This window comes from Apium graveolens, chromosome 6 (assembly GCF_009905375.1).
Source record: "Apium graveolens cultivar Ventura chromosome 6, ASM990537v1, whole genome shotgun sequence".
Classification (NCBI taxonomy): Eukaryota; Viridiplantae; Streptophyta; class Magnoliopsida; order Apiales; family Apiaceae; genus Apium; species Apium graveolens.
Window position 1 is genome coordinate 248,803,915 of NC_133652.1, and position 72,089 is coordinate 248,876,003.

General features: G+C 36.0%; 1 protein-coding gene and 1 long non-coding RNA gene across 2 annotated transcripts; one reads left to right on the forward strand and one right to left on the reverse strand.

Moving 5' to 3' along the window:
* The first annotated feature begins 17,302 nt into the window (after window positions 1-17,302).
* On the forward strand, window positions 17,303-17,725 carry LOC141665882 (uncharacterized). The gene has a single exon (XM_074471866.1). The coding sequence runs from the start codon at window positions 17,303-17,305 to the stop codon at window positions 17,723-17,725; it is 423 nt and encodes a 140-aa protein (XP_074327967.1).
* Window positions 17,726-67,459: 49,734 nt separating this feature from the next.
* On the reverse strand, window positions 67,460-68,847 carry LOC141668738 (uncharacterized). Its single transcript, XR_012553173.1, has 3 exons — window positions 68,774-68,847; window positions 68,067-68,676; window positions 67,460-67,760 (listed from the first exon to the last, which is right to left on the reverse strand). It is a non-coding gene; the product is annotated as an uncharacterized LOC141668738 (long non-coding RNA).
* Window positions 68,848-72,089: the final 3,242 nt, after the last annotated feature.

Sequence of the window (72,089 nt, forward strand, 5' to 3'; positions counted from 1 at the left end):
TGTGGGTAAATACCAAACTGGAAAGGTCCATTTAGGAATAAATGTTCCAAATAGAAAGAAAAGAGGGAATACCATTGAGATTGTTCGGAGAAATGGTTAAAAGAATTGAAAAAGTTAGAAATTGAAGAATAGATTTTGATCCGTCTTCTGGGTTATGCTGATACTTACTTTGTCGTTGAATATTAAAGGTGGTATTAATGCAGATGATTGATGTTGACTTCAGTAGGAAACGTTGTGAGCATCAAAGTTCGTATTGATATCTAATTTGATAGGACAACAAAATAAGTATTAGTACCAAGAGACCAGGTTTTGAATAAAGTTATGATTTATTCCAATCCAAATTAATATTTCCTTTCAGATAGTAGCAGATTCTCGCTCGATGAATTTACTTGATAAGTGAGTGAAAAGAAATAGAAGTATGCTACCAAGTGGTGAGTAAATGCAGTTGTCGAGATTTTTCTTTTTAGCTTTCGAATAGATGTAGAACATTTCGAAGCATCTGACGTCATCGGGTGCAGACGAATAGAAAATGCAAGAGACTGATTAAAGATTCTTGAATACGAGTGGAAATGATCATAAGTCAATTTAACCGAACAGAAGGAGACATGATAGGTAGAGAAGAACAATCAGTGAAAATAGAAATTTCATGAACAGGAACTATTAAAACTGGAAAGAAAAGAAGGTTAGTGTAAATTAAGTTAGTCCTTTGAAACAATGAGATAGATAGAACGATTGTGAATGAGTTGGTCTTGTTGTCACATGTGTAACGAGTCCATAAGGCATTCATGTGTGTATGACTATGAAGAGTAATTTAGCTCCAAATATGTGAAATAAAAGATTGAGTTAGGGGTTGCATAAGCAACTGATAAATCTGATGACGGTAGGAGACCGTTAAAACGTGATTAAAGTAGTGAGTCCTGAGAAGTTTAAGTAGATACTCGAAATGTAGCAGTGTATGTTCTTTAGCATGATTCTGAGGACAGAATCCTTTGAAGGGGGGAAGAATGTAACGCCTGGGAAATATTATGTAATTATTTTTATCAATAAATAATTATTATGTGAATTTTGTGTGAATTTTGGTAAATTATTTGATGATGGAGAATAATATTTGGATGTTTATTTCTGATAAAATTGAGATATTTTAATTTCCAATTATCCAGAATTAAATCTAGATAATTTTGGTATTTTTCTGGTAATTTTTGGATAATCATATTAATTTTTAAGAATTTATAGAATTAACAATGATTATTTTTACATAATTATGAAATTACTATTTAGAATCAGAAATTGTCCCACTTCAATCGTTTTTGCGTTTTTACAACCCGAAACTCTTCCGAAAACTCCTTCTAACCTAATCTGATAACTCTGAACACTTTTCATGTTTTGACTTTTTTGATCCGGGGTACGTTTGACCTGTACGAGTCCCGGTGTGAAATTTTCGATACACAAATCATTTTATTTATCGATAAGAATCCATATTCTCAAAAGGCGAGACATTATTACTTTAATTTCGTATAAAGTATTTTATAGGAAGCTCTGTTTTGATAATTATCCAATTCTGGTATTAAAATCGTATCGTCTTTTCAGTTACTTAGCGGCTAGGTAACCTATTTTCGGATCCAATATGTAATGTAATTATGGAATTATAAAGTAAATAAAATATGTGATGGATCTGTCGGCTATGTGTTGCTGTATTATTAATTGTTTGTGACTTGTTGGACGCGAAGATTAATTTTATAATTAATTATCGAGCTGTATGAATTTAATTCATTTTAAAATGATTTTATTGAATATTTATTCTCATAAATGCTAAAATTGTCTCTAAAATTATTTCGTTGTTTTATAATTTTATTTATTATTTTTAGGGGTTTATAAAATTTGGAAATCAATATTTTATCAATTATTTAATTTTAAATGATTTTCTGATTTCATTAAATTGTAAAATCAATATTTAATTCTAAGATGTTACAAAAATCATAAAAAATTTATTTTATTAATTTTTAAATATTTTGCAAATTTTAAAATTTTTTTGGAAATTTTCTTTTTTTTTTGGCTTTTATTTACCTGCACCTTTGTTCGTTAAATTGTTAAATACCGATATAAATTTCATTTCAAAAACGTTTAAAAATTTCGAGAATTCTAATTCATTAGATTTGTATTATTATAGAAATTTTAAAGAGTGTTCTGAAATTATTCCGATATGTTTCGATTCGCAACGATATCATTAAACGAGGAACAAATCAGTCAAAAGAAAAAAAATAATAAAAAGGGGAATAAAAACCCCACAGCCACACCACCGCCTTTCTTCCCCTAAATCTCTCTCGCCTCTCGACTCAACTCTCTCTTCCTTCTCTCTTTCTCGGCTCCGTCGCCGCTCTGTTTTCCGGTAATGATCTTCTGGCCGCCTTTCTTATTCCGGTTGTTGCCTGTTACTCTGTTGGCTTATTTCAGTTTGTTGTTTGGTTTTGTTGTGGCCGCCCTGTGGCCGCCCTGTTGCCGCCTGCTCTCCAGCCAGGCAGCGGTGGCGGCGCGTGCTGTGTAGCCCTGTATACAGTCGTGATTTGCTTCGATTTCTACCTAATTCGTATATATATATATATATATCTGTTGTATGTATATATGTCAGTTGGGTGGGGGTTTTGTGCTTTCCGTTGTTATCTTGCCACCTGTCTTTTCTTTTCCGGCGACGATTGGTTTGTTGTTGGTGCTGCGCACGCGCGCGTGCGTGTGCTATGGGATTTTATTTTGGTTATTTTATTTTCTGCACAAATCAGTTGATCAAGTTTTATGAAATAAAATAATACTTTGTGCGGGAAAAATGATGATAACAGTAATTAATCGGTAAAAATCACGTTGGATGTCCAGTAAACGGAAACCCGTGGATTTTGCCGCCGTCGGCGATGAGCCTCGGCGAGCCGACGATGGGCGATGATGATCTCTATCTGAGTCCTACGAATAAAATAAAAACACAAACAAAGACATAAAATATGAATAAAAATGCGAATAAAATAATTAATGTCTGAGATGTATTGGTGGTTGGGACTTGCGAATTTGAAATTGGATTGGTTGTTGTGTTGTGAAATTGACGTCGAATTGTTCGACGGGCAGGCTGATAAACAAAGGAGACGCTGCCCAATTTTCGGGAAAATTAATCCCGAAAATATGGGAACGTAATCTATAATTATCGGAGATGTCGAATAATCATATACAATTATATTACATGAACTGGACTGCGATTGAGACAAGATAATTTATAAATAATCGATTACCCTGTTTTTCAAAACGACGAGTATACGTATTTTCTGAAAATAAATACCGAACCGGATTTCGAAGATGTGAACCATAATTGCTATGTGTATTTTGATAATACATATAAATATGAATTCGGTTATGAAATCGTATGGGTAGAATATGATGACGATTTGATGTTAACCTTGAGCGGTTATCTGAATTAGGGTATTTCAACCCTGTAGGTTTAGACGGAAGAACTGAGACGTGACATCGGGCTAGGAACGATCTAGTGATTAGACGTCGAGATCAACGAAGTTCCAATTGAAGGATCTGAATGTTGGGATCATATCGAGAATAGGATAGAAGTTTGACGATAAAGCCGAATGATTAAAGTCGAACCAAAGTTAACCGATAATAGTGGTTAAAGCTTATTGAAGCAAGTATTCTGGATTTTTCTTTTAAATACTGCAAGTACTCTTGAATTTTCTTTTAATTATTGCAAATATTTATTCATTCCTATTCTAAATTCAGAATAGTTAAATGTTTTACATTTCACGGTAATTACTCTGATTATGCATGTTCGTTTACTCTTGTTCATATAATCCGATTGCTCTCTTGAGCAGATACCCATTCTTTCGGGTTATTTGCGAACCCTGAATTGGGATGTTTTGAATTCAAAATGGTTTGACATCAAAATACTCTACGGGCTGGATAGTGATATTTTGGGGATTGAGTTTTACTTAATCCTGAGGACCGGGATGACTGGTACCTCGAGCTGGGCCGTAGTGCCTGGGGACCCGACTAGATCTATATATTGAGATATAGATCTGCATTATATTCTGACTGATCAGCAGAATATAGATGCGAACTAGTGTCCAGTCTAATTTATTGTTGATCGCCATTAATGGCATTCCTTCTTGAAATAAAATATGATTATGGTTTAAAGTTATTCTTTCTTAACACTCAGTTTCGGGAAATTATAATGTTTCTAAATAAATTCGAGGTTCAGATTGTTGCTGCAGCATTAGTTGCTCAGTGATAATAAGAATCTTGAATGAATTGAGATCTTCTTAATTATTCAACCGTCCTTATCAGGCTGGTTTAGCAGGCTAAGTCTATGGAAACTTTGTCGATAATGATGGATATTGAATAGTTAGGAATTTCTTGAACGTCGTTTTATGAATAGTTGTTGCATTCGTTGCTCAAGTATGAAGGGTTACCAGAAGATATTTTGAAAACACGCAATTCTGAAGCTCTTACAAAAATGTCATTATTTCCTATGTGATTTATAGCAATGCAAATCAAATTGATTTTAAGATAATGAACTATATCCTTTAAATGATTTCGTGTTTCGCTCTTCAAAATATTTCAGAGATTTTGTCCGGAAGTTTTCTTTGATATTAATGTTTGAAACTCAAAATATATACTTGCTGGGCATTTTTGGCTCACTCTTGCTTTGTAAATTCTTATTTCTGCCAGAAACAGATAAGGATAAAAAGTGAATAGCTTTGACAGACAACAGAAGTTAGAGAAAGTTCCGCTGCGAGAGGTTGAAGGTGTTAGAGGAATGTGACAAGAGCATTAGTTCAAAGGTATCTATACTTGTATTTTAGTTATTGTGAGTTGTAAAGGGTTAGATTCTTGTTTCATACCATAACCTGTAAACGATCCGGATTCAAGGGGTTATTTATTTACTTATTTATTTTATGTAATAATTGTTTAGTGACACCAAATCTTGACCCCGGATTTGGGATGTTACAGTTGGCATCAGAGTTGCAGGTTATTGGTTACTGAAATAAGAATAGGTGAGAGTAAGATAGGAATGATAGGTCGTACAAGATAGGAAAGACCCTAGGCATATTCAGGATAAATTGAGTTGAGTGCGAATTAGGGTTAGCAGATCCGATAAGGAATTGGTAAGATAGGATTGATGAGAAAGTGTAAGGTGAATATCACAACATCATAGGTATATTGAAACCTCAGATCATACAATAATGAGAGATCGATAGATCGACGGACGGAGATTGGGTATGTTACCCAACTGTTCATGCGATTTTGAGAAAATGCGATTGATTCTCGTGAGAACTCGTGAAAGGCATGTTAGGTGAACTAAGAATTAGGTATTAGGACGAGTTCCACGTCGAAGGCAACTAGTTGATGGAAGCGGATGAAGAACCAACATTGCACGTTGTGAGGGTACCACCGTTGCGAGAAGATTCTTCTCACCCATCGGGAGCTGCGCAAGGAATAATATTTACCTTTCTAGATATAGGTAAGATTAGCAAGGAAATGCGACCCTATCTACCGACAGAACACCGAATCACTCACGTGGGTGTGAGGATAACGCAAGAACGATGACAAGAATGTTAAAGACATTACTACATGTAGCGTTGCGATAAAATTGCGAATAAGATGATTTACGACGGTGAAGGAAGTTTCGGCGACTAATCTGTGTGAGCTGAATCCGAGGAAATATAGAAGAGGTACTACTTAAGTTCTTGTTATTATAAACAGAAAATGACCTAAAAAGAAGAATAAAATTAGATTCAGTATTGTTAATTCAAAGGGCCCAGTAGACCCATCAGTAGGGAGAAGGTTTAAGGTTTGCTGTGAAAAATGAAAGTAAATGTTGTTTAATAAAATCAACAATTAAATCAACATATTAAAATATTATTTACCCCAATTTATAAAATTATTAAAATTTAACGAGATTCGTGAATCGAAAGGACGAAAGATGATTGAAGGAGATGGCACAATCTTCTGGATGGTGAAAGAGGAATCATATTTTATCGACAAAACTGAGGCGTTGCGTGGTCGATGGGTATTTTATACGGAATAAATGGAATCTAAATTAATGGTTATAAATTTCGGAAGGACGCGATTAAGATCAAATTATTGAAGTAGTTGATGTGAAGGCATTTCTAAGAAGCATTTTGAAGCAATGATGTGACTTGAATCGTGAACCTGTATCCGCACGATCCTGAAGGCATACGTAAGTGAAGCGTGGAGGTGATCGGCACTGACATTCTTTCTTCTGATACGGTGATATATGTTTTTCTTGATTTTTGAATATGTAGGAGCTTCTTCAGTTGATAAATTATATGAGGCGAAAACGAAAGAAAATTTCTGGGTGTTCAAATTGAATTAATTGTTCAGAAAACAATTGTTGGCAAGACCAAATAACAGATCAATTGTTGGCATAAAATGGGTGTTCAGAAACAGAACTGACAGTGATGGCATAATTACAAGGAATGAAGCAAGGCTGGTTGCTAAAGGTTACTCTCAACAGGAGGGTATTGATTATGATGAAACATTTGCACCAGTTGCTAGATTGGAATGCATAAGAATCTTTTTGGCTTATGTTGCTCACAAAAAGTTTAAAATCTTTCTAATGGATGTGAAAAGTACTTTTCTTAATGGAGAATTGGAAGAAGAGGTATATGTTGAACAACCTCCAAGCTTTGTAGATTCAAAATTTCCAAATCATGTCTACAGGCTTGATAAAGCACTATATGGCCTTAAGCAAGCTCCAAGAGCATGGTATGCGACTTTAGCTCAATTGCTTCTGGAAAGTGGATTTAACAGAGGCACAATTGATAAAACATTGTTCTACCTCAACCATGGAAAGGACTTACTTTTAGTACAAATATATGTTGATGATATCATATTTGGTTCTACAAATGCCAAACTCTGTGAAAAGTTTGCAAAGCTAATGCAGTCAAGATATCAAATGAGTATGATGGAAGAACTTAGTTATTTTCTGGGACTTCAAGTCAAGCAAAATGAAGAAGGTACTTTCATAAATTAATCCAAGTACACCAGAGATTTACTCAAGAAATTTAAGTTGCAAGACAGTTCAACTACATCCACTCCCATGGCCACAACAACCAAGTTAGATAAAGATACTGGTTCAACAGTAGATATTACTAACTACAGAGATTTCAGGCTGATCCAAGAGAACCTCATCTAATAGTTGTGAAAAGAATTTTCAAGTACCTCAATGGTACAGCTGATCTAGTATTGTGGTATCCTAGAGAATCAGAATTTAAGCTAATAGGTTACTTAGATGCATATTTTGCAGGATGCAAAATAGACAGGAAAAGTACTAGTGGAAGCTGCCAATTTATTGGTTTAGAAAGAAATAGAAATCAATTTCCACATCAATTGCAGAAGTATAATATATTGCTGCAGGAAGCTGTTGTGCACAAATTCTTTGGATGAAGATTCAGTTACTGGACTATGGGTTAAAATTTTCTAAAATACCTATTTACTGTGATAATCAAAGTGCAATTGCTATGACAGGTAATCCAGTTCAACACTCAATGACAAAGCACATCAGCATTAGGTACCATTTCATAAGAGAAGATGTGATGGAAGGTACAGTGGAATTGCATTTTGTTCCAATAGATCAACAACTAGCAGATATCTTCACAAAACCACTATTTGAAGCTACTTTTAAAAGAATGGTAAATGAACTTGGAATGGTTTTAGGTTCTTTCTCAAAATATGCTTAGTTTTTGTTCACATGCATCAGACTTTATGATCAGTGTTTACAGATTATCTTATCTTCATGTAATATGTGCTTAAATTGTAATACATTAAATACTGATTGTTATCTGATGTGAATCTACATACTCTGATAGTGTTTTGAATATTCTGTGACTATTCAATCCAATGAGGATATATGTGCTAAATGCTGACCTAGTAGTCTTTAACATACTAGAAATCTCATGTTTGAATTAGTTGTTTATGTGGAAATTCTTTAACACAAGAAAATTCTGATGTTGAGCTTAGTCAAATTTACTTTGTATATCTTATTACTAAGTCACAAACTAGATTCTTGCTTCTTATCTATCAAATTCTGATGTCAGTAAATCTTAAGGATGAACCAAATGCTTGATAAGCCTCACTTATCTGAAGAAAAGAAAAGAAAAGAAAAGAAAAATTGAAGCCATGTACTCCTTTGAGATCTAGAGTAAATATGTGGAAGGGAAGACCCAAGTGCATTGCTGGTATTAAACAATATGCATTAGAAAAGAAAATAAATTTTTCTTGGTGACTTTTCACATTCTCTGATTACTGGAAAAATACTCCGATAAAAGCATAAATTCTGATAGCAGTTGTGAATCACTTACACTAAGAAGCCACTGTAAAAAGGAATTTTAAAAGATGCATAAAATGAGGACAAACAGTTGAGGTGGATTCTTGCATAAATTTGTTCTATAGTAGACTTCATAATTAATGATAGATTTTAAGCACTTTTTTTAGTTATGCCTTATTTCTAAGATGTACTAAAGTTTATCAGACTTTAATCTTTATCTGATATGTTGCTAATGCACACACTATCACTCCATATGAATGATGAAAATTACTGTGGTGATTAAGTTGTTTTAGACAAACAGTTAAGTGTCATTTGCATAAATTCTGAGGACAAGTTCTGATGGAAGTTCTGATGCTTAAACTCTAAAGAAACAAGTCAGTATTTGTATGAAGAATCACATAAACAAACATTCACTTTTTGAGTATAGAAGCCATGTTCAGATGACCGTTAAAATCTGATAATAGTCAAGTTCTGATTATAAATCCTGATGCAAACTCTGATGCTTACGTGACATTATTTATTTACTTGACTTATTTGTGGTAAATACTGTAACGGTCACATTTTATCAGAATATAATTAGGTGAGATAAAAATAGTCATAATCATTTAGTAAGTGGGAAGCGTGTTTTCCTTGAAACACTGCATGTGCACATTGATTACTGCTTAATACCCGTGCCCACTAATAATGTTTTGACTAATGATATGCTGCCAGGTGTCTAAAGTCTGTTCTGCTTCAATCATAACAGTTGTAAAAAAGAGAGTATATATATGGGAGTTAAAATATTTTATAATCTTTTACCTACTTTTCTTTCTCTAATCTCTCTTATTCTCTCTCTCATTAATATTCTCTAAAGCTATTTTCTTACAGGACTTTTATCAAATACCTTGTGCACACTCTATTTTCTCACTTATTTCTTATAGAAATGGCACCAAAAGATATAGTTTTCAATGGAGCTAAGTTTGTTCCTAACAACTACTCAACTATTCTCTCTAAGGATGAAGCTCCATCAGAACTTCACTTCATCCAAGACTTTTTGTTTCGAAGTGAAATAGGCTATGCTTTGACCCAACCTGAAGCAATCTCAGGGACTCAGATGTTGGAGTTCTGGAGGTCAGGAGTTTATGATAATGGTGGTGCTAATGGGTCCCCAAGCATCATATTTATAACATGGGAGGATGCACATGTGGTGACTTTGGCCACAGTTCGACAAGCACTCCAATTGCCAGAAAACTGCACTTATTTAACAGTTGAGGAGCCAGCTCTTCAACAGCTCATGGCCAATCTGGGCTATGAAAAGACTTTGGCAAAGTTTGGACAATTGAAGAGACCCCACATAAGGAGGGAATTGAGTTTCTTCTTTGATTGCATCACCAGAACTTTTGCAAACAAATTGTAACAACCGTACTTTATATTTCCCTACTTAATATAAATGTGACTTGCAAAGTTTGGTCAATCGTTTACTTTATTTTATTTAAATTCTGTTTTGAGAAGAAAATAATTAGATAATTGCTTAGAATCGATGCGTTAAATATTTAAGTGGCAAGTCAAACCTAGCGTTTATTGAGACAATTATAGTTATATTAAAAAAATAAATAATAATAAACAGTTATATTGAGTGAAATTATTCATAAAATAGCCAGCAAACTAAACTCTCAAATAATTGAGAGCGATATTGAGGTTTTAAAATATGGATACACGAGATATTAGCCATATATATAATAATATTTTAAGCAAAAGATATTTTAGAAATAATGAAATTCTAGTTGGAACGGAAAAAAATAAATAGATATCTCATATTCATTATTGTTGGGAAATATTGATGGAAAGTACGAAATAAAATTTGTAAATTATTTTTGAACTCTAAAGCGAGCATTTTTTTTAAATAAACTATTTTTTTTAAAAGAGTGTCTCTTTTTATAAATATTTTCCAATAAGTTAACCTCGAATATTTTTCTTTAAAATTCTATAGTATACTCGATTATTTATTTGTATTTTATTTAGAAAAAAGATATTTTTACAACTCTATTATTAAGATAAAAAATATTCTTATTTTTGTACAAGATATTTTGAAGGGAAGAATTTAGAGAAAGATAGTTTTGGAAATTAGATATGTTGTAAATTACTAATAAACTAATACAGATATTTTGGGGGAGGGAGAAGATATTTTGAGAATATACTAATAAAATATTGGAAGATATTTTGTAGAGAGAAATCTAGAAACTAAGATATTTTTTTAGGATAAATCTAGAACCAAAATATCTTCAAGGATGAATAATAAAATAATAGAGATATTTTTAGAAGCATTCTCTAGAAGTTCCTACACCATTCTCTAACAATTACTAGGAGCTATAAATAGATTGGGTTAGAGGACATATTTCATTTTTTCAAGCACTAAATATATAAGTATTAAAGAGATATATATAATATACATATAAATATATTAAATTAAAGGAGAAATCAAGGTTAGTAGAAGGGTTAATTGAAGATCAAGAGGAGTCTAATTGAGGAAAGTTGCTTGATCAAATTCTCAAATAAGGTAAATTCATTTACTTTTATTCTTATTCTATTTTTTTTAGATATATCTGTTTATGGTAGAATTGCTTAATTAAGGCTCTATAGTAGCTAATCAATTAGGGATTTATATTTAATTCTACTGATTCCAATTTAATTAGAATAATGTGATAAAATTATTTTTGTGTTGAAATTATGTATTTTGCATCTAATTTAACAAGGAAGTAAAGTGTTAAATAAATGGGTTTGGTATTGGGCTTTAGTGATTTGTTTTTTTTTTGTGTTGTACGTATAAGTGTAAATAGGGTAGTAAAAAATTAGGAGTTTGGGGTGTTGTTGTTATTGGCTTCGGGAGAAACGGGGGTACGGGTGGAGACCACCACCAGCCGCGGCGGCAACGACGGTGGTGGCGGGTGGTTAGTCGGAGACGATGAAAATAAAGGGGGAGATGAGAGATTTTGGTGAGTGGGTGAGAGTTAATTGAGAAGAGAGATTTTGGTGAGTGGGTGAGAGTTAATTGAGAGGAGGGAGTTGTAGTTGTGTGATGTTGGTATAGGGGAAGGGGGATGACGGCGGAGCCACCACTAACGTGTGGTGGTGTTCGGCAGTTGCGGCGGAGAAAGAGGGAGAGAGAGAGAGAACAGCCGCGAGAGAGAGAGGAGAGGAGTGGAGGCGACCGGAAAAATTCAAGATTCGCCGGAATTTTTGTTCGGAGTTGATTTTTGAAAAATGGGTTTGGGCAATCAGTAGATCGGGTCATGGGTAATGTTTTTGTGTGATTTGTTCGGAGTTTTGAAAGTGGCCGGAAACCGCCGCCGGCGGCAGCGGCAGGCAGAGGAGGGTGGCGCCGGCGGAGGAGGGTGGTGGTGATGGAAGTCAAGGGTTGAGGGGAAAGAGACAAGGGTAAATTAGTAAAATGATAAAACAAAAATGGTAAGTAGAATTAAGTCAAAACAGAAAATAAAAAAAATAATAAAAGGAAAGTAATAAAATATTAAAAGGGAGTGAGTATGGAATTTAAAATTTTGTTATAAAAGGAAAGTAAATAAAAGTATATTGGAGAGAGAATTTAAAATAGAATAATGGATTCAAGTAGAAGTTTAAAATGTTAAGGATAAATTAATTTTTATGGGAAATAATATTAAATGATGGTTAAGATGAAAATATGTTAGAGAATATTAAAAATAAATTATTAGAGGCGAGAATAAAAATATAATAATATGTAAAGAATCCGTTTTAATAATGGGTATTTAAAATATATTATTTTCCAAGTAATAGGAATTCATCGAATAAGTCAAATAAATATGTTAGAGTAATGGCGTAAGAACCACAACTAATTTATTAATATTTATTTGTGATAGTAAATTCAGTGAGAGGAACCTTAAAATAGAGGGTGAAAAATATTATTTTTGGAAATTGTGAGCGCATATTAGCTGGAAATTCAGGCAAGTATATTTTGTTTCTATCTTAATTTATTTTGAAAGTGTGTTGTTTAATATTGCTTATTTTTGAAATCATTATTATTTCGTCAATGTATTCCGGACTTTTGTCAATTTGTTTCTTAAGTTATTTATTGCTAGTTCCTGCAATGATACTCAACACTCTAATTTGAAACATTGACATTTTTTTTTAAAATTGATTTATATTATATATAGTTATACTCAACAATGGATTTCAAGCTTCAATATATTTTTGGAATTTCAAATTTAAATAGCAACCATTGGTGAAAATATTTTTATTAATGGTCTTCTTACAATTATGTTCATTGATATTAAACTATTATTAGTATTACTGGATAAAGTTGTTGAATACACCTAATTACCTCGACTACGATCGTTGTGTGAACATTCTTGCTCATCGAGTTGGATCCATTGTTCGGATCAACTTAAAGTATATATATGATATTTTGATACTAAATATATATATATATATTGGTGTATGTATTATATTAATTAAAGGTTTTTCAAATCATGACTACGATTTCATTATAATATTATATAAATAATTATATTCAAACTAATTATCTCTATATGATATTTAAAAATCATCACGTTGGTATATTACAACAGCGTTATTGAAATTTTTCCTTGGAATTGATTTCCCTCAATTGTTCGAGATAATCACCTCTTTTGCCAACTATCGGGTACATAGTTCGTACTGGTAAATTATATTCGATTCCATTATAAAAAACCGACCTATTGTTCAGGTCTGGACTATTATTGTTATGAAAGATATCTTCAGTTTTTCTCAAATAATTCAAACGTGTGAGATTTTTGTGGGATGAGTTCCTCCTAACTGGTCAACGCGGTTTAACCTGCGGAAGTTGAAAATAACTCGTACAACCGTCAAGAGAGAGACGGAGCGGTTATTTGGATAAATATATTTTATCGGCTCAAATGTAGCCGAGGGTTGAGACGTTAACCCCTTTTAGGCCGGCCATATTAATGTATGTTTGCGAGCTGTACTACGAGCCGTGATCGGGCAAGTGTAAGTTCGCGGGTGAAAGTACTTGGCGATAGTTGATCGCATTGCTGTGGCACTGAGGTGGAAAATGACCAGTTTCTGATAAATTGTTGAGCATTGCCAATTTCGAGAATTCTACTGTTGTGTGAGTAAATTTGATAAATGATTTATATGTATGCTGTTGATATTTTGCACATCCCCTATCGCTTTGTATTGAATAGTTTTGGTAAATTCCTAATTTTATTGTTGAACTGGATATACTTGTTGAGCATATTATGCTCACCCTTGTGTTATATTATTATTCTTAAACAGTAAAGTGTGAGGACGGAAATGACGAACAGTTAGTCAGAGCTCGGAAAGGGAAGGCACTCGTAAGGTGTAATTCAGAGTAGACAGTACCTAGTATAATTATCGGGTTGACATAGTCACCTATATAAATAAATTTGTAAGACTTGTACTCTCGGTATGTAATAATAATAAGATAATGTGATGAAAGATCTTGAGACTTGTGGGGAATGGAATCCCATCCCTTAATAAAATATATTATATGTATGGAATAAATTGTGCAGGTACAGAGCATGGTATCGTAACGACCTAAATCCAGGTAAGGTGGGTATGGGGGCGTTACATGGATGGTATCAGAGCTGTAGTTATATTACCTAGGATACACGATACCTTAGGTATATAACTCTATAGAGATATATAAATATTCGAGTAATAACAATGATAATGAACACCGAGAGTATAGGATACTCGATAAAAATAAAAGATAATTATTAAAAGCGTCGCTTACGGTCAAACGATAGAGATAATAAACATATAAGTATATAAATTTATGAGAACAATATTATAATAAAGCATAAAGTGGAAGCTCGATAATAATTATTTATAAATTTCCTTTATAGATGGCAGGCCATATATCAGCTAGAGACAGATCACCTACTCCCTTTCCACGAGAGGTCGTGGACTCTAGTTCAGACACAAATCCTTCAGAGGCTTACATGATAGTATCTAGCGACTCAGAGACTGATCCTCACAAGACATTCAGACCCCCGACTATGGATTCAGATGACACTTCAGTCCAGGAGATACCACCTCCACCTCCTGTTATTGTAGATCTTATGGATACACCACCACAGGATATAACTTTTCGGTCTCTAGTGGACCAGACTGTAGATGGGACAGTGACTCCTAGTTTCAGATCCCTATCTCCATTGACTACACAACCATCTCTTATTTTGTCGGTTTCTACACCGGTTATCTCTACTATTGTTACTCCTTCGCGCGGGGATGATCCTGCGTTGGCCGAGTTGGTGAGACACTTTCACCCGACTTTTCCAGTTACTTCTTCAGTTATTCTTGGTATGCCGATATCAGATAGGTACCAGTTTGAGTCTCTTCTTCCTGGGACTACTCCTTCTACCGTTGGTATGGGTACTTCTAGTGCTATGACTGTAGATTTTGTCGTTGTTAGTCAGGGATCCCATACTTCATTAGCTGCCATATCACCTGCCTTGGTCTCTACTATGGTCACACCCACTCCCGTGTGTGACACTGCTCCTGCTACCCCACCGATACCCCCTGTTGCTGCTGCTCCCGATCAGGGTATACCACTATTTATAGATCCTATTACTTAGATGGGTTACCAGTTAGAGACTATTCCTGCATTCCTATATGATGAGCTCAGGGGTGCATATGATGACCTGTTCGTGCGGTATAGAGATGTTTTTGTGACTAGGGAGGCTTTGATTAGGATGATTGCAGATATGACAGTTCCTCCACTAGCTGATGATGACCATGTCCGTAGGAGTGTTGTGTATGAGAATGTGTCATAGACTGCTGCTTCTATGGTCACTGGGATGCAGACTGAGGTTGATAGTCTTCCATCCACTAGTTCTAGGGTTGTTAATAGGGATGAGGTGTCCAGGATTCTCAGAGATGGTCGTACCGAGTTTGTACGCCATGTGAGCGAGCTGTTTGGCCCCCGTGATGGAGTATCTATGACTTTGACTTTTGGGAGAGATGACATATATACATATCCGCTTGTCCATCTCCATCTTTTGCTAGACGGTATATATATACGATGATATTAGTCGAAGACCGGGTATATGAGTCTTTTGTATAGCTTGACTTGACCAGACAGCTGCAGACTTTATTTTTTTTTAGGCATGATGTAGCTACCCGCTGAAGACCTAGATAGGTTCTTATATGTATTCTAGACTGATGTAGTAGGATTTTCTGATGTATTCACACTTATGACTCTGGATGTATTATGTCTCTGGTTGTACCGTACTCTATTCCAGACTTGGTACCGTTTATTATGATGATGATATACCCGAAGGGGTACCTATTTTGATGTTATGATTATGACTGTTAGACATTATTGCTTTATAAACTTGTACACTGTAAGCCATGGTGATAAATTCAAAAAAAAATGTATTTTCAAAACACGATTTTTAATTACTCGACACAAATTATTTAAAAAGGAGGTAACGGAAACTGTTTTCTTAAAAATATCTAACTAAATAATTTCCATAACACATGATTTCTCTTCGATAGAAAGAATTTTTATCAATTAAAATATTAAATGTTTTCAAACTATTAAGAATTTTGATTACACAATAAAACACCGATTTATCCTTTTCATCTAAACTTAGAATTTTTTTTTCCGAATATTGTCAAAAAAAATGTTTGGCAATTCATCATGGCAACAGTGTGATCATACCTGCATATTAAATTCTTGAAAACCGGATACTCCATGAGTATCACATATTATATTGTTGTCTAGTCACCGTTAATGTTTACTCTTATTAGTGAAAGATGCTACCAAAAAGAGGAGGTAGACCCCCAGTTAACCAAGGTCCAATCAATGGACCCAACCAAGGCGGACAAAATGCTAACGCTCCACCGGATCCTAATGATCCCATAGTTAGACTGGCAGAATTACTCAACCAGCATCGTCAGAACCAACCACCAGTAGTTGGGGCTCCACCAGCAAGGCAAGCCCAAAATGTTGCCACCTTTAAGTCCTTCAAATCCTTGAACCCTCCAGAGTTTCATGGGACATCTGACCCTATTACTGCTAGGGTTTGGCTTAGGGAGATTGAGAAGACCTTTGAAATTGTTGGTGTCGAAAATGATAAGAAGACTATATTTGCGGCCTATATGCTCAAAAGAGAAGTTAACTATTGGTGGGAGGCTAAGAGAAACTTAGAAGGGACAGCTGTTATTCCTTGGGACAGGTTTATGGAACTATTCTTAGAAAAGTACTTTCCCCGACATATGGAAGCTCAAATGGAATTGAAGTTTCTTCCATTAAAGCAAGATAATATGACTGTGGCAGAGTATGAGAATAAATTCTCTGAACTATCTAGGTTTGTACCACATTATGTTGACACTGATGCGAAGAGAACTAGACATTTCCAGCAAGGGATGAAGCCCTGGATCCAGAACAAAGTTGTTGTATTAGAGTTTTTAGATTATGCCACACTGGTGCAGAAAGCACAGATTGTCGAGAGTGGGGCATATTTGTATCCAAAGGAGAAGGGTGGAAATAAGCGTAAGTTTCAGTCTGATGAAGGGAGTGTTAACTACAGACTTAACCGGAATGAGGGCAAGCGACCATTCGTGAAGAGAGAAGACCGGAAGCCTAATGATAAGAGGCTAGAGAATAAAGGAAATAATCAATTCCGAACCAATCCCACAACAAATTTGATTCAAGGAAGACCTCAGTGGCCAGAGTGCAAAACATGCGGGAAAAGGCATAATGGACGTTGTCGTTTGGAAGAAAGGACATGTTATACCTGTGGAAAGAAGGGACATCTATCCCCTAATTGCAAGGAGAAGACAGTGAATTGTTACGCGTGCGGGAAAAAGGGACATTATGCTTGAGAATGCTCCCAAAAGAATAAGGGAGATTCTGTACCCAGACTTGAAGCACCTCCACCGAGAGGAAGTACCAACAACAATGCCAAGCCTGTTGCGCGCACCTTCAACATGACTCTCAAGAATGCTCTGGAAGATAATGATGTGATTGCAAGTACATTACTATTGAATTCCGTGGATGCATGTGTGTTAATTGATTCCGGTGCAACTAAATCCTTCATATCTGAAAATTTTGTAAACAAATTGGGATTAGAACCGATACCTTTAGATGAAATTTTGGCAGTCGAGATTGCGAATCAAGAAGTTATTCCCGTTGGTCAGGTTTGTCAGGGATGTAAAATAGAAATTCAAGGGCAACCCTTCTATGTTGACCTTATTCCATTTAGGTTAAGAGAATTTGATGTAATTCTAGGGATGGATTGGTTAGCTCGTTATGATGCACAAATTAATTGTAGATCTAAACGAGTTAACTTAAAAGACCAGATAATAAGAGGATCACGTTACGAGGGCAGAAGCAGGCCCACAAATTTTTGACCGCACTACAAGCAAAGGGATTGTTACGCCAAGGCTGTCAGTCTTATTTAGCTGTAGCGCCCCAAAACCTGGGGTCAGGAGTCTCGGAGGCCACACCATCTAAACTCACACAACTCACACTACAGTATATAAATACTCACGCTTCACGACCCCACACTTATCACACACACACACACACACACACTTACAGGTTATTGTCTTGGAAACGAACCATCATAACTAGAGTAATTGTCAACCATCAAGTGATATTTATTACAACCCAAAAGTAATTAATCTTACCGGGGAGTGACCTTTAGGTAAGGCTATTTCGTCGGCCAAATATACGTTTCTTGTTTCTTACCTTACATAAGTCACACTTATAAATAAGCCGAACTATAAACAACTGAAAACTAATCCAGCTTATTCTGACTACCTGTGGTACAACACAAAACAATCTACGGAACAGTTGGCCATTTCCTACCCGTTTCCTGGCTGTAGTTCTCATGGCAGGCATCTTGATTCACTGTTGTGTTGTATAAATTTAAGAACACAAGTATGAGCTATAATGCCCATCATAATAATGTACAGTATGAAAATGACTGCATGATGACATCATATATGATAATTATGTTTTATTCAAAAATAGTTTTTCTTGGTGATACACACCTTCTTATGAAAACAATTCTTTAAGGGATTTTAATATCCTGCGAATACCTTAATAGTAATCCCAACACCTAGGCTTGGGTTACGGTATTGCATCTCAATTCCAATTGGAAGAATTAGGACATTTGTTGGAGCCACCGCATATGATGATCAGTCGTACTGCGATAAAAGTAACCTTTTCTACTAGTAGAAGGACGACACCTTCACGTCTCGGTTATCACCCTTGCCGCATACGGGCTATGTGTCCTCATTTTGGGTATACACACACTTCACAGGTCCATAGGTACTTATTGTACCGTCTTCTATGGTACCAGTAGTCTATCTAATACACAAAGTACTTGGATCCTACCCCTCCCTTGTCCTTTAGGAAATCCTATCATATCTCGAGAACTCGAACCGCATCGAAGTTCCTCCAAGCGTTTTGCTTGTTGATAGGCATAGCTTTACTGTATATATATATGTATGTACTTCCGAAAGTTTCGGAGGAAGTACTAAGGATGTGAGTTGACCGTTGTCAACAGATAATTAAATAATGGGAAAAGTTTCTCCTTGAAACTATATTCAAAATATTAAATAAGTCGGGATAATATTCTCCGACGATCTGAAATTACTCGGATGATTTTTCGAAATCAGAAAGCATGTTATAAATCAGGATCTATGATTTTAAATCAAAATAAACCCTTTAATAATAATTAATAATTAAATGATAATCGATAAATAATTAAACCTCGAATGAATTTACTCTTCAAAAGAGTATTTAAAATAATATTCCTCAAATAGTTTATGTTTACGCAATTAATAATCTTTAATGATTAATCAGGTTTGAAATAAATAATTGCTGGGGTATACTATGCCCATGATAAAAGAATAAGTATATAGTATTTATTATTCGAATCAATAAAATATAGTTGAGGGAATATGATCGTTGGGAAATCGTTTTAATAAAAGTTCGAGGGGTTTTAATGTTTGGTAAGTGGACGTTGAGTCCCTTTTAAAATGTACTATTATGGACTTATAACCATCCTATAATATCACCGGAATGATTCCCGTGTTTTATCTTAAATCCCGACCGACTCTCGGTCTCATATAATATGTCACGCTTAAAGCAAAATAAACATTTCACGATATATACTTATCGTACAACAACGCTACATTATGCGAAAATTCAACAACTATGTATCATGGCAAGCATGGTATTTATGCAATGATAGTAAAATAATCCTTTCACAACACAACAGTAAAATGGAGTTGGTTTCGTAAACTTTCCTAGGTATCTCGAGGTGGAGGATGCTCTATGTTTCGCCCGAAAATCTATACCCATAAACATATTTCATTTCGTTAGGTTCCGTTCTAATTTACGGCAACTCACACTCATGCTCTACTTATTATGCACCCTCTCAGCTTATATTACCCTTATTATCCTTTTAAGTCCTTATTCACATCGTGGTCGCTTCATTTTTCTAAGTATCTTAGGTTCATTTTTATTATCGTCGTCGGCTCCTCTTATGGATTCTTACGGTTTCTACTCGCGCATTCTCGGCTCCGATATTTTTAAAGAATTGAAAAATCATTATTTTCACTTGAAATTTTTATGGAAGTTAGGGAACTCAATATGTTACCCTCTATAAAAAAATTTCATGATTTATGAACACTTTTAAGTCTATCCTTTATATTTTCAAAGTTCGTAATTTGTAACAGTTTTTGTCGCATAAATTAGTTTTAGTAAAACGGCCATAACTTTTGATCCGTAAATCGGAATCAAGCGATTCAAGCGCCTAAACGATTATTATAACATTTTCTATCCTAAAAAAGGGTTATTTTCAAAAAACTACAGTTTGAAACTTCTGGACTTTCTGCAGAAACTTAAAGGTACGATTTGTTGGTTTTAACGAAGTTACGTTTACGATCGGGGTTTCGTTTACGGCCTAACTCTTAACACAACCACCAAAAATCATCATTCCATCATCAACACACAAAATCCTCTCAAGAAAAACTCAAGAACATCATGTTCTTGAGGCAAAAACAATCAACCTTAAATCTATTTAACTTAAACACCAAGATTTCATCAATACCACTCATTAAACTAGGTTCACTACCACATACTAAATGAATCTTAAATAAAGTTGGGCCAAAGATTTTTACCTTTCTTGAAAGCTTGAGATGTGTTCTTGAGGATGGTGGAGTCTTGGAAGTGCTTGGTATGATTTTTAGAACCTAAAACCACCATTGAAATCAAGAAACCAAAGAGAAATTACTATTCATACTATTCACCAGTGAGTTTCTTGATTTTATTTCACCCATCAAACCTTGATAAAAAGAGATGAAAGAATTTTCTTACCTTATTTTAATTGCTAGGAGGCTTGAGAATTAATGGGAAAATTTAACAAGAGCTAGAACTTTGAGTTTTGAATTTGAATTCCCCTTCTTTTTCATCAATAGCCGAATGGAAGCATCAAGGGGGTATTTATACTTCTCTTGGTTACTTAGCTTGGTTGATTTGCTAGGTTTCTTCTAGGAAGAAGGGGTGATATCTTTCCTTGATCTTTATTCTTCCTAGTATAGCATTCTAGGTTTATTCTTTGTAGCAAATCTTGGGGATAAATCTTTATAGCTTGCTAGGTTACAAGCTAAACTACATGGTTAGCTTCCTTAGCACACTATTTTGCTAGCTAGCTTGATCATCCTATGGTTAGATCACTATTTGATGAAGTAACCATGGTTACTTTCTTTCCATGGTTTAGTTAGTGCGTTACGTTTTTTTAATCGTTTACGCATTCGCTCGGTTGCTTAAACGTTTTCGTAATACTTACTCGTAAATGGTTCACGACGTAATTCCTTTCGTATTCATTCCTTATATTTTTAATTATCCTACTTGAATATAAATCCGTAGGGTTTTAATCTCGTAATTATATTGTGATTCCCGTAATCCTCGATGAGTCATAAATACGGTCATTTTTCAAAGTTCGTTTTCTTCGAAAACTAATAGCGTTTACATACACTCATTTGATACGTATAATCGTAATATCAACTCCAAAACTCATTTTGTCATGCACTACATAGTGTGGGCTCAAAAGTTTTTCCCGTCCGTCAGGGTTACTATTCATTCAAACATTTTACAAGGTCTCAAAAATTCGAGTTATTACAGTCTTCCCCTCTAACAAGGATTCCGTCCCGGAATCAATTAGAAAATAAGTGGGGATATCTATTCCTCATTGCATCTTCAAGTTCCCAAGTTGACTCTTCGACATTTTGATTTCTCCATAAGATCCTAACCAGCTTCACAGTCTTGTTCCTCAGCACTTGTTCTTTCTGGTCCATTATCCTTACTGGCTGCTCGATGTAGGTCAGGTCTGGTTGTAAATCTACCTGCTCGTATTCTATTACATATCACGCATTTGCATGGTACTTCCTTAACATGGACACGTGGAACACGTTGTGTACTTGTTGCAAATTAGGAGGCAAGGCGAGCTCATAAGCTAGAGGTCCTATTTTCCTCAAAATTTCAAAGGGTCCTATGAATCTGGGACTCAGCTTCCCTTTCTTTCCAAATCTCATCACTCCTTTCCACGGAGATACCTTCAATAGCACAAAATCTCCTACTGCATATTCCCTATCCTTTCTGGTCTGGTCGGTGTACTTCTTTTGTTTGTCCTGGGCTGCTACCAGTCTTTTCCTGATGAGTCCTACCATTTCCCTGGTCTGTTGGACTAACTCTGGTCCTAATATCTTGTGTTCTCCAACTTCATCCCAACACAGGGGAGAGCGACATCTCCTTCCGTAAAGAGCTTCATACGGGGGTATTCCTATGCTAGCGTGATGACTATTGTTGTAAGCAAATTCGATCAGGGGTAAGTGGTCATCCCAATTTCCTTTGAAATCAATGGAACATACTCGCAGCATATCTTCTAAGGTCTGAATAGTCCTTTCGCTTTGTCTATCATTCTGGGGGTGGTAAGCGGTACTCATGTTTAGTCTGGTGCCTACGCATTCCTGGAAGCTTCTCCAAACTTGGGAATTAAACCTCGAGTCTCTATCTGACACCATGGCTACCGGAACGCCGTCTACTATTTCCTTCAAGTAAATATCTACCAACTTGTCTATAGTGTATCTTTCGTTGATTGGTAGGAAGTGTGCGGACTTAGTCAATCTATCTATGATAACCCATATGGCATCACGATTGGTCTTTGTTCTTGGTAAGCCTGTCACAAAATCCATGGCTATATGCTCCAATTTCCATTCTGGAATCTCTAGGGGTCGTAATAGTCCACTAGGTCGCTGATGTTCAGCCTTCACTCTCTGGCATGTCAAGCACTTGCTGACCCACTCTACTACTTCTCTCTTCATGTTAGGCCACCAATAATATTCCTTAAGGTCACGGTACATTTTTGTACTTCCTGGGTGGATTGAATATCTAGAGTTGTGCCCTTCGTGCAACAGCTCATCCTTTAACTCTTGCACATTTGGAATCCAAATTCGGGACGCATACCTCATGATCCCTTTCTCATCCTGCTCGCATCTCACTTCTTCACCGGTCAATGTTCCTCGTTCCTCACTCATCTTCTTTTCCTGACATACTCGTATCTTTTCAGTCAGCTCTGGCACTAGCTTAATCTCAAATAATCCTTCCGTTCCCTTACCAGTCATTCTTATGTCAATTTCCATCTTCTCAAATTCCTTAATCAACTCCTCCGATTGCATTATCATCTTGAGTCTTTCCTTCCTACTAAGGGCGTCAGCCACCACATTGGCTTTACTTGGGTGATACAAAATTTCACAGTCGTAGTCTTTTATCAACTCTAACCATCTCCTCTGTCTCATGTTTAGTTCCTTCTGAGTGAAAATATATTTGAGGCTTTTATGGTCAGTGTAGATCTCGCATTTCTCACCGTATAGGTAGTGTCTCCAAATTTTCATGGCAAACACTATGGCTGCTAATTCTAGATCATGCGTAGGGTATCTGCTCTCATATTCCTTCAATTGCCGAGAGGCATACGCTTTAACTTTGCCGTGCTGCATCAGTACACATCCTAATCCTTTAAGTGATGTGTCGCTGTATATCACAAACTCCCCCTTTCCATCGGGAAGAGCGAGCACTGGTGCTGACACCAGCCTCCTTTTCAGTCCTTGAAAAATTTCCTCATATTTCTCTGTCCATACAAACTTTTCTGTCTTCCGGGTAAGTCTAGTCAGTGGACTGGCTATCTTAGCAAAATCTTGCACGAATCTTCGGTAATATCCTGCTAAACCCACAAAACTCCTAACCTCTGTTGGGGTAGTTGGTCTTTCCCAATTGAATACCACCTCTATTTTGGCAGGGTCAACTAAAACTCCTTTGTTACTCACCACATGTCCTAAAAACTGAACATCTCTCAACCAAAACTCGCACTTCAAGAACTTGGCATACAATTTCTCATTCCTCAAGATTTCTAAGACTATCCTCAAATGTTCTGTGTGTTCTTGCTCTGTCTTTGAGTAGATCAGAATATCATCGATAAAAACTATCACACATATATCCAGGTACTTTTTGAACACTCTGTTCATCAAATCCATAAAGGCTGCGGGTGCATTGGTTAACCCAAACGACATAACTAAGAACTCATAGTGTCCATACCTAGTGCAAAAAGCAGTCTTCGGTATATCTTCCGGTTTGATTTTCAACTGGTGATATCCTGTTCTTAAATCTATTTTGGAAAAATGTATAGCTCCCTTGAGTTGGTCGAATAGTCATCAATCCTGGGGAGAGAATACCTATTCTTTATAGTCAGCTTATTCAGTTCTCGATAGTCTATGCATAATCTCATACTGCTGTCCTTTTTTTACGAACAGTACTGGCGCTCCCCACAGAGACACACTGGGTCTTATCATTCCATTATCTAATAACTCTTGCAATTGAGAAGCTAGTTCCTTCATCTCAACTGGGGCTAGCCTATATGGGGCCTTGGATATTGGTGCCATTCCTGGTGTTAATTCTATAGCGAACTCTATTTCTCGGTCATGTGGTATTCCTGGTAAGTTCTCTAGAAATACATCCTTGAATTCGTTTACTACTGGTATGTCCTGTATATTATAGACTTTCTTCTTGGTATCTACCACATAAGCCAAATAGGCCTCGTTACCTTTCCTTAACAATCTTTTTGCCTGTAGCATGGTTAGAAATTTTTGGTTCTATCGTTGACCTTTAAACACTACTTCTTTTTCATCCTGCACTCTTATCTTTACTCTCTTCTATTCACAATCTATTTGCGTTCCGTTATTGGATAACCAATCCATTCCTAAGATTACATCAAATTCTCCTAATACGAATGGGATTAGGTCAACCTCGAAGACCTTCCCTTCTAGTTTCAACTTGCACTTAGGGTGTACTTGATTTACAGGAATTATTTCTTTGTTTGCTATTTCCACTCGTAATATCTCACGTAAGGGTATGACATTAAGTTTTAACTTTTTAGCAAAATCTTGAGATATAAAAGACTTGGTTGCTCCAGAATCAAATAGGACATTTGCATGTTCGGAATTTAACAAAAGGGTACCTGCTATCACGTCAGTGTTTCAGACAGCATCCTGAACAGTCATGTTGAAGGTCCTAGCAGCTGGGGGTTGGTTGGATGCAGTTTTGCTCATACCTGAGACTGGGGGCTTCATTATCGGGCAATCCTTCCTCATGTGTCCTACTTTCCCACATTGGAAACATGTCTTGCTATATCGGGGACAGTTGTTGGCAAGGTGTCCGGGTTGGTCGCACCTGTAACATTTCAGAGGGGCTCTTTCCTGATTACATATCCCAAGGTGTCTTCTCTTACAGGCCTGGCACTCTGGTATTGGGGCACGGGGTTGGCTATGAAATGTGGCCCTAGATTGTCCGCCGCCTGGCCAACTCTCTCACTCGGGGCCTTTCTAAATCCGGGGCCTCATGCAGGTTGGGACACCATTCCCCTGACGAACCTGCTCGGAAGGCTCCTGTTCCCGGTTCCTAATCCTTGGCTTCCTATCTTCCTATCTTCCTCTTCCTATTTTCCTTTTCCTTCACACTCTGCTCACTCCCAGCTTCGATAATCGAGGCTTTCTGTACTAAGGTGGCATAGTCTGTCAGTTCTAATATTGCCACTCGGTTTTGTATCCACTATTTCAGACCAAGCTGAAACCTTCGCGCTTTCTTTTCTTTGGTATTCACAAATTCAGGCACACATCTCGACAACTCAGTAAATTTGGCCTCATATTCTGCTACAGTCATCTTATCCTGTTTCAACTCTAGAAACTTAATCTCCATCTGGGTTTCCATAAACCTAGGGAAGTACTTGTCTAAGAACAGTCGGGTAAATCTATCCCATGGGATCACATCATCAGTTTTTAGGTTTCGTTTGGACTTCCACCAGTAGTTAGCTTCTCCTTTCAGCATGTAAGAAGTGAAAATGGTCTTATGTCGTTCCTCAACTCCTAGTATCTCGAAGGACTTTTCTATCTCCTTGAGCTAGGCCCGTGCTTCAACGGGGTCGGCAGATCCTAGAAACTCTGGGGGTTTGAGAGATTTGAAGGCTCTAAAGGCAGTAGCTGCAGTCTGTTGGGCAACATGTGGCTGTGGTGGAATAGGCTGTTGGTTCGGATTTGCTCTTAACAGTTCCATAAATTCATTCATGGGGTTTCCTCCCTGATGGGTATCCTCATCCTCTTCTTCTACATATTCTTCCTCATCATATTCATTATAGTCTAGGTCTTCTTCACTTTCCTCATTCACTACAGGTTCAGGTTCACATCGTTGTTGGTTAATAGATTCTGCGGGCTGTGCCCTGGTTCCTCTTCTACGGGGTGGAATTGTTCTGATATTGAAAATTGGTCAACATAGTTGTAATTATAACAGTTGGATTATTTTATTCATATGCAAGCATGTCATTTATTACTTAGCAGGTTTTTATAAAGTACAATAATATAGACATCATTTCTTAATAAATGCTTAGATATATATTAAGAAGATCTCCCATTTATATCTTGGGGACGAAACAACTAGATGAGTGCATACATGCCTGATTATAATACATCACTACTAGTCTCGAATACTGAAATGAAAATACATAAGCCGTGTACCCTGTGGATGTATCGCCTCCTCCTCCTCATCATCAGTATAGGGCATAGGGCTCTGAATCCCTGGGGGTGGTGTAGGAGAGCGAATAGGCGGGTGAGGGTACATCTCTACATCTCTCCAGACTACGCCATTAGCTATGGGGACATGAAGCTCAGTCTCCTCCTCTAGGACATTCTTCGTAGCGTCATCATCTGAATCATCAATGGGTGGGCTCTCTGGCTCAGGAATAGGGTCATGCTCAGGGACCATGACATCATCAACAGGATCAATCTCCCTCCTAGGCTCCACTGGTACCTGACACAATAGGCAAGGTGTTACTAACTTAGAGTCGGAATTCCCTTGAGGGTAAAACAGTCAAGACTATCCGTGTAGCCCGACGATGAACTCGACTTGAGTTCTAATTGATTATTTTATTATTCCTATGACTACGTATTTTATATCCTATCATTTCCAAGATTTGATAACCTAAGGCTCTGATACCATTTCTGTGGCGCCCCAAAACCCGGGGTCAGGAGTCTCAGAGGCTACGCCATCTAAACTCACACAACTCATACTACAGTATATAAATACTCATGCTTCACGACCCCACACTTATCACACACACAGACTTACAGGTTATTGTCTTGGAAACGAACCATCATAACTAGAGTAATTGTCAACCATCAAGTGATATTTATTACAACCCAAAAGTAATTAATCTTACTGGGGAGTGACCTTTAGGTAAAGCTAGTCCGCCGGCCAAATATACGTTTCTTGTTTCTTACCTTACATAAGTCATACTTATAAATAAGCCGAACTATAAACAACTGAAAACTAATCCAGCTTATTCTGACTACCAGTGGTATAACACCAAACAATCTACGGAACAGCTGGCCATTTCCTACCCGTTTCCTGGCTGTGGTTCTCATGGAAGGCATCTTGATTCACTGTTGTGTTGTGTCAATTTAAGAAAACAAGTATGAGCTATAATGCCTAGCATAATAATGTACAGTATGAAAATGACTGTATGATGACATCATATATGATAATTATGTTTTATTTGAAAATAGTTTTCCTTGGTGATACACACCTTCTTATAAAAACAAATATTTAAGGGATTTTAATATCCTGCAAATACCTTAATAGTAATCCCAGCACATAGGTTTGGGTTACGGTATTGCATCTCAATTCCAATTGGAAGAATTAGGACATTCGTTGGAGCCACCGCATACAATGATCAGTCGTACTGCGATAAAAGTAACCTTTTCTACTAGTAGAAGGACGACACCTTCACGTCTCGGTTATCACCCTTGCCGCATACGGGCTATGTGTCCTCATTTCGGGTATACACACTTCGCAGGTCCATAGGTACTTATTGTACCGTCTCCTATGGTACCAGTAGTATATCCAATACACGAAGTACTTGGTTCCTACCCCTCCCTTGTTCTTTAGGAAATCCTATCATATCTCGAGAACTCGAACCGCATCGAAGTTCCTCCAAGCGTTTTGCTTGTTGATAGGCATAGCTTTACTGTATATATCTATATGTACTTCCGAAAGTTTCGGAGGAAGTACTAAGGATGTGAGTTGACCGTTGTCAACAAATAATTAAATAAGGGGAAAAGTTTCTCCTTGAAACTATATTCAAAATATTAAATAAGTCGGGATAATATTCTCCAACGATCTGAAATTACTCGGATGATTTTACGAAATCAGAAATTATGTTATAAATCAGGATCTATGATTTTAAATCAAAATAAACCCTTTAATAATAATTAATAATTAAATGATAATCGATAAATAATTAAACCTCGAATGAGTTTACTCTTCAAAAGAGTATTTAAAATAATATTCCTCAACTAGTTTATGTTTACGCAATTAATAATCTTTAATGATTAATCAGGTTTGAAATAAATAATTGCTGGGGTATACTACGCCCATGATAAAAGAATAAGTATATAGTATTTATTATTCGAATCAATAAAATATAGTTGAGGGAATATGATCGTTGGGAAATCGTTTTAATAAAAGTTCGAGGGGTTTTAATGTTTCGTAAGTAGACGTTGAGTCCCTTTTAAACCGTACTACTATGGACTTATAACAGTCCTATAATATCACCGGAATGATTCCTGGGTTTTATCTTAAATCCCGACTGACTCTCGGTCTCATATAATATGTCACGCTTAAAGGGAAATAAACATTTCACGATATATACTTATCGTACAACATCGCTACATTATGTGAAAATTCAACAACTATGTATCATGGCAAGCATGATATTTATGCAATGATAGTAAAACAATCCTTTCACAACACAAAAGTAAAATGGAGTTGGTTTCGTAAACTTTTCTGGGTATCTCGAGGTGGAGGATGCTCTAGGTTCCGCTCAGAAATCTATAACCATAAACATATTTCATTTTGTTAGGTTCCGTTCTAATTTACGGCAACTCGCACTCATGCTCTACTTATTATGCACCCTCTCAGCTTATATTACCCTTATTATCCTTTTTACGTACTTATTCACATCGTGGTCGCTTCATTTTTCTAAGTATCTTAGGTTCATTCTTATTATCGTCGTGAGCTCCTCTTATGGATTCTTACGATTTCTACTCGTGCGGTCTCGGCTCCGATATTTTTATAAAATTGAAAAATAATTACTATCACTTGAAATTTTTTTGGAAGTTAGGAAACTCAATATGTTACTCTCTGTAAAAATTTCATGATTTATGAACACTTTTAAGTCTGTCCTTTATATTTTCAAAATTCGTAATTCGTAGCAGTTTTTGTCTCGTAAATCACTTTTAGTAAAACGACCATAACTTTTGATCCGTAAATCGGAATCAAGCGATTCAAGCGCCTAAACGATCCTTATAACATTTTTATCCTAAACAATGGTTTTTTTTCAAGAAACTACAGTTTACAACCTCTAGACTTTCTGCAGAAACCTAAAGTTACGATTTGTTGGTTTTAACGAACTAACGTTTACAATCGAGATTTCGTTTACGCCCTAACTCTTAACACAACCACCAACAATCATCATTTCATCATCAACACACAAACTCCTCTCAAGAACATCATGTTCTTGAGGCAACAACAATCAACCTTAAATCTACTTAACTTAATGTAATAACCCCAAAATTTTGAACTTTTTGTAACCCTTATGAATAGTATTTTTGCTGAATGAGAAAACTTTTCATGCCACACTATGTAGGGGTTCTGTTATGGATATTCTGAGATTTTATTAGTACTCTATATGGTATATAAGTGTATGTAAAGATCGTCAGAATCCAATTCCGAACACTTTAATTTTTCCCGGAAATCCACTAGATACGGAAAGAATTGAGTATAAGGTAACAAGATAAAAAGGATTTAAATAAAAAGATTATAAGAGAGGATCATAAAAGGATTATAATGTATTGAGAAAGGTTAAGGAAACCCAAGTAATAAGATCCCGGGTAAGATCCCTCAAACGAGAAACGAGAACGAAAGTTAAGCGAACCGTATAACAGATCAACGGTCATTAGGCAAACAATTAGAAAGTTAATCAAGGAGGTTAGGGATGATGAGGCCATCCAACCAATAAGAAGAGGGCAAGTAAGGGATGATGACATCACAAGGTGACATAAGCATGACATAGGGGGGAAGGAGATGTGGATGAATGATAACCACACAAAGTTCAAGGTTAATAAGGTAATTAACCAAAATCTAATCAAAAAAACAACCAACCAACAATCATTTCACCCAAAACACAAAGATCATTTCATTCCCTTCACCTTGCTCTCGGCTTTTCTTCTTTTCCAAAGGAAGAAAAATCAAAATCCTAGTTCCAAGCATTGTTAAATCACAAGGTAATTATCTAAGGTTCCTTGTACATAGATATGGATATCCTATAAGTTTAAGCTTCTAATTCCTTCACAATCTCTTCCAATAAATCAAGGAAGAAGATGGTGAATAGTAACCTTCAAGAAATAACTTTGGTTTTTTTGATTTTTTATGAAAGTTCAAGGTAGCTTAAGCATAGATCAAGGCTTCCATGGGCATTCCAAGGATCTTTCATTGATTAAAAGCTTCAAGGAAGGTATAACATCTCCAAACCCTAACTTTACCTTGTATATTAGGATGGTTTTGATTGTTATGGTAAAAGAGTAGCTTGATGCTTGCATAATTAGAGTTTGGGTTGGAGTTGTGGTAAATTGGATGTTGGAATCTTATTGATTGGTTAAAGGACTTAAGTATAGTTTAAATTCAAGTTTAAGAATAAGTATAAATTGTTAATGTTGAGTTGATTGGGGCTGTTATGATGTAGTCTGGATGGATGTTGGTTGTATGAATGAATTGGGATTGATTGGTGGTTGAATTGGAATGGTATAAAATTGGGAAATCGCGTAAACATAGCCGTCGTAATGTCCGATTTACTTTAGACTGCTTTTGTTCATAACATTAGGATCCGAGAACTCCCTGCTAAGTTTTGACCATTGCCATGTTTAGATTTCATGTTACGAGCTTCGTTTTGATATGTGGTTCGTTTGATTCCGATGTACGGTTTAGGAGAAACGGCCGTTTTAAGTAACGACGTTTCGCGAACGAATCATTACCCCTAGCCTTACTTTGAAACATAGGTTAAAGACCTTAAAGGACTAATTGGAGTATGAAACAATTATGTTAAGTGGATTAGGCAGTTGGTAAGGTACTCACGAAAGAATCGCCTTAAAACCCTTAATGGTTAATTTATTAAATATGGTGGAGCCGAGGGTACTCGAGCGACTTAAGTAAATCGTTAAGCGCGAAAGCGAACGTTAGGACTCTAAATGGTTAAAGTCTAGTTTCTTAAGCGACCGGGGTTTAATTCCGACTTATGTTGTTGTTCATAGGTTATCGGACCCACTCTAAGCTTAAGTCCATCCGGGAGCACTCAGACAAGTTTTTTACCCGTTATACTGTTGTGTGATGTATATGTGTATATGCATGATCTTGTGATAAATGCATATTTGTTATTAGCAAATTCTTGCGATATATTGGAGCATGTGATATGGTATATATGCATGCCTGTTTCGTATTCTTGATTTATATATCTGTTATTTCAAATGCTTATTAGTTGCATAATACCTATGCTAGAGATAAGCGGTAATTTGCATATACCCTTAGTAAAGGGGACCCCAAGGTGAACATATTTCTAAACCGGGAGTCGATGTTCTCGAGTATATTATATATATATATATGGATATAGTTTTCAAAACTATTAATCGAATAAGGTTTATTCGATAACTTTATATTATTAATGAATATTGCTTGAATATTCATTCGAGGAATTATGACTCACTTTATATTATTAATGAATATTACTTGAATATTCATTCGAGTAATTATGACTCACTTTATATTATTTAATGAATATTACTTGAATATTCATTCGAGGAATTATGACTCACTTTATATTATTTAATGAATATTACTTGAATATTCATTCGAGGAATTATGACTCACTTTATATTATTTAATTGAATATTATTTGAATATTCATATGAGGACCTATGACTCCGATTATTTTCTAAAATGTATTCTTTATTTTACTAAAGAATAAGGTATCGATAATCAAACTTATTTTTTTTGACTATTCAAATAAAGATAGTACTTTCGTATAAGTATATCTTTGGTTATTTAATACTCATTTCAAGTATGAGTTTTACAACTTCTACTTCAATTATTTGTATAAAGATTATTCTTTATGGGAATATTATTTAAATAATAATATTCAGATATTTCTAATATATTGGGACTGATTTATTTTAATAAATCAGCAGTACTCCAAACATTCTTAAAAATGTTTTTGAGTCTTCAAAATGATTTTTAAAGTTAGAGTGGACCCCAAAACTCATTTTTATATTTAAGATCTTCCTTTCAAAGGGGATTTAAATACTCGCTCAAAACCTGGGGGATCCAGCTCTGTGGTGTATTTTACATTCGCAACGTGGTTGCTATTTTGAGAAAACAAATGAATTGATTACTTACCCAACGTTCGGGAAGTAAGCCCATCTAATTGAGTCGGCATAAGCGACAGGCCGGGGTACGGTCTATCAAAGTGTAAGTGGCTGGGTGGCAGTCCATCAACGCGTAAGAGGCCGGGTGGCGGTCTAGCACAAGGTCCTTATGTGGCCAAGGTGATGACCGGTGGGGGATTCATCCATCTACTAGTAGAAAATATTACTTATTGGTATCTTTGCCTGATCAGCAAGATATCGGGTTTATGCCAAAATTCTTTCCTTTCCAAATTTATTGGATATTGCAACTCTGTTCATACTTTACATGACAGAGGTTTTCAGGAAATGTATGGGAGATATATATCAATATATTTATATATCGGGACTTAATGAAGCATCTCGTAACTTCATTATTTATAATGATATTTCAAGGATTGAATCTATTCAAGTCTTATCTTGTAGTCTCATCTGGGTGATGAACTTTTGAAATTGATTATAACTTGAACGGTGGTAGTTCAAGTAGTATTTGGAAAAGATATAAGTATATTGGAGTATCTTGTAACTTCATCTTTTAAATTTATATCTAGTTAATGATTATCTTATGCATGACAAAGATTTTCACAAAAACGTTGAGACAAGGTTAGATATATGAGATCACCTTGCAACGATAGTTTTATATAGTTATAAACTGGAACTCTGTGTATATTATGCATGGAAGAGGACTTCCAAGATTTTGAAAAGTATATATATATATATATACTGAATATTTTGCGACTTGGTCGCGTTAAGATATCAACTTGGTTCATTTCTTCTTAACCAAGACTTTCATGAGTACTATGAGATGGCTTATATATTGTTAATCATTATACATATTATTTTGGTGGGCTTGCTGCTCACCCTTGCTTTCTTCTTTCATCACACAACATCAGATAGACAAGATGAACAAGACCAAGCTCCCAATTCGCGAGCGGATAGGAAACGTTTCGCAGTTTCCTATAGGCGTTGATGTCGCTGTAGCTGAGGTAGGAACTACCAATAGGCTAGGCTTTCAACTTTTGATGTACCAGATTTATGTATATTTATCAATTGTAATAATGGCAAGGAAATATAAATATATTCAGAAACCCTTTTAAGGTGTATTGGCATATAATTGTGGAATAAAATGACTTGTGTTTATTTTTGGATATTCATCTCTGAGACTATAACTTGTGGTGTGTGTGTTTATGGTGGGGTCACAGTACAGAATAGTTGATTATTTATTAAGATTGGGTGTTATTAAGGGAAATGGAACTCGTGACAACCCGGATCCCCGACCCCGAATTTGGGGGTGTTACAGAAGTGGTATCAGAGCTACGTTATAAACCTCAGAGATGATGTGACGTTAAGATAATAAGAACTCTTGCCAAGTTCATAGTCGGGCTACCTAACGTAGCACTGACAGTTAAAACCCTTATGGGAACCCTTATGAGTACTATGAGAAGGCTCATATATTGTTAATCATTATATATATTATTTTGGTGGGCTTGCTGCTCACCCTTGCTTTCTTCTTTCATCACACAACAAAAGATAGAAAAGATGAACAGGACCAAGCTCTCGATTCGCAAGCGGTTAGAAAAGGTTATGCAGTCTTCTGAAAGCGTTGATGCCGCCGTAGCTGAGGTAGGAGCTACCAATAGGCTAGGTTTTCAACTATTGATGAACCAGACTTATGTATAATATGAATTGTAATAATGGCAAGGAATATGTAAATTTATTCAGAACCTTTTTAAGGTGTAACAGTTTATAATTGTGGAATATAAGGTCTTGTGTTATTTTTGAGTGTTCATCTCTGAGACTATAACGTGTGGTGTGTGTGTTTATTGTGGGGTCACAGTACAGAGTAGTTGATTATTTATTAAGATTGGGTGTTATTAAGGGAAATGGAACTCGTGACAACCCGGATCCCCGACCCCGGATTTGGGGGTGTTACAGAAGTGGTATCAGAGCTAAGCGTTATAAACCTCAGAGATGATGTGACGTTAAGATAATAAGTTCACTAAGATAATAAGAACTCTTGCCAAGTTCCTAGTCGGGCTACCTAACGTAGTACTGACAGTTAAAACCCTTATGGGAACCCTTATAAATATCGTGATAGAAGCGTAGTTCATTATCGTATATGGTAGCGGGACTCCGAACCCTGAGGTTGAGGAGCAACAACGCGATTATGTTTTATTACTCATTGGAGATCAGATTATGGATCCTGTAGAGCGTCCTAACGCGGGATCAGATGATGTTCATGTTGAGGATGTTGTCCTAGAAGGGATAGTTGCTGAGGAGGATCCCATGAAGGATCCTGACAAGAATGAATAAAGGACCACTGAGGAATTGATGACCATGGTTAGGGCAACTCCCAGAGGTAGGATTGGCCGGTCACTACCGGAGGTTCGTTCAAGTTTGTAAAGATAGTAGCCCCTTTAACGCGGCTTACTCGTAAGACTGAGAAGTTCAAATGGACAGAGAAATGCGAGAACAACTTTCAAGAACTGAAGCAAAGGTTGGTGACGGCTCCTATGTTGGCGTTGCTGGATAGAAAAGGAGATTTTGTGATTTGTAGTGACGCTTCGCATAAGGAATTAGGGTGCTTCTTATACAGCACAGCAAGGTAATCGCGTACGCGTCAAGACAATTAAGGGAATATAAAAATTCGATATCCCCACCCATGAGCTTGGGCTCGTGGCAATAGTTTTGCCCTAAAGATTGGAGGCACTACTTGTATGGAGAGAAGTGCGAGATTTACCTAAGCCATAAGTGCTCTAGTGCATTTTCACGCAGAAAGAGCTCAACATGCGCCAGAGGAGGTGGTTAGAGCTAATCAAGGATTACGATTAAGAGATTCTTTATCATCCAGGGAAAGCCAAAATGGTGGCTACTGCCCTTAGTATAAAGGAGAGACTCAAGATGATAATGTCTTTGGGGAGAGTTTATAAGAGATTTTGAGAAAGATGATAAGGGAATAATGAGGTATTCCTACAGAATTTGGGTTCCAAATGTTCAAGAGCTTAACGATGAGATCTTAGATGAAAGCTAGTTTGAGGAATAAGATTTAGAGCAAACCCTGAACCTGATAGTTAGGGAGGTCGCCATCAAGATAGAAGGAACCCATAACATAATGAAGTGGAAAATGAGGATTTAAAATATGTAGGATGACCCCGATTATGGGGAGGAGGAGGGAATGTTCAGACTAAGGAAATAGAAAGTCGAGTAAAGAAAGGAGACCCGAGACGGTACTCCTATACGGCAATTCATGGACCTGTCTAAAAAAAAGAACTTAGACTATTATCCCCAACCACCACCTTGAGGAAACAATGCGGTAGGAAATTCTTTCATGACCTTTAAATCGCTAAGCTCTCAGAGTTCCAAGGAACAGGTTGACCCAGTCGAGGCAAGAGCCTGGCTAAAGGAAATATAGGAATCATTTGAAATTCTAAATGATTAACGAATCACAAAAGACTGTTTTGTCACTTACCCTCCTAAGAGAGAGGCCACCCGCTGGTGAAAGGCCTAGGAAGGCACAGAGCAAGAGATTATAATAAACTGATTTAAGTTCAGTTAATTGTTTTCAGGAAAGTACTTCCCAAGGTTATGGAAATAGTGTAAAAGCTTTAGAGCCAGAACAAAGGCAGACGAGTATGATGAATTATGAATCTAAGTTGTAAAAGTTATCAAGATTCGTTTTGAGGACACGAATCCAGAATGACGGGATGTTTGAAATCAATGCTTATGTTGTGTTGGTTCATGAAATAATGATAAGAGAAAGGAAAATAAAAAGAAACTGAAGTGGAAAGGAATATAAAGGCAATAGAGTTTGAGGTATGATAAGGGAGTTGGGTATGAGGAAACCCTAAAGACTCGTAGCAATAGAAATAGAAAAGTATGCATTCGTCAGGATGAGGGTGATTCACCATGAGTTAAAATTGATGGTTGAGGGCATAAGAGATACATATATTTTATCCCCTGTAAGTTGGGAGGATTCGAGGAAACCTTGAGATAATTTGAAGGATAAATAATGAGACGCGGATAGACTGAGGAGGCAAGGAAGTAAGAAATTAGGAAAATTGGATGAAGGAAGTGACCTTCAAGAATGTGAAGTGTAAGATCGGTGGCTCGATACCCAGAAAGGGAGACGCCAGGTATGAAAGATATCCCAACATTGAGGTGACTGTTGAGATAAACAACAAAAGTAAATAAGGAATTGTTAAGAAGAGGTTCACGTTGAACACGACCAATATCTTCCAGAACATCCTTGTTATCGTTACCAAATTAGACAAGAAAAGTGGATAACCGTTGTTATTTTTTGGAGGCCATATTGATTGACCTCATTTTGAATACAGATGTTATTGTGAAACTAGGCATATACTATCGAGGTGGGAATGGTTGAATAAGACACCCATATCAGGGATATATGACTTGATTTATCCATGGAAGGATGCATGTACCTTTTTAAAGGTGGAATTAAGGATAAAACATCGGTAACTTAAAACAAATTCTAGGGGAATGCTTAAAGGTTGGCATTTCACCCTTAATAGGGATAGTATGAGTTTTGACAGTATGAATTGGGAAGGATTAAGGTAATAACAACCTTTAAGAATCAGTGGAGAAATTTTTTTTCAGAAGAATATAGACAATGATTCTGGTATTAATAAATGGTATCTTGATATGCCCTGTATCTAGGGAATACATGAGGAATGATTCAAGGATAACCTTAGAGGTTTTACAAGGAGAAAGGTAATATTCAAAATTCTCAAGAATAGAAATGTTGATAAAGGAAATATGACGTAATTATAATGATGCCAAGTGGGGCACGTGTTAAACCACGAGAAAGTATGGATCGAACCAGTAATGGTCGAAATTGTTCAGGGCAATTAGGACTTAAGATAAAAGATGTCCTAAGTATGATTGAGAGTCAGTCGTGACAGTGATTAACCTCTAAAGACTGAGGTAATAACTTATGGAAAAAAAATGGTGATAATTTTTTTTTTTTTTTTTACTCATCAGATTTTAAGGAAAACATCTTCACACAAGCGGTGATGGGAAATGAGGTAGAAAATTAGTGAAAGTGGTTAAGATGACATTGATTGTAAGGAAATATTACTATCAAGAAAGGCCAACGAGGTGGCCGACACTTTAAGTGTAAGAGGACAATTACAGGCGCTCGTGCCAGAGGAATACAGTGATAATGGTTGAAGCCGTAAAGGTTGTATTATGGTTTGAAAGATTGACATTTCTTCTGATGACTGTGCAATACCCAACCGTAATAGTAGTTTGGTAAAAGGTTTAATTTGTGTAATCGCCATGAGCGGGCTATCTATCTTAGAAGGTACTATCTTGAGAATGAGCCTAGACCATGTTTCAAAAGGACTAAACGAACCTTTGAGTTAAGTCTTCTATAGAAGGCATATGATTAAGAATGGTATTAACCTGCTATCGTTGCTTTGATTGAAACTCTTCTATAATTTTATCTGCTTCATGTCATGTATGTATGTCAGGATCAGGAGTGTTCTTCATGAATCATGAATGGTGATTATGTTACCTCCTTAGAAGGATTTGATACGACATGTATGGACTCCGTATGGTTAGATATTAAGATTTTATAGGACGTGAATGACGACAGTAGATCAGTAGTGGACCATAGTAATGCAGCAATGATTCTGCGAGTAATGAGCTGGTTACAACCGTGAGAGTTGTATTGGAACGGATGTTGAGATTGAGTACCACTAATCGGGTCGTGGTAGTGTATAAGTTATCATTGATAGACTAATTAAGTAGAGTATCTACCTATTGAATATTTATTCCCTCTTATGAAAAGAGAGTCGTATATGAGGAAGGTTGCGGTGCAAGCATAGAATTCTAGTAACGATGATGTCTAGAATGAGATCCCAGGTTCAATTTTCGATATCGAGGGAGTTTCAAATGTGATTGTGTATAAGCTCGAGAAAGAGCAAGGGTCCATAGAATGATGGACGGAATAGCAAAATATTTAAGCATGTGAATTGCGATGTGATAATACTTGATATATGTACAAATATGTTTTGTTCTCCTATGACAAACCTCTATAGTTCAGAGGTAGATTCCAAGCCAGATATTTTGTGGCAGTATATTTTTTTTATATATACAATTCTCTTTAATTCGTTCTTTTCTCTCATTTTGATTTCATGTAAGTTGAGAAGAACAACCCTTCCAGAAGGGGAGGTATTGCCGAATGACTATCTATCTGTGTGATAGAAGCCTAGTAGGATACCACATGTTGTTTAATTGCTTGTCAAGTACTAAAGGCCTGCCACCTTCTGTGCTAACTATGCAATGTAACAAGTGTTCATGATCATAGTGATCTCTCAATGAATTCTTTTACTTCTATATGATGGATCAAGCTTTCAAAGATAGAAGCAGCTAGAAAGGAGTAGTATCAGTACGGTGGTATTCTGAATCTAACACATTCGTGATACTAAGGTTGACGTGGTTATTAAAAGGTTATAGAACGCTAACGAGCAAAAGTATAACCAGTATAGTATTATGTACGGAAGATAGTAATGACTACGAACTGGAAAAGAATGGGTATTGAGAAGCAAAAGCTATAATGCTAGAAGCTATGATGAGAGTCTGTGCAATAGACTTGAAAGAATTTGAAATGGTCACTTAACACGGATTGAGTTTTCTTACGACAATAGATCATATGTCAGTATTGAGATATCGCCTTATGAGATCCTTGAGGGAAGACAATGTCAATCTCCTTTATGTTAGGATGAAGTTGTAGAGCGCAAGATGCTCGGACCCGCAGTAGTCCAAAGGACCAGGGATATAATAGATCTAATCAGAGGACGGCTGGTAGTAACCCAAGATGGACATAAGAGGTATGCTGATTTGACTCGAAAGGACAAAGAGTATGAAATAGGGGACCTAGTAATGTTATAGGTATCCCTTGGAAAGGATTGATGAGGTTCGGAAAGAAAGGAAAGCTAAGTCCATAAATTGTTGGACCCTTGGATATATTAAGACGTATTGGGAAGTTAGCATATGAGCTAGCCCTACCCCCGAACATGTAGCAAGTCATAACGTGTTCCACGTATCAATGTTAAGGAAGTGTAATTCGGATGCCAGATAAATAGGGGCATATGAGCGCATAGACATGCAACCAAACGTAACCTATATGGAGCAACCAGGAAGGGTTATAGAGTGAAAAGGAACAAGTGCTTAGGAGGAGGGTTATCAAAATATTCAGAGTTTGATGGAAGAACCACAATGTGGGAAAATTTACTCGAGATTTAGAAAGTGCAATGCTAAGAGAGTATCCCTATTCATTTTCTATCTGATTCCGGGACGGAATCTGTTTAAGGAGGGGAGACTGTAATAACCCCAAAATTTTGAACTTTTTGTAACCCTTATGAATAGTGTTTTTGCTGAATGAGAAAACTTTTCATGCCACACTATGTAGGGGTTCTGTTATGGATATTCTGAGATTTTATTAGTACTCTATATGGTATATAAGTGTATGTAAAGATCGTCAGAATCCAATTCCGAACACTTTAATTTTTCCCGGAAATCCACTAGATACGGAAAGAATTGAGTATAAGGTAACAAGATAAAAAGGATTTAAATAAAAGGATTATAAGAGAGGATCATAAAAGGATTATAATGTATTGAGAAAGGTTAAGGAAACCCAAGTAATAAGATCCCGGGTATGATCCCTCAAACGAGAAACGAGAACGAAAGTTAAGCGAACCGTATAACAGATCAGCGATCATTAGGCAAACAATTAGAAAGTTAATCAAGGAGGTTAGGGATGATGAGGTCATCCAACCAATAAGAAGAGGGCAAGTAAGGGATGATGACATCACAAGGTGACATAAGCATGACATAGGGGGAAGGAGGTGTGGATGAATGATAACCACACAAAGTTCAAGGTTAATAAGGTAATTAACCAAAATCTAATCAAAAAACAACAAACCAAGAATCATTTCACCCAAAACACAAAGATCATTTCATTCCCTTCATCTTGCTCTCAGCTTTTCTTCTTTTCCAAAGGAAGAAAAATCAAAATCCTAGTTCCAAGCATTGTTAAATCACAAGGTAATTATCTAAGGTTCCTTGTACATAGATATGGATATCCTATAAGTTTAAGCTTCTAATTCCTTCACAATCTCTTCCAATAAATCAAGGAAGAAGATGGTGAATAGTAACCTTCAAGAAATAACTTTGGTTTTCTTGATTTTTTATGAAAGTTCAAGGTAGCTTAAGCATAGATCAAGGCTTCCATGGGCATTCCAAGGATCTTTCATTGATTAAAAGCTTCAAGGAAGGTATAACATCTCCAAACCCTAACTTTACCTTGTATATTAGGATGGTTTTGATTGTTATGGTAAAAGAGTAGCTTGATGCTTGCATAATTAGAGTTTGGGTTGGAGTTGTGGTAAATTGGATGTTGAAATCTTATTGATTGGTTAAAGGACTTAAGTATAGTTTAAATTCAAGTTTAAGAATAAGTATAAATTGTTAATGTTGAGTTGATTGGGGCTGTTATGATGTAGTGTGGATGGATGTTGGTTGTATGAATGAATTGGGATTGATTGGTGGTTGAATTGGAATGGTATAAAATTGGGAAATCGCGTAAATATAGCCGTCGTAATGTCCGATTTACTTTAGACTGCTTTTGTTCATAACATTAGGACCCGAGAACTCCCTTCTAAGTTTTGACCATTGCCATATTTAGATAGTTCATGTTACGAGCTTCGTTTTGATATGTGGTTCGTTTGATTCCGATGTACGGTTTAGGAGAAACGGCCGTTTTAAGTAACGACGTTTCGCGAACGAATTATTACCCCTAGCCTTACTTTGAAACATAGGTTAAAGACCTTAAAGGGCTAATTGGAGTATGAAACAATTATGTTAAGTGTATTAGGCAGTTGGTAAGGTACTCGCGAAAGAATCGCCTTAAAACCCTTAATGGTTAATTTATTAAAAATGGTGGAGCCGAGGATACTCGAGCGACTTAAGTAAATCGTTAAGCGCGAAAGCGAACGTTAGGACTCTAAATGGTTAAAGTCTAGTTTCTTAAGCGACCGGGGTTTAATTCCGACTTATGTTGTTGTTCATAGGTTATTGGACCCACTCTAAGCTTAAGTCCATCCGGGAGCACTCAGGCAAGTTTTCTACCCGTTATACTGTTGTGTGATGTATATGTGTATATGCATGATCTTGTGATAAATGCATATTTGTTATTAGCAAATTTTTGCGATATATTGGAGCATGTGATATGGTATATATGCATGCCTGTTTCGTATTCTTGATTTATATATCTGTTGGTTCAAATGCTTATTAGTTGCATAATACCTATGCTAGAGATAAGCGGTAATTTGCATATACCCTTAGTAAAGGGGACCCCAAGGTGAACATATTTCTAAACCGGGAGTCGATGTTCCCGAGTATATTATATATATATATATATATATAGTTTTCAAAACTATTGATCGAATAAAGTTTATTCGATAACTTTATATTATTAATGAATATTGCTTGAATATTCATTCGAGGAATTATGACTCACTTTATATTATTAATGAATATTACTTGAATATTCATTCGAGAAATTATGACTCACTTTATATTATTTAATGAATATTACTTGAATATTCATTCGAGGAATTATGACTCACTTTATATTATTTAATGAATATTACTTGAATATTCATTCGAGGAATTATGACTCACTTTATATTATTTAATTGAATATTATTTGAATATTCATATGAGGATACTCCGATTATTTTCTGAAATGTATTCTTTATTTTACTAAAGAATAAGGTGTCAATAATCAAACTTATTTTTTTGACTATTCAAATAAAGATAGTACTTTCGTATAAGTATATCTTTGGTTATTTAATACTCATTTCAAGTATGAGTTTTACAACTTCTACTTCAATTATTTGTATAAAGATTATTCTTTATGGGAATATTATTTAAATAATAATATTCAGATATTTCTAATATATCGGGACTGATTTATTTTAATAAATCAGCAGTACTCCAAATATTCTTAAAAATGTTTTCGAGTCTTCAAAATGATTTTTAAAGTTAGAGTGGACCCCAAAACTCATTTTTATATTTAAGATCTTCCTTTCAAAGGGGATTTAAATACTCGCTCAAAACCTGGGGGATCCAGCTCTGTGGTGTATTTTACATTCGCAACGTGGTTGCTATTTTGAGAAAACAAATGAATTGATTACTTACCCAACGTTCGGGAAGTAAGCCCATCTAATTGAGTCGGCATAAGCGACAGGCCGGGGTACGGTCTATCAAAGTGTAAGTGGCTGGGTGGCAGTCCATCAACGCGTAAGAGGCCGAGTGGCGGTCCAGCACAAGGTCCTTATGTGGCCAGGGTGATGACCGGTGGGGGATTCATCCATCTACTAGTAGAAAAGGTTACTTATTGGTATCTTTGCCTGATCAGCAAGATATCGGGTTTATGCCAAAATTCTTTCCTTTCCAAATTTATTGGATATTGCAACTCTGTTCATACTTTACATGACAGAGGTTTCCAGGAAATGTATGAGAGATATATATGAATATATTTATATATCGGGACTTAATGAAGCATCTCGTAACTTTATTATTTATAATGATATTTCAAGGATTGAATCTATTCAAGTCTTATCTTGTAGTCTCATCTGGGTGATGAACTTTTGAAACTGATTATAACTTGAACGGTGGTAGTTCAAGTAGTATTTGGAAAAGATATAAGTATATTGGAGTATCTTGTAACTTCATCTTTTAAACTTATATCTAGTTAATGATTATCTTATGCATGACAAAGATTTTCACAAAAACGTTGAGACAAGGTTAGATATATGAGATCACCTTGCAACGATAGTTTTATATAGTTATAAACTGGAACTCTGTGTATATTATGCATGGAAGAGGACTTCCAAGATTCTGAAAAGTATATATGTATATATACTGAATATTTTGCGACTTGGTCGCGTTAAGATATCAACTTGGTTCATTTCTTCTTAACCAAGACTTTCATGAGTACTATGAGAAGGCTCATATATTGTTAATCATTATATATATTATTTTGGTGGGCTTGCTGCTCACCCTTACTTTCTTCTTTCATCACACAACATCAGATAGACAAGATGAACAGGACCAAGCTTCCAATTCGCGAGCGGATAGGAAACGTTCCGCAGTTTCTTATAGGCGTTGATGTCGCTGTAGCTGAGGTAGGAACTACCAATAGGCTAGGCTTTCAACTTTTGATGTACCAGATTTATGTATATTTATCAATTGTAATAATGGCAAGGAAATGTTAATTTATTCAGAAACCCTTTTAAGGTGTATTGGCATATAATTGTGGAATAAAATGACTTGTGTTTATTTTTGGATATTCATCTCTGAGACTATAACTTGTGGTGTGTGTGTTTATGGTGGGGTCACAGTACAGAATAGTTGATTATTTATTAAGATTGGGTGTTATTAAGGGAAATGGAACTCGTGACAACCCGGATCCCCGACCCCGGATTTGGGGGTGTTACACTTAAACACCAAGATTTCATCAATACCACTCATTAAGCTAGGTTCACTACCACATACTTAATGGATCTTAAAAATGAATCTTAAATAAAGTTGGGCCAAAGATTTTTACCTTTCTTGAAAGCTTGAGATTTGTTCTTGAGGATGGTGGAGGCTTAGAAGTGCTTGGTATGATTTTTAGAACCTAAAACCACCATTGAAATCAAGAAACCGAAGAGAGGTTACTATTCATACTATTCACTAGTGAGTTTCTTGATTTTATTTCACCCATAAAACCTTGATAAAAAGAGATGAAATAATTTTCTTACCTTATTTTAATTTCTAAGAGTCGTGAGAATTAATGGGAGAATTTAACAAGTGCTAGAACTTTGAGTTTTGAATTTGAATTCCCCTTCTTTTTCATCAATAGCCGAATAGAAGCATCAAGGAGGGTATTTATACTTCTCTTGGTTGCTTAGCTTGGTTGATTTGATAGGTTGCTTCTATGAAGATGGGGTGATATCTTTCCTTGATCTTTATTCTTCCTAGTATAGCATTCTAGGTTTATTCTTTGTAGCAAATCTTGGGGAGAAATCTTAATAGCTTGCTAGGTTACAAGCTAAACTACATGGTTAGCTTCCTTAGCACACTATTTTGCTAGCTAGCTTGATCATCCTATGGTTAGATCGCTATTTGATAAAGTAACCATGGTTACTTTCTTACCATGGTTTAGTTAGTGCGTTACGTTTATTTAATCGTTTACGCGTTCACTCGGTTGCTTAAACGTTTTCGTAATAATTACTCGTAAAAGGTCCGCGACGTAATTCCTTTCGTATTCATTCCTTATATTTTTAATTATCCTACTTGAATATAAATCCGTAGGGTTTTAATCTCATAATTATATTGTGATTCCCGTAATCCTCGATGAGTTGTAAATACGGTCGTTTTTCAAAGTTCGTTTTCTTCTAAAACTAATAGCGTTTACATACACTCATTTGATATGTATAATCGTAATATCAACTTCGAAACTCATTTTCTCATGCACTACATAGTGTGGGCTCAAAAGTTTTCCCCGTCCGTCAGGGTTACTATTCATTTAAACGTTTTACAAGGTCTCAAAAATTCGAGTTATTACAATATAGCACATGTTGTGGACACAACAAGGATGTTCCCCAGATAGAGAATATTCCGGTGGTAAAAGAATTTAAAGACGTCTTTCCTGATGACTTACCCGGACTACCCCCTGATAGGGAAATCGAGTTCACGATAGATCTTGCTCCGGGAACTACACCTATTTCGAAAGCTCCGTATAGAATGGCACCGATAGAAATGAAAGAATTGGCTACTCAACTTCAAGAACTTTTGGATAAAGGCATAATTAGGCCAAGTGTATCTCCATGGGGAGCTCCAGTTCTATTTGTTAAAAAGAAAGACGGATCGATGCGATTGTGTATTGACTATCGAGAGCTTAACAAGCTGACAATCAAGAATAAATATCCGTTGCCTCAAATTGATGATTTGTTCGACCAACTCAGGGGAGCCACGTGTTTTTCAAAGATTGATTTACGTTCGGGATATCATCAGTTGAAGATACGACTAGAAGACGTACCCAAAACAGCCTTTCGTACCCGATACGGGCACTACGAGTTTCTAGTAATGCCATTTGGACTAACCAACGTGCCGACAAAATTTATGGATTTAATGAATAGAGTGTTTAAGAAACACCTCGACAAATTTGTGATTGTTTTTATCGATGACATCCTGATCTATTCGAAATCCCTCGGAGAACACTCTGAACATCTAGGACTGGCATCGGAAACCTTGAGGAAGGAAAAGTTATACGCGAAATTTTCAAAGTGCGAGTTCTGGTTAGATAAAGTTCAATTTCTCGGTCACATTGTTAGCGGCAGAGGTATTTTGGTGGATCCAGCCAAAGTAGAAGCAGTTTTAAATTGGGAGAGACCCAAAACGCCAACATAAGTCCGCAGTTTCTTAGGCTTGGCTGGGTACTATAGAAGATTTGTACAAGAGTTTTCTAAAATCGCCACACCATTGACCCGGCTGACAAGGAAGAACGAAAAGTTTGAATGGACCCCCAAATGTGAGGAGAGCTTCCAAGAACTCAAGAAAAGATTAACCACAGCGCCTGTGTTAGCTTTACCCGACGAAACCGGAATTTTTTTTATTTATTGCGCTGCTTCTAATAAAGGCTTAGGGTGTGTACTAATGCAGCATGGCAAAGTAATAGCCTATGCCTCTAGGCAACTAAAAGAGTATGAAACGAGGTATCCTACTCATGATCTGGAATTAGAAGCCATAGTCTTCGCTCTAAAAGTTTGGCGACACTACTTGTGCGGAGAAAAGTGCGAAATCTTCATGGATCATAAAAGTTTGAAATACATCTTTACGTAAAAGGAGTTGAATATGCACCAGAGAAGATGGCTGGAATTAATTGTAACGCCCTCCAGACCCGGGTTATAAGTCTGGGGGTTACTAGCTAATCACCAAACCTGTACAATTTGATTAACAATTAATAAAGAAATGAAATTAAACCCCTTTAACACTAACCAGGATCTTTTTAGGTTGAAGTATGAAAACAAAAACCACTAACTACTTTTATTACAAACCAACATTCAAAGTCTCATAAACTCTCTTTATTACAAACCATTGTCTAATTCATTTTAAGCTAAGTTCAACTTTTATTCAAACACACACACCTACTATCTAACAACACTCCACCTGCTCGGGCAACTCAAAGCTTTCTTCCTGGATTGGGATCAACACCTTGGGTATAAGAGGATCCCGAGGCTTGACTCGCTTCTTTACCACTCGAGTCCTGATTGGTTTCATATTCCTTCTTAACTGAAAACAATAAGGTGAATAACAACAAAAAGGGGTGAGCCAAAAGTTGCTCAACAAGTCCATAAACATATAAACAGTGTTAAAGCATTTTAAATGAATCCGCCATCCCAGGTATATCTGCCAAGATATAACCTCACGAGAATAGAAAGAAGGCCATTACTGGCGAGTACAAATAAACTAAACTGGACACAAGTTCGCATCTATATTCTGCTGATCAGTCAGAATATAATGCAGATCCATATCTCAGTATATAGATCCAGTCGGGTACCCAGGCACTACGGCCCACGTCGAGGCACCAGTCATCCCGGTCCTCAGGATTAAGACACACTCAATCCCAAAATATCCTTATCCAGTCCATCGCTTAGCAACCGGGACAATCGGTATGCTTTGATATATTCCAAACACTAGAATATATCAATCTCCATGTGTTACCAACAGAATATGAATCAAGAATCAAAAGAAACGGAGAAATCAAGAATTGAAATGAAATATGAACAAAGGAATAGGGATTGTATATTAGTGATCAAGAACAATAATCAAGAGAATGTAAATGTGATAAATATCTGAATCAATATCACTATTCCGAAAGTAGAATAGAGGAAAAACTTGCCTTCTGCGCGACTTACTGCAATTGAATCACTTATGTCTATCACCTTGGACTATTACCGACTCAACTGGCCTGGCTGGCTTAGCTTCTATTGGCAAAACAGACTGGTTAAGTCACGTCGTACTTCATTTGCATCTTGAATCGACTTCAAGCTGATCCTAACATCTACCCATGCGCTTATGACTGTCTCATGTATTATATATAAGCAAGTAAGACTCGATTAACCACGTAATACACATAAGCACATAAGCATATAATCATTTTTATGGTTAAAATAATTTTTAAAACCAAAATCGACTCGCTGATTGCTCAACTGATCGTGATCTGACTCGTTTCCCATTTTTCCGGAATTTTTCGGACTCGTCTCGGCACGTAACTTGACTGATAATCAAACAAGTCACAAAATCAACTAACTTCTAAAAAAAAATTAAGCTTTGATATTATTTTTAATGAAAAGGATTCATTTTTCTGAGTTAACAGGCTTTCGTTTCACGCAAAACGGACTAACGGTTGAATTATTATTAATTAAATACTGATAATTCCATTTATTAATCATTATAAATAATTATTACTAATTTTTAAAACCCAAAAATAATTTTTAAATCATTATTTAAGAAAATCAGAATTAAAAATAATTTTTCTATAATTTTTGAAATTAAATTGAATTTATTATGATTTATTGAAAATTATTTGATTAATTATCAAAATAATTAATCACTTTAAATAATTAATAAGTAATAAATAAATAATAAATAATTAAGAAAATAATTCAATCTGATTTTTAGAAAATAATTCAGAATTATTTATAATATAAATAAATTAATTAAATAATTAATTAATCAATTTACAAAATAAATAAAACCGATTTTTAAAATTAATAAAAATCAAAATTTCAGAAACAGCTGTCAAAAATTGGTTTCTGACAAAAACAGATCAAAACCGGGTAATCTGAACGGGTCAAACGGGTTGGATTCCGGGTCACCAAGAACACGCCGGAATTTTTCCAGATTCCGGTGAGTTCCCGGAGTCCGGCCAAGCTCCGATCAGCCCCAAATCAACACCGTTTGGTGCTGTTTTTGAGTGCTTTTCATTGCAAATCAACACAGCAATCCAACCACGGCCAAAACATCACAGAATAACTCCTGAATCAAATTCTCCGGCAAAATCGACATAAAGTTCGGCCAAAAATCGAATTTGCAGAATCGTACATAAAATCAAACGTTATATAGTGCAAAATGAAGCTAAGAACATATACAATCAAAGCCCTAACATTACAAGAACCAAATATTCACAAAAATCATCGAGTTGTGTTTTGAAAATTTGACCTAAACCCTAGAATTCGTGAATCACTATCCAAGCATCGTTTGTTCAATTAAACACCATGAATCGAATGTAAATCATCTAACAAAGCTATATCAATCATCAAAACATCACAATAACCCCAGAATCAAAAAGCCCTAATTCGAACATAAACCCTAAAAATCAAAAATAAAAAACGATGCAATAAAACGTGAAATTGATGCAAGAAACAAAAAGAACGGATCACAACCTTCGATTTGAGTACTTGAATCACACGATTTGATGCTGTAATCAGTGAGAAATCACGACTTGATTCTTCGACCCGAACCTGTTCTTCCCGACCCGATTTCAGAGAATTTTTGGTAATTTTGCAGATTTTAATGATTAATTATAATTAATTAAATAAAAATTAGGCTATTTATAGTAGTAAAAATAATACTCTTAATTAAAATTAAGGGCTAATTATACATTAAATAAAAATATTGGGCCCTAATTTTTATAATTTTTTAGTATTAAAATTTAATTTATAAATATTTTATATATGCAATATATATGCCAAAAATTCCCAAAAATTGTGAATAATGCAAAAATGCAAAGAAATAATATAAATGAAAGTCCTATAATTTTATAAAAATAAAAATGTGATTTTTGTGGGGTTTTTAACACCCAATGGGGCCCGAAAAATCATTTTTCGCAAAACGAGAAAATTTATAAATTATCTAGATATTCAGAACAAGGCGATTGTAAAAGCCATTTGATGAAAAATAAGGCCCATTATTTTATTTGAAATACTGGCTTTAAAATCATCGTTTGGGTCATAAAACGTTTGAAATAAAACCTATAAATGCATAATAAAATATCTGAAAAATACCTTAAAATACAGAAATGACATGGAATACACGTATCACGTAACAGTTAGGGTTTATCAGATAATCACACATAAATGACACATTAATTCACATATTTTATTATAATCATGATATAATATAAACGTAAAGTTCCTAGTCGTTACATCCTCCCCCCCTTAAAAGGATTCTGTCCTCAGAATCTTCTATGAAAACAAATGAGGGTATTTCTCTAATATTTCACTTTCGAGTTCCCAGGTTGATTCTTCAACCATAGGATTTCTCCACAACACTCGCACTGAATATACAGACTTATTTCTCAACACTTTCTCTCGCCGATCTAAAATTCTTACCGGCTGTTCTATAAAAGACAAATCAGGTTGGATTTCTATCGGCTCATACTCGATTACATGCCTAGAATCAGGATTATATCGCTTAAGCATGGACACGTGAAACACATTGTGAATATGCTGCATATGAGGCGGTAAAGCTAATTCGTATGCAACTTTTCCCACTTTCTTCAAAATTTCAAACGGTCCAACATAACGTGGTTTCAATTTACCCTTATTTCTAAATCTGGTTAATCCTTTCCATGGCGATATTTTGAGTAGTAAGTTTTCTCCTTCCTGATAGTCTATATCTTTCCTGGCTTGATCTGCATATTTGCGTTGCCTGTTTTGCGCTGCATCGAGTCGTTTTCGAATGAGTTCAATCTTTTCTTTCATCTGTTGAATTAGTTCTGGACCCAAAATTTTGCGTTCTCCAACTTCATCCCAATATACTGGTGATCTGCATTTTCTCCCGTATAATGCTTCATACGGTGGCATTCCAATGCTGGCGTGATAACTGTTATTATAAGAAAATTCCACTAGGGGTAGATGTTCATCCCAACTGCCTTCAAAATCGATCGCACAAACTCGTAGCATGTCTTCAGTCGTTTGGATAGTTCTTTCACTTTGCCCGTCGGTTTGCGGATGATAAGCGGTACTCATGTTCAATTTAGTTCCAAGACATTCTTGAAATTGTCTCCAAAATCTTGAGTTGAAATGAGGATCTCGATCAGACACGATAGATACTGGAACTCCATGTCGCATCACAATTTCTTTGAGATATATGTGTACTAGCTTGTCGAGTGAAAATCTTTCATTGATTGTTAGAAAATGTGCCGACTTCGTGAGTCTGTCAATGATTACCCATATCGCATCATGATTTGCCTTTGTCCTTGGTAGTCCTACCATAAAATCCATCGCTAGATGTTCCCATTTCCATTCTGGAATGTCTAATGGTTGCAATAATCCACTCGGACGTTGATGTTCCGCTTTAACTCGCTGGCATGTGTAGCACTTACTTATCCATTCAGCTATTTCCTTCTTCATGTTCGGCCACCAGAAGTTTTCTTTCAGATCACGATACATTTTTGTACTTCCTAGATGAATGGAATACTTCGAATTGTGCGCATCTCGCATTATTTCTTCTTTTAATTCTACTACGTTAGGGATCCAGATTCTCGACGCAAAGAGTAAAATTCCTTCATTATCTTTCTGAGTTATGATTTCTTCTCCCGTCAGGTCATCATCTTGACTCATCACTTCATTTTAACAGCAGCGAATCTTTTCTAACAATTCCGGTTGGAAAGTCATAGTGTAGATAACTTCTGCAGATTCATTGGGAATACGAATCTCAATTTCCAATTTGTCGAATTCCTTGATTAAGTCTTCACACGAAGTTAACTGATTCAATCTTTCTTTCCTGCTCAGCGCATCTGCTACAACATTTGCTTTCCCTGGATGATAACTAATCGTGACTTCGTAATCCTTTATCAATTCCAGCCATCGACGTTGTCGCATGTTCAGCTCCTTTTGCGTAAAGATATACTTTAGACTTTTATGATCTGTGTAAATTTCACATTTTTCACCGTAGAGATAATGTCTCCAAAGCTTCAACGCAAATACGATCGCTGCCAATTCCAGATCATGAGTAGGATATTTTTGTTCATGAGGTTTAAGTTGTCTCGAAGCATATGCGATGACGTTACCGTGCTGCATCAGTACACATCCTAACCCGCGATACGAAGCGTCGCTGAAAATGACGAAATTTCCTAGCTCGTCTGGCAATACAAGTACTGGTGCAGTTACTAACCGATTTTTCAGCTCTTGAAAACTTTCTTCACACTTATCACTCCATTCAAACTTTTCACTTTTTCGAGTTAACTTGGTCAGCGGCGTTGCTATTTTTGCAAAATCTTTGACAAACCTTCGATAATATCCTACCAATCCCAAGAAACTTCAAACTTCTGTCGGCGTCCTTGGTCTTTCCCAATTTAACACAGCTTCAATCTTCGCTGGATCGACTTGGATGCCTTCTCTACTGATAATATGCCCTAGAAATTGTACTTCTCTTAACCAGAATTCACATTTCGAGAATTTTGCGTATAGTTGCTCTTTCCTCAGAATTTCCAAAGTTATTCTCAAGTGTTCTGCATGCTCTTCTTCTGACTTGGAGTAAATCAAGATGTCATCAATGAATACAATCACGAATTTATCCAAATATTTCTTGAATACTCCATTCATCAAATCCATGAATGCTGCTGGCGCGTTTGTCAGACCGAATGCCATTACCAAAAACTCGTAATGCCCATATCTTGTACGAAACGCAGTTTTTGGAATATCTTCAGCTTTAATCTTCAATTGATGATATCCTGATCGCAAATCTATCTTTGAAAACCATGCTGCTCCTTTTAGCTGATCGAACAAATCATCGATTCTCGGTAAGGGATACTTATTCTTGATAGTGAGTTTATTCAATTCCCTATAGTCAATGCATAGTCGCATGCTGCCGTCCTTCTTCTTCACAAATAACAGCGGTGTACCCCATGGGGATACACTAGGTCGTATGATGCCTCGGTCTAGAAGATCTTGCAGTTGCGTTGACAATTCCTTCATTTCGACTGGAGCCATCCGATATGGAGCTTTCGAAACTGGTTCTGTACCTGGTGCTAGATCAATTGTGAACTCAATTTCTCGATCTAGTGGTAACCCTGGAAGCTCGTCTGGAAAGACGTCTGAAAATTCGCACACAATTGGAATGTCTTATATTCTAGGACTTTCTCTTTCGGTATCTAACACGTAAACTATGTACGCTTCACATCCTTGTCGAAGCAATCATTTAGTCTGCATCACGGTAAGAAATTTCTTCTGCTGTTTTTCGCCTTTGAATATAACTGTTGCATTCTCCGCAGTTCGCAATTTGACTCTCTTATTCGCGCAATCTATCTGAGCGTTATGACATGCTAACCAATCCATTCCCGAGATAATATTAAATTCTCCTAGCTTAAAAGGAATTAAATCTACCGAAAAATGATGTCCGGCTATTTCTATATCACACGCAGGACATACTCGATCTACCGGAACTTTGTCGTCATTCACTAATTTTATAATTAACGTTTCGCCCAACCATTCGATTTCACAATGTAACTTACCAAGAAATTCTTCAGAAACAAATGAACGAGTAGCTCCAGAATCAATTAATACTTTTGAAATTACAGAATTCACCAAAAGTGTACTTGCAATAACACTCGGACTCTGTACCGCTTCTTTCATGGTCATGTTAAAAGTTCTTGCTTTGGGTTGATTAGGCGGCGGCGGAGGTAATGCTAACATTCTCGGAACACTGGCTGCCATAGCTGATCCTTTGCAATTTCTGGCGATATGCCCTTTCTTTCCACACTGGAAACAAGTCATCTCTGCTGTTCTACCTGTTGGACATTCGTTAGAATAATGCCTTTTCTGCTTACACCGATAACACGTTACATCCCTTTTGATACATACACCAGTATGCTTTCGATTACATGTCTTGCAGTACGGCACTGGAACTCTGACCATTCCCTGCTGACTGGAGGTTTGGAAACGATTACCTGCCTTCTGTGAACCTTGTCCTATCCTTTTAAAATTCAAATTTGCCCGGGCTTGGAATCCCGGCTTTCTGCTGGAGCGATCTTGGAAACTTCCCTGTCCCTTATCTTGCTGAGAACTTTCACTTTCCCCTTCTATAATCAAAGCTTTCTAAACTACGGCGGTATACGTCGTTAATTCGAAAACTGCAACTTGGCCACGAATCCATGGTCGTAATCCTTCTTAAAATCTTTGAACTAGTTTTTCTTCAGTGTCAACCTGTTCTGGAACAAACCTAGCCAACCCAGTAAATATGGCTTCATATTCTGCCACAGACATATTTCCCTGCTTCAGTTCTAGAAACTTAATCTGTATTTGATTCTTCACATAGCGAGGAAAATGCTTTTCTAAAAACAACTCTTTAAACCTATCCCATGCAATAACTTCTTCACCCTCTAAGGCCTTTTTAGATTCCCACCAATAATTCGCCTCTCCTTTCAACAAGTAACTAGCAAAATCAGTCTTCTGGTCCTCACCTACCTTCACTAGTGCGAACGCTTTCTCTACTTCTTTTAACCAGGTGGTAGCTTTAATAGGATCAGTAGTCCCTTCAAACTCTGGAGGTTTAACTGACTGAAACTGCTTAAAAGTAACAACAGGTAATACTGGTGGTAATTGAAGCTCAGGACAAGGTGGCTGTTGCAACATTTGTTGTTGTATCTGCTGTTGCTGATGCTGCATCTGCTGCTACATCATTACCATCTGTTGTTGCATCAGATGGAACATTTGGTTCATGGTCTCATTAGTCTGATTTTCAGAATTGCTGTTAGAGGTCTCAGCCCTAGTCTTTCTTTTTGGTGCCATCTTCTTCTGATAATAAAACAGGTGATATTTATTTAACAGTTTAATAAACAATCGACAATATGTATGGAAAACAATTTATCCTGTATTCATAACATGGTTTATTTAAAGAAAACAGTTGCTGAGTGTACAGACTGGAAATGTAAATAGTTAAATAAAATAATTGTTTTATTTTATTTTATATATTTTTTTTCCAACAGGAATTATAATATGAAAAATTGTAAAGTGAAAGTAAATGCTATAAAACTGTAAAGACTGAAATTTAAATAAAAGAATTTGAAAAAGTTCATCTTATATATATGTGACACCAGCTTCAGGTGTAAATGCTTGATACAAAAAGTCTCGGGCTACTGGTCATCACTACGGCTACAAGTCACACTATCGCTACAAGTTAAATTACTACTACAAGTTAAACTACTGATACACATATACACACTACTCACTAGGTTATACTATGCTGCTTCTATATACACATGCACTCTAGAGTCATTGTCTCAAACCCTCTCAAAACCCAGGCGGAATACGCCTAAGCTCCTCTTTAAGTGCCTGGACCACAGTCTGTGCCAAGCGAAAAACCCTGTAGAACTCTGCAAAAGAAGGAGGTCCATCATGAGTCAAATCATCCAGCTCCCAAGTAGCACTCATCAATACTGACTGTAATCGCTGTCTTATATAATAATCCGGCTGTAGGGCTGCTAACGGTCCTCTGTCCCTCTGATCAAACAGATGCATAATCTCCCGACACTGTGCCCGCCAATACTCCACATCATCCCTCATAACTCTATACTCATGGTATGGTACCATATGCGGCTGAGCAACCTGACCTACTGACTCCTGAGAAGGAACCCTCGGAATACCTGTACCCTGCTGGGGTAAACCTAACTGTAGATCCACATCATGCTCTCCCATCCCCTCTACTGGAATCATCTGAACTATGTCCAGCTCTGGGGCATGCACTGGTATAGGAGGTAACAATGGTGGTGGTGGTAACTCCTGCTCAATACCTAGTATAAACTGGTGCTCAATAGGTAAAGGAACCATCGGCTCGAAGAACTCAAATGGATCAAACATCTCTATGGGGTCATGCACTATCCCCTGTACTGGTGGTACCGGCTCCTGTGGCAATGGTGGTGGAGGTGGTAGAGGAGGAAACATATGCTCAGATACTGGAGGTATGGCTGATGCTACTGGCCCAGTGACTGTCCTCTCGGAAGATGCAGAATAACCAGAAGATGCCATCTGATAATATACCAAAGAAAAGAAAAGGTCATTAACAATCCTAAGATTATTTCCCTATTCTAATCTGACCTAAATCCTAATACTATTCATCCTAATTTGACTATCCCTATCTTATGTGATCTCCTTATCCTATCTTAATCCTAATGTTCTTGTTTTCAGGGACCAAACTTACAGCTCTGATGCCAAACCTGTAACGCCCTCCAAACCCGGGGTATAAGTCTGGGGGTTACTAGCTAATCACCAAACCTGTACAATTTGATTAACAATTAATAAAGAAATGAAATTAAACCCCTTTAACACTAACCATGATCTTTTTAGGTTGAAGTATGAAAAAAAAACCACTAACTACTTTTATTACAAACCAACATTCAAAGTCTCACAAACTCTCTTTATTACAAACCATTGTCTAATTCATTTTAAGCTAAGTTCAACTTTTATTCAAACACACACACCTACTATCTAACAACACTCCACCTGCTCGGGCAACTCAAAGCTTTCTTCCTGGATTGGGATCAACACCTTGGGTATAAGAGGATCCCGAGGCTTGACTCGCTTCTTTACCACTCGAGTCCTGATTGATTTCATATTCCTTCTTAACTGAAAACAATAAGGTGAATAACAATAAAAGGGGTGAGCCAAAAGTTGCTCAACAAGTCCACAAACATATAAACAGTGTTAAAGCATTTTAAATGAATCCGCCATCCCAGGTACATCTGCCAAGATATAACCTCACGAGAATAGAAAGAAGGCCATTACTAGCGAGTACAAATAAACTAAACTGGACACAAGTTCGCATCTATATTCTGCTGATCAGTCAGAATATAATGCAGATCCATATCTTAGTATATAGATCCAGTCGGGTACCCAGGCACTACGGCCCATGTCGAGGCACCAGTCATCCCGGTCCTCAGGATTAAGACACACTCAATCCAAAAATATCCTTATCCAGTCCATCGCTTAGCAACCGGGACAATCGGTATGCTTTGATATATTCCAAACACTAGAATATATCAATCTCCATGTGTTACCAACAGAATATGAATCAAGAATCAAAAGAAACGGAGAAATCAAGAATTGAAATGAAATATGAACAAAGGAATAGGGATTGTATATTAGTGATCAAGAACAATAATCAAGAGAATGTAAATGTGATAAATATTTAAATCAATATCACTATTCCGAAAGTAGAATAGAGGAAAAACTTGCCTTCTGCGCGACTTACTGCAATTGAATCACTTATGTCTATCACCTTGGACTATTACCGACTCAACTGGCCTGGCTGGCTTAGCTTCTATTGGCAAAATAGACTGGTTAAGTCACGTCGTACTTCATTTGCATCTTGAATCGACTTCAAACTGATCCTAACATCTACCCATGCGCTTATGACTGACTCATGTATTACATATAAGCAAGTAAGACTCGATTAATCACGTAATACACATAAGCACATAAGCATATAATCATTTTTATGGTTAAAATAATTTTTTAAACCAAAATCGACTCGCTGATTGCTCAACTAATCGTTATCTGACTCGTTTCCCATTTTTCCAGAATTTTTCGGACTCGTCTCGGCACGTAACTTGACTGATAATCAAACAAGTCACAAAATCAACTAACTTCTAAAAAAAAATTAAGCTTTGATATTATTTTTAATGAAAAGGATTCATTTTTCTCAGTTAACAGGCTTTCGTTTCACGCAAAACGGACTAACGGTTGAATTATTATTAATTAAATACTGATAATTCCATTTATTAATCATTATAAATAATTATTAATAATTTTTAAAACACAAAAATAATTTTTAAATCATTATTTAAGAAAATCAGAATTAAAAATAATTTTTCTATAATTTTTGAAATTAAATTGAATTTATTATGATTTATTGAAAATTATTTGATTAATTATCAAAATAATTAATCACTTTTAAATAATTAATAAGTAATAAATAAATAATAAATAATTAAGAAAATAATTCAATCTGATTTTTAGAAAATAATTCAGAATTATTTATAATATAAATTAATTAATTAAATAATTAATTAATCAATTTACAAAAAAAATAAAACTGATTTTTAAAATTAATAAAAATAAAATCAAAATCAAAATTTCAGAAACAGTTGTCAGAAATTGGTTTCTGACAAAAACAGATCAAAACCGGGTAATCTGAACGGGTCAAACGGGTTGGATTCCGGGTCACCAAGAACACGCCGGAATTTTTCCAGATTCCGATGAGTTCCCGGAGTCCGGCCAAGCTCCGATCAGCTTCAAATCAACACCGTTTGGTGCTGTTTTTGAGTGCTTTTCATTGCAAATCAACACAGCAATCCAACCACGGCCAAAACATCACAGAATAACTCCTGAATCATCTTCTCCGGCAAAATCGACATAAACTCCGGCCAAAAATCGAATTTGCAGAATCATACATAAAATCAAACGTTATATAGTGCAAAATGAAGCTAAGAACATATACAATCAAAGCCCTAACATTACAAGAACCAAATATTCACAGAAATCATCGAGTTGTGTTTTGAAAATTCGACCTAAACCCTAGAATTCGTGAATCACTATCCAAGCATCGTTTGTTCAATTAAACACCATGAATCGACTGTAAATCATTTAACAAAGCTATATCAATCATCAAAACATCACAATAACCCCAGAATCAAAAAGCCCTAATTCGAACATAAACCCTAAAAATCAAAAATCAAAAACGATGCAATAAAACGTGAAATTGATGCAAGAAACAGAAAGAACGGATCACAACCTTCGATTTGAGTACTTGAATCACACGATTTGATGCTGTAATCAGTGAGAAATCAAGACTTGATTCTTCGACCCGAACCTGTTCTTCCCGACCCGATTTCAGAGAATTTTTGGTAATTTTGCAGATTTTAATGATTAATTATAATTAATTAAATAAAAATTAGGCTATTTATAGTAGTAAAAATAATACTCCTAATTAAAATTAAGGGCTAATTATACATTAAATAAAAATATTGGGCCCTAATTTTTATAATTTTTGAGTATTAAAATTTAATTTATAAATATTTTATATATGCAATATATATGCCAAAAATTCCCAAAAATTGTGAATAATGCAAAAATGCAAAAATGCAAAGAAATAATATAAATGAAAGTCCTATAATTTTATAAAAATAAAAATGTGATTTTTGTGGGGTTTTTGACACCCAATGGGGCCTGAAAAATCATTTTTCGCAAAACGAGAAAATTTATAAATTTATATAGATGTTCAGAACAAGGCGATTGTAAAAGCCATTTGATGAAAAATAAGGCCCATTATTTTATTTGAAATACTGGCTTTAAAATCATCGTTTGGGTCATAAAACGTTTGAAATAAAACCTATAATTGCATAATAAAATATCTGAAAAATACCTTAAAATACAGAAATGACATGGAATACACGTATCACGTAACAGTTAGGGTTTATCAGATAATCACACATAAATGACACATTAATTCACATATTTTATTATAATCATGATATAATATAAACGTAAAGTTCCCAGTCGTTACATTAATCAAGGACTACGATTGCACTATTAACTACCACCCAGGAAAGGCTAACGTGGTGGCGGACGCTCTAAGCAGAAAAGAAAGATTGAAAATACTAACCGCATCGCCAGAATTGCTTAAGGAAATGGAAAAGTTAGAAATTGAAGTCAAAATTCCCAACCAGACGATCGAGAAATTTCATGAAATGCAAGTTCAACCCGAGTTGATAGAAAAGATTCGACGATGCCAAGAAATGAAGATGGCGGAAAGGAAGTTGGAGCTAATATGTGAGGAAGTATTGAGTGCAAAGGACAATCAGGGAAATAAGAGATTTGCATCTAGGATTTGGGTCCCCAACATGCCAGAATTGAAGGAGGAAATTTTAAACGAAGCTCACAACTCAAGATACTCTATACACCAAGGAAGCACAAAGATGTATCAAGATATTAAGAAAAATTACTGGTGGCCCAACATGAAGAGAGAAATTGCAGAATGGGTCAATAAGTGCCTAACCTGTCAACGAATCAAAGCAGAACATCAAAAACCGAGCGGACTACTTCAACCTTTAGAGATACCTGAATGGAAATGGGAAAGCATTACTATGGATTTCATCGTCGGTTTACCCCGAACCAAAGCTAACCATGACATGATATGGGTTATAGTGGACCTACTAACGAAATCAGCTCACTTCTTGCCTATTAACGAAATATATACGGTGGAAAAACTTGTTGGCATATACCTGAAGGAAATCATTGTTAGACACGGAGTTCCAGTTACAATAATATCTGACCGTGACGCTCGTTTCACCTCGAGATTTTGGCAAAGCTTTCAGGAGTTTCTTGGAACCAAGTTGAATCTGAGTACTGCATATCATCCACAGACCGACGGACAAAGTGAAAGAATAATTCAGACAATAGAAGACATATTAAGAGCGTGTGTGCTGGATTTTAAAGAAAGCTGGGATGATCATTTATCCCTTGTCGAGTTTGCCTACAACAATAGCTATCACGCCAGCATCGGAATGGCACCATACGAAGCTTTGTACGGTCGGAAATGCAGATCACCTATTGTTAGGTCCCAATGTGTTTGTAGAAGGGGGGTTGAATAGAAACAATACCAAATAATCGAATTAAATGCGGAATAAAAATGTGAAACAAAATTCAAGTTAAATAAGAATATTATTAAACTTGAAAGGTGTTACAACAACTGTATCGATCACAAGGAATTAATCTCAAATTAATTATCACAAATCTAGAATAAATTTGACATGAACTTTTTCTATTTTTGCAATAAAAAGATTCAAATGCTAAACGTAATTTGAGATTAAGTTCTAGGGATTTTGATCCGCTAGATAGTTACACAAGAACAAGATAAAGATTTCTAGTGGTTTGGATTTAACTTTACAAACTAGAAATTATGATCTTGAAGTTTGCAGATGAAGGATAAAATATTTCTTCTGCGGCTGCTTTGTTTTTGTTCTTGTATTGGTTTCTGTATGTTGGATGATAATGAATGTATGCTGCTTCTGTTCTTTTTAAATCAATCAACAGACTCTCATTGAACTGGCAAGACAATCCTGAGCTCAGCAAGACAATTGGTAGGACTATTGATTGTACTAGCAAGACAATCTGATTGAACTACAATGACTTTTGGTATGACAATCGATTGAACTAGCAAGACAATCTCCTTCCCAGTAGAACTTTCGGTATGACTATTGAAATGACTTGGCATGTCAATCGGTATGACAATCCAGATTGTCATCCTAGTTCATTTTCAATTGTCTTGCTGATTTAAGACTATTTTTAATCCAATTAAACTTCTGAAAATTCTTAATATTAATTCTGAATTAATTAATCAATTAATTCAATTAATAAATAAATTAATCTTTGCAGATATAATTTATTTTCTTAAATAAATTATATGACTTAATTAATTAATAGAGAATTAATACTAATCCTGAGTAGCAACCATTCTTTTGAAAATCTTCTGAAAATCACTGAGAATTATGAATCAATTCCACCACTTCAATGTTGACACTTGATGTACTGTCTGGTTCATGAGTGACTAACTTCTGTGACGTTTCTTCATGTCTTGACTTTGATAATTGATTTTCTTCAGATTAAATCCTTGTAATTCTTTGATTACCTGACAAGATCTCTGTCACTTGATTAAATCTACAACCTTGATTTATATCACTGAGGCTTGATCAATTTCTTGAACTTCTTCCAGTGAATTAATTCCTCAAGTCTGTAGATGAACCTTGTTTCTGAATCCTTTGACATATATTACTTTGAGAGATCTCTTTGACGGTAGATCCACTATTTACTTATTACATTCTTATTTGAGTTGAGTTAAATCATCGAATATACAAATAGGCTATGTCATATGCCTTACAATCTCCCCCTATTTGTTTGTTAGACAATAACACACAAATACCTAGAGGATAACTCAACTAACAAATAAGAAAAAGATATAAACAGAAATGCAAAGTAAATAGCAGAAAAGTTCTGGATGACATTTAACCTTTTCCAGATTCAAAATAGATGTTCCTCTAGACTGAACATATCTTCAAGTAGTTTCATCTTCATTTGTACAACCACATTTCCTGTTGAGAAGCACATATCTCTCTTGCTTCTCCCCCTATGAGAATCAACTGATTAAAGAAGATCACCTTCGTTTACCACCTCTCCCGTACAATAGGATCCGCAGATAAAAACCAATGGTACTCCCCTAACAGCTTCTTCCCTTACTAGAAAATCACCTTGTGTTTACCACCTCTCCTGTACAATAGGATCCGTAGTTACAAACAACAATGGTGTGGTGTAGTGTACATGTAGGATCTTTTTTCTTCCTCCCTGCTATTTCTCCCCCTTAGTTGAGGAATCCTCCAAACTATTACTTAAGATTTTATCTCCCCCTTAGTGAAGGAATGTATGCCGTCGTCTGAAGGAGTTCTCATATTTCACTTGGTTGGAAAAGAAATAACAAGTAGTTTCTCTTTCTTCCTCACTGTGAGTGTGTGATTCTGTTTAGTGTACCTCACATGTGTTTCACTCTTCTCTCCACTCACGTTTACACTCATTCTCACAAGTGTATCACTCCACTCATAGCTCCAAAAATCAGCTGTACCTGCAAGGAAAATCACCTTAGCCATCCTTAAGGAGGTCACGGGTGGTGCAATGGGAGTTCGCAAATCCCCATCCTTGTTAAACTCGTCAGATGAATCTGAGTCATAATCTACAAGTTGCTAGTTTCCCTTTTAGGGTTCCAGATTTGAATTCTGGGAAGGTAAACAATGATCCAACAAATTTAGCATAAGGATCAAAGTTCCCTTCTAATGTCTGTGAAGACATTTCCTTGTGACTCATCAGGTAATATCTGAATCATTGTCAACAAGTTGCCGATCTGCACCTATGTCAGATTCACTATCCGCAGATGCATCCAGGGGATTTAAGCCTGGGGAGGTAGACACTGACCACTGACATATGGCTTTTGGATCAGTATCCTCTCCTAACACCTGTAAAGGCAATTGGTCCATTAACGAACCTTGAACAATCGAATCTGACCTTAAAATGGTCGAAACTCTTATTTCCGTCAACTCATCCTTTGTGTGTGTAACCTTTCCTTGTGCATCAAGAATTGTTTATATTTGAAGTGCTGACACTACATCGGATACCCTGGCCGACAGGCAAATTTCAATAGACACACCCTTTTGAGAGAATGAATCTAGTAACTGTTTTTGAGCCTTTTCAGCCATTACATCTTTTTGAGAAGATGTATGGGGGCTAGCAGTTGTCTCGGTTTAAATACTACTCATCTATGTAGGAGACAGAGCTGCTGGGTTGACTTCAGAACCTTCCTTATGTGGTGCACTAAGGCACTATCTCCCTCACGCTCATTCATACTACATTTAGTGGTAAGAGAGTGTTGGTTGGTTTTGTTTCTGTGTTTGTCTTTATAGTCTGGGATAGAAGTTGTGGGTTTTCAACCTCATGACTGTCAATGAAAGAAAGTCATTGGAGACTGAACCTGTATCACAGAACATATGGCAATAGAGAGATAAAATGTACTTAAGATATATAATGAATGAAAATTATACATTTAATCTTTTGAGAGAGATGATGTACAATAGTGATTTCAAAGGATTTTACATGAAATAAAAAATCACTAATGTAGAAAGAAGTTTGATTTTCTCTTAAAAGTGTCTACACATATAAAACAATATGTTTGTGCCTAGTGATAAGAGAGTTATTAATATGACGACTCTACTAGTTCATATTAAACTGTAACTTCAGTTAGAGTGTCATACCATGTCCTTGACGATTGCTTGAGTAGTACACTAGTTCATACCAACCTGAAGTGAGAATGTGAAGAAGAGATTGCATAGTCCAATAGATCTGCAGCTGCAAAGTCCATGAACTGTGGTGCATTGACTTCCTCTTCTGACTCACCAACCAGGAGTACACTTGTACACATCTTACTAGAGTCCAATTCCAAGTGTAATGTGTAGCAGGTGCCTGATATGTCGTAATATTCTCAAGTCCCGTCACTGGTGCTATATAATAGATACTGCTTCCTGATAATAACCTAGCACAATATACAAATTTACAATGATAACATTCCCAGCTTGCAAACAGCCATATCTCTCAGATAAACCTTTGCCGTTATCTCCAAAGGTAACCAGTGGGCCAGCTTTCTCAATCCATATTTGATAGCAGGGCTCTATCTGCAGTCATATATCTTGATGATCCACTTGTCAAGAATCCACACTACCGGTTACACCTGTATACTGCCCTGCACTTCAAATGGATTAGACCTTCTTCGGAACCCAAACTTGGTTGGGCCCGGCATACTTGTAGAATTGTCCTTTGTCAGGAAAAACAACATTTTTAATTTTAATGGTCTCAACATCCTCAATGACTGAACATTTGACCTTGTAAACAGCCTTAACAAATTTCTGTTTAGGCTTAGGCACAAATGTCTCCTTTCTAGCCTTCGAAGGACTAGCAGTCTTAGACCTATCATGCTTCTTATTATTCACATGCTGACGAGGAGTAGTCTTACCACTAGAAACATGCTTACCATTAAAATAAGCATACATCAAATTAAAAGCACAAGACATACAATTAGCAACACCACATGCTTTATGAGAGTGATTAACAACAGGCAATTTATGCATGGTAGACATGGCATTTTTGTTATCCAACTCATGTGTGTCTGAGTTAGTCTCAGTTGCTTTCACAACTTTGACTGGAACTTTTGACACACTTGACTTGGAAACAACCCTCTCATTAGCATGATCTTCAGGACGTATTTCTTCTTGAATAACAGAAGAGGTTGCATCAAATGGTTCAACAATTGATGCTTTATAGAGGGGTTCATCAACACCCTTAAGCACATGTGGTACTTCCCTACCTTTAGCACATACATGAGGAGGGGAGTTTATGCCTAATTCTCCAATAGCAGCATTTTAATCATAACCTATTCCAGATGTTTGATTAACAGCTTGCTTACTGTAGAACTCTTTAGCCTTCGAACAAGAATTGAAGTAGGCTCTAACCTTAGTCTCAAGACCGGTGATCTTGTCTTTGAGAATAGTTTTGAGTTGTCTATAACAGTCAACTCTATTCTCTAGAAAAGATACTTGTTCTTTTAACTTGTCTTGATTAATGTGCACAAGTCTTAATTCATTGACCTATTTCTCAAGGTCTTTGATCTGCTGACTTAACAGTTCATTATCACGATGAGCACAATCTAAGGAACCTCCTAGATGATAAACTAATTCAGCATCCGTAAATTTTACCTCTTTTCTTGATGATGAAGCTTTTCCATCAATAGCCATAAGAGCAAGATTCTCATCTTCTTCATCTTCACTATCAGTATCATCCCAGCTTCTTCCCTTTGCCAAGTAAGCCCTTTCAGAGTTACTCTTCTGATTTGAATCATAAGAGTTCTTCCTTACTTGCTTTGGCTTCCTGCATTCTGTGGCAAAGTGTCCCAACTCATTGCAGTTATAGCATCTAATGGTGCTCCGATCAACCATCCCTGTTTTGTATCCACCACTACTGGTGTTAGAGGATGAAGATCCACCTGTCTGGAATCTGTTGTAGTTGGACTTGTACTTGAACTTGGGATTTTTCTTGAATCTGACATTGGAGAATCTCTTGACAATTTGGGCCATTGACTCATCTTCCAATTGCTCCAGCTCTTCCAAGGAATAAAAATCATCACTGGATTGATTTGTAGTAGGAGGATCATATTCTACTACTATCACATTTTCCTCAGCCTTGGAAAACTGTACCATTCTCTCCGACTGTTGAGATTGTTGTTGTTGTTGACCTTCGGCTACAAGAGCAGTAGATGTGCTGACCATTCTATCTTTCCCGTAGACTTCCTTTTGCTGAATCTGCTCCAACTCATAGGTTTTCAACACACCATAGAGTCTATCCAAAGAAATCTCACTCAGATCTCTAGTTTCTCAAATGGCAGTGAATCTATGTTCAAGATGAGTTGGCAGTGTTAAAAGGAACTTTTTGCTCCTAACCGGTCAACGCGGTTTAACCCGCGGAAGTTGAAAATAATTCGCACAACCGTCAAGACAGAGACAGAGCGGTTATTTGGATAAATATATTTTATCGACTCAAATGTAGCCGAGGGTTGAGACGTCAACCCCTTTTAGGCCGGCCATATTAATGTATTTTTGCGAGCTGTTCTACTAACCGTGATCGGGCAAGTGTAAGTTCGCGGGTGAAGGTGCTTCGCGATAGTTGATCACATTGTTTTGGCACTGAGGTGGAAAATGACCATTTTCTGATAAATTGTTGAGTATTGCCAATTTCGAGAATTCTACTGTTGTGTGGGTAAATTTGTTAAATGATTTATAATAATGCTGTTCATATTTTGCACTCATCCCCTATCGCTTTGTATTGAATAGTTTTAGTAAATTCCTAATTTTATTGTTGAACTGGATATACTTGTTGAGCATATTATGCTCACCCTTGTTTTATATTATTATTCTTAAACAGTAAAGTGTGAGGAAGGAAATGACGAACAGTTAGTCAAAGCTCGGAAAGGGAAGGCACTCGCAAGGTGTAATTCGGAGTAGACAGTACCTAGTATAATTATCGGGTTGACATAGTCGCCTATATAAATAAATTTGTAAGACTTATACTCTCGGTATGTAATATTAATAAGATAGTGTGATACTGATGAAGAGATGATGAAACTGTGTGCTCTTATGGTGAAGGGTATCACAAAGATAGCCTACAGGAAATTCAGAAAAGGCAAGAAGTTTTCCAGGAAAAGTGGAAGTTCTGATAAGAAAGGGTTTAGAAAGTCTAAAGGCAAAGGAGGAAAGTTTGACAGGGGAGACAACTCAAATGTCAAATATTACTATTGTGGTGAAAGAGGAAGCTAAGCCCTTTAACATCAAAGAGCTTAGAAATTTTGGAACAAAACAGTCTTAATTTTAATATAAAATTAAGTGAGTTTTGAAGATCTGTGTTGTTTAGTTTCTGCAAGTCTAAATTCTGCATGAACACTTTTCTATACAAGATTTAATTTACTTTGTTCAACCATTATCTTTCAAGAAAGACTAAAATCAGAAAAACACATTCATCCCCCCTCCTTGTGTGATTCATTAGCTAACATGAATAATTAGTAATACTAGGGAGGACTTTTTTAATGTAGTACTTGGAATATGTTAGTGATAATCATCCATCATCTTTGTAAAATTACTGAACATTCTAGAAATCTGTCAGTAGAATTTGTTCAAAAAATTTGACCAAAAATCCAGTTCTCGCAAATTAGGAGTTTAGGGCGCGTCCTACCTTATTCAAATGTTAGGATTTCCCCCAACTCATTCCACTGAGAGCGCGTCCCAAGAAAAAGGACAAATCCTAATTTGACCTGATATAACCTAATTGCTTGGTCATTTGTACTAATTATGTTCAATTGACATACTTTCATCTAAATATTTATTATACCAAATTTTGTTTATAATACGAAATAATTATTTAAGTAAAAATATACAAAGATAGTTTGGAACAACCTGTTATAATAGGAAAGCCTTATATCATGAAATTAATTCATCAAGTTGATGATAAAATCCATGGACCGTGAACAAATGTGTTAACATTCTGTTCTCGTTTTTTATCTCGATATACAAGAGATAAACAATTAATTATTGTTATCATCATAAAATTTCATTTAATTGACATTTGAAATTTATAGCCGATTTTAGTAGAGTAGTTAAATATTGTCAATGAATATTTTTAAAAAATAAAAGATATATCAATACCAAAGAGAAGCTCATACAAGTAATTGGACCTAGTCCTTACAATTCTATTTGGCTAGGCCCCAAAACACAAAAAAGAAAAGAAAAAGCCATGTAAGTGTAATATGTTCAATTCCAAATTTAAACTATTCTTATATAATTTTTGGGAAAGCAACCGGTAGAATTCATAAGTTAACACATCATTGAAATTTAGTTACTAAGGATATTGCTCACAAATCCAAACTATGACACCCAAAAACTAAAATTGGTCAAAGATCCAAAATATGACAACCAATAATAGTTGTATTTCTCACATTATCTCTTCTCTATAGCCCTCTCTAGCCCTTTCTGTCCTCAGTTTTGCCATTTTTTTAAAGCTTGCTACATTAATCGTCCTCTGCATTTCACTTCATCTAGGGAGTCTTCCTCCTGCAATAAGAAAATAACAATCTAAGTACTAAAAAAGGTTTAGGAGTTAGTTAACTTACAACATGATTGTAAATGAATTATCGTTTCACTTGAGCCAGGAAGAATTAGGAACTTCATAAATACATGGCAGTAGTCAACAAGTTCCATGTGGCCGTAAACCATAATGTGAGCCATTAGAGCATTCCACACACCAATAATAGGTTCAATATAGGTTCAATGAGAATTCTTTTAGTGAAATCTAATGCTTCATTAAGATTTCCTCTAGTGCCTAACATGTCTACTATACTTATATAATGTTGCTCTGACCTCATTGATTTAAACTACAACTTCATCTCATCAATATCACACAAGATACTACAAGCTGTAAAAACGCTAGAGAAAACTTTGTCATCAAGTTTCAATCCTTGTTTTTTTAATCTTCTAAAAAGACCCTAAAACTTTCTCCGGACGACCATTCTTAGCAAGATGGAGTATCATTGTGTCTCAAGATGTAAGATTGCGTTGTGGCATATCATTAAACACCTTCCATGCACCATCCATAGATCCACACATACAATATATTTTTAGGAACCGATTACAACTTGAAACTTCAAAATGAAAGTTTCTTTTATTGAAGAGACGATAAACATTCATTGCATCCTCCCTAGATCCAACCTCCCCACATACCTTCATTAATGTAATATGTTGGTTCATTTCAACTTGGAATCCCTCTCGCTCCAACAAAGCAACCAACTGTCTAGCTTGTTTGACTTTACCCTCCTTGGACTCGATTCATCACATTTAAGAAAGTTGTTCAAAGTCTTCATTGTATAAGAGCACCAATTTTTTCTATCAAGGACCCGCTCTAATTGACCAGCCCAAGCCTTGTGGTAGATGGGGTCATAAGGAGCAAACTCTCCATTAACAAAAGGTTCTCCTGAAACAAAATAATTTCATTTAACATATTTAAACTTAATGAATGTGTATTCTATAAAATCGAGATAATTTTAAGGCAACCAAAAACTATATTTAACCTCTATAATCTTGAGTATCTACATCCACATAAGAGTCAGGAAGCACCCACAACACATTATCCAATCCTGAGAAGGCGATAAACATATTTATTAAGAAAGACTTAGAACTCATCTTAATAAAGTGAACAAGACAAGGCTGTTAGGTCCAAATGGTACATATAGAGGGGGGTGAATGTATGTTCTTCATTTTTACTCTTTAAATGCACCGAAAATTGAAATTATAAAACAAAATAAACAAACACAAGAGATTCAGGAAATAATTCTTATATTTAGAAATTAAACCGCAATGGGTTGCTTACACCTTTGAACAAATATTCAATGTTATAAATAAATAAAATCAATACAAAATATTAGCTATCAAACTATGGCTTGTATATACCACTCTTAAAACTCATAGCTCTTTTCAAATGATGAACAATATAATCAAGAAGCTATAAATGATGACTGTTGCAGTTGTGTAAGTCTTTATATGGTGAAAATCAAAATGGGCATGACCTCTCCTTTTCAAATAAAGTTTTTAAATGTGCTGGGAATATTTTTCAAGAGCTTCGCACTATTCAAGAATGGAGAGATTCAAAACCAATATGCATCCAATTATTTATATAGGCTGGCAGGTATTCAGGAGAGAGAAAGGACACGTGGCTTCTTTGTATCCAAGTATTTTGAATTAAACATCTTGCAAATAAGCTAACTTGCGTCCCTGAAATCTCAATTCATTTACTTGTGCACACTATTATTATGTTTAACTTGATTTATCATACATATTCATGTAAGTGGCGACTAGAGGGAGTTTCAAGCTGCTTAGGATACTTTTCCACTTTAATTCTATGAAAACCAAGTGAGTGGTGACTAGAGAGCTTCCTTGAAAGTCTTACTTGTGATTCCTAGTAGCGTAGAAGCTAAGTTGTGAGTCCTTGAGTCACTAAGGGACTTTAACTTGTGACTAGAGTGATACAACAAGGTATGCCTTAGATTTTCTCTAGGTGGCGACCCCTAGGTGACCCAAACAACCTTACTTGATACCATTGATCTTCTAGGAGACTTCACCTTTGCATTTTCATGCTAACTTACGATTAAAACACTTCCTTGGAGCCCGTAGTTGCGAATGAAAGAGCCTAGGAAACCTTAGTTGCGAGAGGTGCAACCTAGGAGGCTAGGATGTGAGCCATAGAGCATATGGGAATGTTTTTCTCTTTCCTTCCCATTCTAAGTTGTGACCAGGAATACTAGGATAGCTAGGAGAATTGTTTAACTTATAAAATAATCAGGTAATGCAAATTAACTCCTTACTAGCGACCATAATAGTAATACATGCACCTCTGAATTTCTTTTTGCTCTCGTTTATTCCCAGATATTCCTACTAAGTCAAGACCAATTCTTGTACTAATATATCAAACTGTATTTCTAGGATATTGCTTCTGATAATCAATAAACTGATCATGGTGACTCCTACTACAAGGTAGTGATAGTTATGCAATCCTTGAGTTGTACTGTCTTCAAGTCTTCTCTCTCGAGTCTTCGTATGAACTAGAAAACCTGTATTCTCATAGATGAATCCTCACTTAACAATCGTTCTAATGATAGTACAGTTTCCTTTTACGGATCACTGACACCAAGTGTAATGGTCTGGTTTACAGGTGACTAGTTCCGCTTTTAGGCCTTCTACTATAATCTTCTCAAATCATTGTTAAGTCTTCTACCAAATACATAAAACTTCACGTAGAATCCTTGAGATCTTCACACTGATCCTAATAACTGCTTCGATTGACTTCAACTTTATTCCTCCGTTGTCTGAACATGTTAATGAAATTCATACGGATCTTTGTTGATGTCTTCTTCACTGTAGCTACCAAAACTATCATGTATATGCCCAATAAACAATCTGTACTGATTCTAGTGGAATGTAGATTATTTCAATTCCTTTTGTTCTATGTTGAGTTATCCAAACCAGTATTATATAGAGTTATACATACAGCTTCAATCTTGCTCAATAATCTCCCCTACTTGAGTGTTACACTTGACGGTCAAATAATAATGGAGAATCCACAGTTTGGAGGATAACTCAACTAACCATAACCAAAAATCTTCAATCATCTTTCAACTTTCATATCTGGACTTGGAAATACTGCTATCTTATATCTACCGCATCTTTTATAAACATTCAACTTCAGCAGAGAACATATTTTTCTCTCCCTTATGTAAAGTTGCAGATAAATATGTCTTCCAAATATTGTCTTTCATCTTCAGATCTTCCCATATAGCATATAGACAACATTTTGGAACTTAGAATCAAAACCCAATAATCTGTCCCCCTAAGATGAAGAATCCCCTCCTTTGTACAATAAAGTTAGAAATTCCTCTTTTTAGTTTCAGAAAGACCATCGAATCCCTGTATATATGCCTTTTTAGCTCTATATTCTTTTGAGTGAATACAGATGGGCTTACAGATGTCTCATGTTATATATATATACTCCACTAATTTGTGAGAGACAGAGCTGTAGGGTTGACCTTTCCTTCCTTATGTGGTGCTTCTTAGCACTATCTCCCTCATTCTCAACACAACTCCAATATCAAGTGGTAGTGATACCAGCAGTTACTTTAGATGTATCAGAGCAAAAGTGGTACCAAGGGTGAATATATCAGAGCTAGGTAAGGATGCTCTTTGAGATGTGTTTGGTTCTAATGACTTGGGTTAGAACCTATGGGGTCTGATAGGCTCATAATCAGTTCCTAAAACCACTGAGGGTTGAAGATCATAAACATCCGAAGTACAATATCAGAGAATTTAGTGATCAATAACAGAGTGATCTCAGGTCCAGAGAGTTTTACCTTTACTTACACCACCATATGGATTCATGAAGGATGTCTCAGATGATCATGCTTTCTAATTCTTTTAAAAATAGTATTCAATTAAATCTCTTTAGCTCAAAACAGTTTGTGTTAGTCCAATATAGATATATACTATAGAAGAGGTAAAAAACTGTTCTAAAACTAGAAAACTTGCATAAGATAATCAGAGTATTGAAATCATATTAGGATCTAATATCCAGAACAGAGTATAAGCATAGAAGGATCATAAGAGATAAACAGACAAGATCAACATATAAGTCACAAAGTCAAATATTTATGTCAAGAGTGAATTCAATAAGTCTGTACCAATATTGATAAGACACAACAAGTCTGAACCAATTTAAATTCAACTCCTGACATAACCATGTCATAACTAATACTAATTATGCTACACATTTATTTTAGCACAAGAAAAACAAAGTAATTCTAGCATAAACAGAGCATCAGAGTGACCCGTGAATCTGTT

Excerpts from the sequence above, each read along its gene's own strand:
- LOC141665882 (XM_074471866.1), top strand. The coding sequence starts at position 17,303 with ATGACTCTCAAGAATGCTCTGGAAGATAATGATGTGATTGCAAGTACA.